We start from the raw sequence: 72089 nt of genomic DNA, 5'->3' as shown, positions 1-72089 counted from the left end.
TATATAGATGGTGGTATGTAATAGTGGTATATAGAAGGTGGTGTGTAATAGTGGTATATAGATGTTAGTTGGTGGTATTTAATAGTGGTATATAGTTGGTGATATGTAATAGTGTTAAATAGATGTAGATGTAATCGTGGCTCTTTTTTGTCCTTACCCCTTTCTTTTTATTTTTGTATCACAAAATGCAACCTGACCGATCACACACTCCTGCACAGCAGCTGTAAGCATGCACAAATAAATGTCCTAACGCCTTGATACCAAAGAAGGAGAAGAAGGATTTGACGCCATGATACCAAAGAAAGAGAAGAAGGATTAGGTAAGGGGTATGGTTACGGTAAGGAGTTAATTTCAGGGTTAGGTTATGGACGTCGCAAGGAACCTTTTATACCATTAGTTTTGTTTCCGTCCATACTACTGTAAGTGTGACACCGACCTTATTGTTTTGCTTCTTCTACTCGTGCCGACCGGCTCCACTGCTGATGACAAAATAACATGAATCTTATGATCGATAATTAACCCAACTCGATGTTTCCCCTGCTGATTATTATTGACGATAAACCGTTTTTCATTGATGAGCGGCAGTGAGGCAGAGGCTAATTGGGACAGAACGTCACTGTTCAAATCTACCGGAAGGAAACGTGAGTTGCTTTGCCAATGTTAGCAACATTATTCTATTACATACATTGGCAAGCTAGATCAATGCGAGTAAACAGACACATGGCTAAGTTAGCAACTCTTCTTTCTGAAAGCCTCGTCTCGTGCATTGAGCTATGGAATAACTAGTGGGGGGCGTCCCTATAGTCTAAAGAGGCTTCCTCACATTGGGAGCATCTCAATTGTATTTCCTTGATACCCCGAGTGTCCCTCTTCTTCTCTTCTCAAAGCACATTGGAGCAGAAGATCTGAGGATCCTGACTACTTCATTCCAGTGTTCTTTCAAAACGGCCTCTCAGGAAATGCTTTTGAGAGGGTTTGAGAGCAATGGCTGTCTTCTGCGCTGACCTGACAAACATCAGGACGGACACCAAAATATAGCTTTGGTGCAATATTCAGAGGTATGTGGTACATTTTCACAAATAAGTACAAAACTCAAAGCAGATCATCAAAAATGCAGTTGATTCAAAACTCATTTTAAATTGACTTAGTACAAAACACCAAATCAGTCACTTTTCCACCAAAACTTAGTGTTTCATCTAGAAATACATGTTTCACATTGCAATACATGTTCATATAAAGTAATTGCCTTTCACAATGCTCACATTACTTTTGGCTATGATTGTCTTCTCTTTTGTTAAAATACATTTTACTGTTACTTAATCCGACTGTTCTTAATTGATGATCACTTAAGCATTTAAAAAAAAAAAATCTAACTTTATTTGTCACATGCGCCGAATACAACAGTGTAGGCTTTACCGGGAAATGTTTACTTACCAGCCCTTAACCAACAGTGCAGCTCAAGAAGAAGAAAATATTTACCAAGTAGATTAAAATAAAAAGTAACACAACAAGAATAACAATAATGAGGCTTTAAACAGGGGCACCGGTGCAGAGTCAGTGTGCAGGGGTACAGGCTAGTTGAGGTAATCTGTACATGTAGGTGGGGGCGGAGTGACTAAGCATATGTAACAACCAACCAGCAAGTAGCAGCAGTGTACAAAAGGGAGGGGAGGGGTGGTGGTGTCATTGTAAATTGTCCAGTGAAGAATTTATTAATTTTTCAGCAGTCTTATGGCTTGAGGGTAGAAGCTGTTGAGGAGCCTTTTGGTCCTAGACTTGGTGCTCCGGTACCGCTTGCCGTGTGGTAGCAGAGAAAACAGTCTATAACTTGGGTGACTGGAGTCTCTGACAGTTTTATGGGCTTTCCTCTGACACCGCCTATTATATAGGTCCTGGATGGCAGGAAGCTTGGCCCCAGTGATGTACTGGGCCATTCACACTACCATCTGTAGTGCCTTACAGTCAGATGCCGAGCAGTTGCCATTCCAGACAGTGATGCAACCGGCCAGGATGCTCTCAATGCTGCAGCTGTAGAACCTTTTGAGGATCTGAGGACCCATGCCAAATCTTTTCAGTCTTCCGAGGGGGAAAAGGCTTTGTCGTGCCCTCTTCACGACTGTCTTAGTGTGTTTGGACCATGTTAGTTTGTTGGTGATGTGGACCCCAAGGAACTTGAAGCTCTCAATCTGCTCCACTGCAGCCCCGTTGATGAGAATGGGGGCTTGCTCGGTCCTCCTTTTTCTTGTAGTCCACAATCATCTCCTTAGTCTTGCTCACATTGAGGGAGAGGTTGTTGTCCTGGCACTACACTGACAGTTCTCTGACCTCCTCCCTATAGGCCGTCTCATCGTTGTCGGTGATCAGGCCTACCACTGTTGTGTCGTCAGCAAACTTAAGGATGGTGTTGGAGTGTTGTTTGGCCACGCAGTCGTGGGTGAACAGGGAATACAGGAGGGGACTAAGTACACACCCCTGAGGGGCCCCAGTGTTGAGGATCAGTGTGGCAGACGTGTTGTTGCCTATCCTTACCACCTGGGTGTGGCCCGGCCTGTCAAGAAGTCCAGGATCCAGTTGCAGAGGGAGGTGTTTAGTCCCAGAGTCCTTAGCTTAGTGATGAGCTTCGTGGGCATTATGGTGTTGAACACTGAACTGTAGTCAATGAACAGCATTCTCACATAGGTGTTCCTTTTGTCCAGGTGGGAAAGGGTAGTGTGGAGTGTGATTGAAATTGAGTAATCTGTGGATCTGTCGGGGATGTATGCGAATTGAAGTGGGTCTAGGGTTTCTGGGATGAATGTGTTGATGTGAACCATGACCAGCCTTTCAAAGCATGTGCTATGGGGCAGTAGTCATTTAGGCAGGTTAACTTGGTGTTCTTGGGCACAGGGACTATGGTGTTCTGAATGTATGGTTGTCTGCTCAGAGTACGCATCCTGGTGAATGTTAGCAAAGAGACTAGGGTCTAGGGTGTCCGGGAGGATGCTGTTGATGTGAGCCATGACCAGCCTTTCAAAGCACTTCATGGCTACCGACGTGAGTGCCACGGTGCGGAAATAATTTAGGCAGGTTACCTTCGCTTCCTTGGGCACAGGGACTATGGTGGTCTGCTTGAAACATGTCGGTATTACAGACTTGGTCAGGGAGAAAATGTCAGTGCATGTCAGTGCATGCTTTGAGTACACGTCCTGGAAATCCGTCTGGCCTAGCGGCTTTGTGAATATTGGTCTGTTTAAATGTTTTGTTCACATTGGCTGCCAAGAGCATTATCACACAGTCACCCAGAACAGCTGGTGCTCTCATGCATGCTTCAGTGTTGCTTGCCTCGAAGCGAGCATAAAAGTCATTTAGCTTGTCTGGTAGGCTTGCGTCACTGGGCAGCTCGCGTCTGGGTTTCCCTTTGTAGTCCGTAATAGTTTTCAAAACCTGCCACATCTGACGAGCATCAGAGCCGGTGTAGTAGGATTCAATCTTAATCCTGTATTGACACTTTGCTTGTTTGATGGTTGGTCTGAGGGTATAGCGGGATTTCTTATAAGTGTCCGGGTTGGTCTCCCGCTCATTGAAAGTTGCAGCTCTAGCCTTTAGCTCGATGCGGATGTTGCCTGTAATCCATGGTTTCTGGTTGGGATATGTACGTACTAGAGGTCGACCGATTATGATTTTTCAATGCCGATACCGATTATTGGAGGACCAAAATAGTCGCTGTCGATTAATCGGCCAATGTTTTTAGAATTTATTTGTAATAATGACAATTACAACAATACTGAATGAACACTTATTTTAACTTAATATAATACATTAATAAAATCAATTTAGCCTCAAGTAAATAATGAAACATGTTCAATTTGGTTTAAATAATGCAAAACCAAGTGTTGGAGAAGAAAGTAAAAGTGCAATATGTGCTATATAAGAAAGCTAACGTTTAAGTTCCTTGCTCAGAACATGAGAACGTATGAAAGCCGGTTGTTCCTTTTGACATGAGTCTTCAATATTCCCAGGTAAGAAGTTTTAGGTTGTAGTTATTATAGGAAATTAAAGGACTATTTCTCTCTGTACCATTTGTATTTCATTAACCTTTGACTATTAGATGTTCTTATAGGCACTTTAGTATTGCCAGTGTAACAGTATAGCTTCCATCTTCCTCCTCGCTCCTCCCTGGGCTCGAACCAGCAACACAACAACAACAGCCATCATCGAAGCAGCGTTACCCATAGAGAGCAAGGGGAACAACTACAAGAAGGCTCAGAGTGAGTGACGTTTGAAACGCTATTAGCATGTGCTAACTAGCTAGCCATTACACTTCAGTTACACCAGTCTCATCTCGGGAGTTGATAGGCTTGAAGTCATAAACGGCGCAATGCTTGACGCACAACGAAGAGCTGCTGGCAAAACGCACGAAAGTGCTGTTTGAATGAATGTTTACGCGCCTGCTTCTGCCTACCACCGCTCAGTCAGATACTTAGATACGCAGGACACGCTAGATAATATCTAGTAATATCATCAACCATGTGTAGTTAACTAGTGATTATGATTGATTGTTTTTTGACTGTCCGTCCGTCGGTGCAGAGTGATGACGTCATCAGAAGGTGGGGAGGCAGTGCTTCTGGTTGGAGAGGGGAACTTCTCGTTCTCTGCCGCTCTGAGCCGGATCGTCGCCACGGAGACAAATGACATCACCTCGGGGACCGATGACATCACCAGGGAGACCGATAACATAGCCGGTGGGAGGGGTTTGAGGATCACAGCCACCTGTCTCCAGACCAAAGAGGAGGCGCTACGACACCACGGCTCCGCCCACAACATACACACAATCACACACTCAGGTAGCTCCGCCCACAACATACACACAATCACTCACTCAGGTAGCTCCGCCCACAACATACACACAATCACACACTCAGGTATCTCCGCCCACAACCGCACCATTAAAGATTGTGGATAAATGAAGACGACTCAAGCCATTTACAGATTTGTGTTAATGGTTTCTGTCTGTGTAAGTGGGTGTTGCTTTTCTTCGTAACATCTGGCTTGGAGAGAGGGAAAAGCTGCTTCTGGTCTACTTATTGCCCCACCTATCCTTTCTCTTCCGTCTCTGACACCATCACACACTCCAATTAGAGACAGGCTGGGTGTGTGTGTTCTATTCTGTTTTGTTTCTGAATGCACAATGTGATGTCCTTATGTACAGTTGGTCTAATGTCTGTCTGTGTGTGTGTGTGTGTGTCAGGTGGGGAGGTGCTGTTTGAGGTGGATTGTACGCGTCTGTCAGAGTGTGTGTGTCTGCGTGGTCGACAGTTTGACCGCGTCATCTTTAACTTCCCTCACTGCGGTCGGAAGAGTGGTGTGAAGAAGAACAGGCTGCTGCTCAAACACTTTTTCCTCAGGTGAGACACACACACACACACACAACACTGTTGAATCTCATCTCACCTCTAAGTGTGTGTGTGTAGCTGTGTGGGGGTGCTGAAGGAGGAAGGGGAGGTGCTTGTGTCTCTGTGCAACGGGCAGGGCGGGACTCCAGCCGACCGGCCAATGAGAGAGTGGCACAACAGCTGGCAGGTGGTCGCCATGGCAGCAGAGGCAGGGCTTATCCTGAACGAGGTCCGCTCCTTCGATGGCGAGAAACCTGACAGTTACCAATCCACCGGGTACAGGTGAGCTGATGGCGTCTTGGAGTAGGAGTGCTGATCTAGGATCAGATCAAAATGAATGAGAGGATATGGACATCGTGGCAAACCAACCAATAAATCAAATGTATTTATAAAGCCCTTTACCCAGCCTAAAAGTTCACAGAGCAGATACCGGGCCTAAAAGCCCACAGAGCAGATACCGGGCCTAAAATCCCACAGAGCAGATACCCACATAGCAGATACCCAGCCTAAAGACCCACATAGCAGATACCCAGCCTAAAGGCCCACAGGGCAGATAACCAGCCTAAATGCCCACAGAGCAGATACCCGGCCTAAATGCCCACAGGGCAGATACCCAGCCTAAAAGCCCACAGGGCAGATACCCGGCCTAAATGCCCACAGGGCAGATACCCTGCCTAAATGCCCACAGGGCAGATACCCGGCCTAAATGCCCACAGAGCAGATACCCCTAAATGCCCAAATGCCCACAGAGCAGATACCCGGCCTAAAAGCCCACAGGGCATATACCCGGCCTAAAAGCCCACAGGGCATATACCCGGCCTAAAAGCCCACAGGGCAGATACCCGGCCTAAAGCCCACAGGGCATATACCCGGCCTAAAAGCCCACAGGGCATATACCCGGCCTAAAAGCCCACAGGGCAGATACCCGGCCTAAAAGCCCACAGGGCAGATACCCGGCCTAAATGCCCACAGAGCAGATACCCGGCCTAAATGCCCACAGAGCAGATACCCGCCCTGAAAGCCCACAGAGCAGATACCCGTCCTGAAAGCCCACAGAGCAGATACCTGTCCTGAAAGCCCACAGAGCAGATACCTGTCCTGAAAGCCCACAGAGCAGATACCCGTCCTGAAAGCCCACAGAGCAGATACCCGTCCTGAAAGCAGAAGGCAATGCAGCAGCAAACATACCTCACTGGTAGTTAAAGAACGTAGCAAACATTGAATTGAGGTGAAGGCACCCAAGAGGAAGGGTTTTGTTGACTGTGTGTTTGTGTATGTTGTCAGGAGCCAGGATAAGAGTTTCCATGCAGAGCAGGGCGTGACTCATGTGTTCAGTCGTAGTGTGGCCTGCAGCGCCCCCAGAGGAAGGACATGAAGCAGCACATTCTGGGAGGACGACCATTGACCTACCACATACCTGCTGAACTTTCACATTACATACACAGGTACACACACACTGACCTACCACATACCTGTAGGGTGACCACATTTAAAATCCCCAAAATTGGGACAACAGGATGATTTTGTGGGACAACAAGATGATTTTGTGGGACAACAGGATGATTTTGCGGGACAACAAGATGATTTTGTGGGACAACAGGATGATTTTGCGGGACAACAGGATGGTTTTGCGGGACATTTGCAGGACAGTGTAGCCAACATGAATAAAAACGGATGAATATCATTATGGTTCCTCCAACGTCTGGCACTGCCCACACTCACTGCCCACACACACTGCCCACACACACTGCCCACACACACTGCCCACACACACTATCCACACACACTGTCCACACATACTGTCCACACACACTGCCCACACACACTGTCTCAAGTTAGGCATACCTCATTTCAAATAGGCCATTTCATCATCACTGTCCATCCTGATAATTCTTCACCTATTTTCCAGGGACATGTCCTAACTGTGTCTGCATGCCAATCATTTTGTTTCATTCAAACTAGAGATACCAAACCAACGTTCACATGTTCAGGCTATCCTATCCACTGGCAACATTTTTTTAAAGAGTTGAAGCAAGGCACATAATTGTCCTTCATATGAAATTGCCACCTAGTTGCCATTGAAATGCATTGGGAGCTCATTTAAATATTGCTGTAGCACAAACAGTATAAATGCCTTCACTACTATTTTCTCCAGCATTCTAAGTTGGGCCCTCCTGTAATGCTTTTTAAAAGGTGTTTTCATGTTAATAGCTTCAAATGTTTCAGCTTTAAATAGTTTCCGCTGCAAATAGTCTGGGTAGCCATTTGATTAGATGTTCAGGAGTCTTATGACTTGGGGGTAGAAGCTGTTTAGAAGACTCTTGGACCTATACTTGGCGCTCCGGCACCGCTTGCCGAGCGGTAGCAGAGAGAACAGTCTACAGTATGACTAGGGTGGCTGGAGTCTTTGATAAATTTTAGGGCCTTCCTCTGACACCGCCTGGTGTAGAGATCCTGGATGGCAGGAAGCTTAGCCCCAGTGATGTACTGGGCCGTTCGCTCTACCCTCTGTTATGCCTTGCGGTCGGAGGCCGAGCAGTTACCGTAAACCCCAGGAAGTGTAGCTGTTGCCTTGGCAGGAACTAATGGGGATCCATAATAAACCCCAGGAAGAGTAGCTGTTGCCTTGGCAGGAACTAATGGGGATCCATAATAAACCCCAGGAAGAGTAGCTGTTGCCTTGGCAGGAACTAATGGGGATCCATAATAAACCCCAGGAAGAGTAGCTGCTGCCTTTGCAGGAACTAATGGGGATCCATAATAAACCCAGGAAGAGTAGCTGTTGCCTTGGCAGGAACTAATCGGGATCCATAATAAAAACAAATACAAACAATAATTAAACCCAGGAAGAGAGTTTTTTATTTAACTAGGCAGGTCAGTTAAGAACAAATTCTTATTTACAATGATTCGATGATCGGAGATTCGATCTAGCAATCTTTTGGGTACTGGCCCAACGCTTTAACCACTAGGCTACCTGCCGCCCCAAATAATCAAGGGTCAAAACAACCACACATTGAACATTAACAATAAGCATAGAGGACAGGTTGGTCTGTCAGACACTGTCCCTCATCTTATGGCAGACAGCAATGTAGTGCGCTGCCAATCCACAGCTCTGCATCCTTCCCCCAATAGGGGGATACGTTTTATATTTTTGACAGTCACACAAGTTCTAAAAGAATAAAGACATTTCAAATGTCATTATGTCTTTATACAGTGTTGTAACTCTCTCTCTCTTTCTCTACAGGGGTTTTCTCTCGAATTCTAATCATCCCGTCAGGCTGGTTCAGGACTTTCTGGTTCAGGCCCTGGAGAGGGAATGGCCTGTCTCCATGGTTACAGAGCACCTCCCCCTGCTCATACACTCCTCCCCCCAGAGACTAAATGCATGTTGCCCTGAGATACAAGACACACATACACATTGCTACTGGCTACACCCCTCCCACACACACACCACTTCACACACACCCTCAGATGATCACAAACACATAGACACTCTACTGGCAGACACACACATAACCTACGACTCAGATGATCACAAACATATAGACACTCTACTGGCAGACACACACATAACCTACGACTCAGAGGATGAGGGAAGGGAGAGAGAGTGTAGCAGCCATTTTAAGGAGTGTGTAGGTGAGGGAGAGGAGTGTGTAGGTGAGGGAGAGGAGTGTGTAGGTGTTGGGGGATACGTGCTGCGTCCTTCTCTACTGCCTCAGGTGGAGATACTGAGAGAGGAGAGAGAACACAGAGAGAGAGAGGAGGTTCTGCATGGTGTGAGCGGCCTAGTCTTTCAGAGAGTTCACATCAGTCCCTGGTCCCCCCCTGCCTTCCACGAGCTCCTCCTCTGGGGAGCATGGCCCAAAGCCTCTCAGTCAATCCCTGACCTGGGGCGGAGTTTGGAGCGTCTGCTGACCCCCTATGGGCTTTCCCTGGCTGAGGAGCAGGGGTCTCTGTGGCTGGCAGCCGAGCCGATGGGACGGCTAGGCCGGCTGTGGGCTGATGACCTCACTGATGGCGTCAGTGTGTGTCTGAACCTTGACCTTCTGGCGTCACTGGTCTACTCCCTACCTGACTGGCGCCTGCTCTGGTCACCTGACCCCCGCTTCCTTAACCACTTCCTGCTCCGCCCATTGCCAGAGCAACCGTTCCATCCCTTCTCCCTGTTTCCACAGAGCTTTGTTTATGACATCAGCTTCTGGGCGGGGCCAGACTGGCAGGAGGCAGCGTTTCATGCTCTAGTCAGGGAGGCCAGTAGAGAGATGGTAGAGAACGTTACGCTCATCGACACCTACACACCCAACACACAGACCGACACACACCCTGACGTAACACACACCTACACAACCAACACACTGACCGACACACACCCTGACGTAACACACACCTACACACAGACCGACACACACCCTGACGTAACACACACCTACACACCCAACACACAGACCGACACACACCCTGACGTAACACACACCTACACACCCAACACACAGACCGACACACACGCTGACGTAACACACACCTACACACAGACCGACACACACCCTGACGTAACACACACCTGCACACCCTACACACAGACCGACACACACCCTGACGTACCACACACCTACACACCCTACACACAGACCGACACACACCCTGACGTAACACACACCAGCTACTGTTACAGACTCACCTATCGCTCACACACACATGCCCTCTCACACACACGCGCTCAAACTCCACACACACCTGCAAAGCCTGCTGTCCACACGCATGCATCTCACCGTCAGGTAGTGTCTGTCTGTCTGTGAGAGATGAGTGCAGTGTTGTAATATGCTGTTGGTGTCCGGATGGTGTTGATGTCAGGATGGTGTTGGTGTGAGGATGGTGTTGATGTCAGGATGGTGTTGGTGTCAGGATGGTGTTGATGTCAGGATGGTGTTGGTGTCAGGATGGTGTTGGTGTCAGTACGGTGTTGGTGTCAGGATGATGTTGATGTTGTGTTGATGTCAGGATGGTGTTGGTGTCAGGATGGTGTTGGTGTTGTGTTGTGGAATGATGTTTGTGTCATTGGCCTCCACACTTACCCTGTAATGTCAAAGTGGAATGATGTTTTTCAAAATTTTTACAAATTAATAAAAAATGAAAAACTGAAATGTCATGAGTCAATCAGTATTCAACCCCTTGTTATGGCAAATCTAAATACGTTCAGGAGTACACATTTGCTTAATAAGTGACATAATAAGTTCCACATAAGTGGGCTCCCTAGTGGTGCAGTGGTCTCAGGGACTGCATCTCAATGCTAGTGGTGCAGTGGTCTCAGGGACTGCATCTCAATGCTAGTGGTGCAGTGGTCTCAGGGACTACATCTCAACACTATAGGGCTCCCAAGTGGTGCAACGGTCTCAGGGACTGCATCTCAACGCTAGTGGTGCAGCGGTCTCAGGGACTGCATCTCAACGCTAGAGGGCTCCCTAGTGATGCAGCGGTCTCAGGGACTGCATCTCAATGCTAGTGGTGCAGTGGTCTCAGGGACTGCATCTCAACGCTAGAGGGCTCCCTAGTGGTGCAGCGGTCTCAGGGACTGCATCTCAACGCTAGAGTGGCTCCCTAGTGATGCAGCGGTCTCAGGGACTGCATCTCAACGCTGGTGGGCTCCCTAGTGGTTCAGCGGTCTCAGGGACTGCATCTCAACGCTAGTGGTGCAGCGGTCTCAGGGACTACATCTCAACGCTAGTGGTGCAGCGGTCTCAGGGACTGCATCTCAACGCTAGAGGGCTCCCTAGTGGTGCAGCGGTCTCAGGGACTGCATCTCAACGCTAGAGGGCTCCCTAGTGGTGCAGCGGTCTCAGGGACTGCATCTCAACGCTAGTGGGCTCCCTAGTGGTGCAGCGGTCTCAGGGACTGCATCTCAACGCTAGAGGGCTCCCTAGTGGTGCAACGGTCTCAGGGACTGCATCTCAAAGCTAGAGGGCTCCCTAGTGATGCAGCGGTCTCAGGGACTGCATCTCAACGCTAGTGGTGCAGCGGTCTCAGGGACTGCATCTCAACGCTAGTGGGCTCCCTAGGGGTGCAGCGGTCTCAGGGACTGCATCTCAATGCTAGTGGTGCAGTGGTCTCAGGGACTGCATCTCAACGCTATAGGGCTCCCTAGTTGTGCAGCGGTCTCAGGGACTGCATCTCAACGCTAGAGGGCTCCCTAGTGGTGCAGCGGTCTCAGGGACTGCATCTCAACGCTGGTGGGCTCCCTAGTGGTGCAGCGGTCTCAGGGACTGCATCTCAACGCTAGTGGTGCAGCGGTCTCAGGGACTGCATCTCAACGCTAGAGGGCTCCCTAGTGATGCAGCGGTCTCAGGGACTGCATCTCAACGCTAGAGGGCTCCCTAGTGGTGCAGCGGTCTCAGGGACTGCATCTCAACGCTAGAGGGCTCCCTAGTGGTGCAGCGGTCTCAGGGACTGCATCTCAACGCTAGTGGGCTCCCTAGTGGTGCAGCGGTCTCAGGGACTGCATCTCAACGCTAGAGGGCTCCCTAGTGGTGCAACGGTCTCAGGGACTGCATCTCAAAGCTAGAGGGCTCCCTAGTGATGCAGCGGTCTCAGGGACTGCATCTCAACGCTAGTGGTGCAGCGGTCTCAGGGACTGCATCTCAACGCTGGTGGGCTCCCTAGGGGTGCAGCGGTCTCAGGGACTGCATCTCAATGCTAGTGGTGCAGTGGTCTCAGGGACTGCATCTCAACGCTATAGGGCTCCCTAGTTGTGCAGCGGTCTCAGGGACTGCATCTCAACGCTAGAGGGCTCCCTAGTGGTGCAGCGGTCTCAGGGACTGCATCTCAACGCTAGTGGTGCAGCGGTCTCAGGGACTGCATCTCAACGCTAGAGGGCTCCCTAGTGATGCAGCGGTCTCAGGGACTGCATCTCAACGCTAGAGGGCTCCCTAGTGGTGCAGCGGTCTCAGGGACTGCATCTCAACGCTAGAGGGCTCCCTAGTGGTGCAGCGTTCTCAGGGACTGCATCTCAACACTAGTGGTGCAGTGGTCTCAGGGACTGCATCTCAAAGCTAGTGGTGCAGCGGTTTCAGGGACTGCATCTCAACCCTAGAGGTGTCACTACAGTCCCTGGTTTGAATCTAGGCTGTATTACATCCGGCCGTGATAGGGAGTCCCATAGGAATGGGTGGCCAATATTAAACTGGTCCTGAACATCTCTACATTTTAGAGCATTGTATTTGGTGCTAACCATTCTCTAAGACTTAGACCGCAATTGAATTTGGTAATGAATAGTGTGGCTGTTGAGCAAGTTGAAGGAGGGTAAATGCTGGTGTTATCTTAGATTGTAAACTGTCATGTTCAAAACATGTACAAGCGATTTGGAAACTATTCAAACCCTTTGACACTCTCTACATTTTGTTACATTACAGCCTTTTTGAAAATGTATTAAATTGTTTTCACCCCTCATCAATCTAGATACATAATACAATACCCCATAACGACAAAGAATAAAAATAAAAAAAGGTTTTTAGAAATGTCTGCACATATAAAATATCACATTTACATAAGTATTCAGACCCTTTACTCAGTACTTGTTGAAGCACCTTTGGCAGTGATTACAACCGTGAGTATTATTGGGTATAACTCTACAAGCTTGGCACAATTTGGGGAGTTTCTCCCATTCTTCTCTGCAGATCCTCTCAAGCTCTGTCAGGTTGGAAGGGGAGTGTTGCTGCACAGCTATTTTCAGGTCTCTCCAAAGATGTTTCGATTGGGATCAAGTCCAGACTCTGGCTGGGCCACTCAAGGACATTCAGAGACTTTTCCCCTAGCCACTCCTGTGTCGTCTTGTCTGTGTGCTTAGGGTCATTGGCAGCTGAACCTTTGCCCAAGTCGGAAGGCCCTGAGCGCTCTGGAGCAGGTTTTCATCAAGGATCTCTGTACTTGGATGCTGCCACCACCATGCTTCACCGTATGAATGGTGCCAGGTTTCCTCCAGATGTGACGCTTGGCATTCAGGCCAAAGAGTTCGATCTTGGTTTCATCAGACTAGAGAATCTTGTTTCTCATGGTCTGAGAGTCTTTAGGTGCCTTTTGGCGAACTCCAAGCGGGCTGTCATGTGTGTTTTACTGTAGAGTGGCTTCCGTCTGGCCAGTCTACCATAAAGGCCTGATTGCTGGAGTGCTGCTGAGATGGTTGTCCTTCTGTAAGGTTCTCCCATCTCCACAGAGAAACTGGAGCTCTGTCAGAGTGACCATCAGGTTCTTGGCAGTGGTGTAAAGTACTTAAGTAGTACTTGAAAGTATTTTTACTTAAAACCGGATCAGTGGGACGCTAGCCAACATCCAGTGAAATTGTGCGAAATTCAAAATCCAAAATTGGTAATATTAAACATTCATGAAAATACAAGTGTTACACATCAGTTAAAAGATTAACTTCTTGTTAATCCATCCGCTGTGTCAGATTTCAAAAAGGCTTTACGGCGAAAGCATACCATCTGAAGACAGCGCCCAGCATACAAAAGCATTAAAAACATTTTCCAACCAAGCAGAGGCGTCACGAAAGTCAGAAATGGCGATAAAATAAATCACTTACCTTTGAAGATCTTCCTCTGTTTGCAATCCAAAGGGTCCCAGCGACATCACAAATGGTTGTTTTGTTCGATAAAGTCCTTCTTTATATCCCAAAACGGTCAGTTTAGTTGGCGCGCTTCATTCAGTAATCCACCGGTTTCCCCCGTTCAAAATGCATACAAAATGAATCCCAAACGTTACCAATAAACATATACAATTTAAGACGGAGAATAGTATGTTCATTACCGGAGATAAATAACGAAGTGCTCGCCCTCACCAGAATGCGCTACAAACACTAACAGCCAAAATGGGAGCCACTTAGAAAAACTACAAATTCTAGCTCATTTTTCAAAACACTAGCCTGAAACTCTTTCTAAAGACTGTTGAATTCTAGTGGAAGCCCTATAAACTGCAATCTGGGAGGATTTCCTTTTATAGTCCCATAGGCAGCCATTGTAATCAGTGGTGAGCTCAAAAACAAAAACTTCTGGATGGATTGTCCTCGGATTTTCACCTACCATATCAGTTCTGTTATACTTACAGACATTATTTTAACAGTTTTAGAAACTTTAGAGTGTTTATATAATATATATATAACAATACAACCTGCATACGGCATATGCATATCCTAGCTTCTGGGCCTGAGTAACAGGCAGATTACTTTGGGCAACTCAGTCATCAGAACTTCAGAATACTGCCCCCTAGCCTTAAAGTTAATTAAGTAGTTTTTTTGTGGTATCTGTACTTTACTATTTATATTTTACTCCACTACATTCCTGAAGAAAATAATGTACTTTTTACTCCTTACATTTTCCCTGAAACCCAAAAGTACATTTTGAATGATTAGCAGGAAAATTGCCTAATTCGCACACTTATCAAGAGAACATCCCTACTGCATCTGATCTGGCAGACTCACTAAACACAAAGGCTTCATTTGTAAATTATGTCTGAGTGTTGAACTGCGACCGTGGCTGTCCGTAAATAAAGAAATATAAAAAATGATGTCTGGTTTGCTTAATATAAGACATTTTAAATTATTTATACTTTTTAAACCAAATAGTTTTAGACTTTTACTCAAGTAGTATTTTACTGGGTGACTTTTACTTTTACTTGAGTCATTTTCTTTTAATAAGGTACCTTTACATTTACTCAAGTATGAAATTTGGGTACTTTTTCCACAGTTGGTTCTTGGTCTCCTCCCTGAACAAGGCCCTTCTCCCCCGATTGCTCAGTTTGGCCGGGCGACCAGCTCTAGGAAGAGTCTTGGTGGTTCCAAACTTCTTCCATTTTAGAATGATGGAGGCCACTGTGTTCTTGGGGACCTTCAATGCTGCAGAAATGTTTTGGTACCCTTCCCCAGATCTGTGCCTCGACTCAATCCTGTCTCTGAGCTCTACGGACAATTCCTTCGACCTCATGGCTTGGTTTTTGCTCTGACATGCAGTGTAAACTGTGGGACAGGCGTGTGCCTTTCCAAATAATGTCCAATCAATAGAATCTACCACAGGGGTCTGAATACTTTCGCGAAGGGACTGTAGATTCAATGGTTGTAAAGATGGAGAATGGTCTGTCTGTAATAAAGAGATGCTCTGCTTTTTTGACACCACACTCCAAAAAGCAAGTCCTGATCCGTGGTTGATGATGTGGTAGGCACAGCTTGTCCCATTAATAAATTGAGGAGTAGCTGATAACTGCGAAAAAACAAACATTCTGGAATATATAGAGAACCTTGAACTATTTATTGATCAGTATTTTGATATCCACAAAAATAATCAGATACATCGAAGCGAACAAGAGACGACCTCTCCTCGAACTCTGAGGGAAGCCGTCGTCTAAAATTAAAAATGTAACATAGGAGGGGGTCTGCTATAGCCAGTCATTAGAGGAGGTATCCTATAGACAGTTATTGGAGGGGGTCTGCAATAGTCAGTCATTAGAGGGGGTCTGCTATAGTCAGTCATTAGAGGGGGTCTGCTATAGCCAGTCATTAGAGGGGGTCTGCTATAGCCAGTCATTAGAGGGGGTCTGCTATAGTCAGTCATTAGAGGGGGTCTGCTATAGTCAGTCATTAGAGGGGTCTGCTATAGCCAGTCATGAGAGGGGGTCTGCTATAGCCAGTCATGAGAGGGGGTCTGCTATAGCCAGTCATTAGAGGGGGTCTGCTATAGCCAGTCATTAGAGGGGGTCTGCTATAGTCAGTCATTAGAGGGGGTCTGCTATAGCCAGTCATTAGAGGGGGTCTGCTATAGTCAGTCATTAGAGGGGGTCTGCTATAGTCAGTCATTCGAGGGGATCTGCTGTAGTCAGTCATAAGAGGATATCTGCTATAGACAGTCATTGGAGGAGGAGGGGGTCTGCTAAAGTCTGTCATAGGAGGAGATCTGCTATAGACAGTCATTGGAGGAGGAGGGGTCTGCTATAGCCAGTCATTAGAGGGGGTCTGCTATAGTCCGTCATAGGAGGAGATCTGCTATAGACAGTCATTAGAGGGGTCTGCTACGGCCAGTCATTAGAGGGGGTCTGCTATAGTCAGTCATTAGAGGGGGTCTGCTATAGCCAGTCATTAGAGGGGGTCTGCTATAGCCAGTCATTAGAGGGGGTCTGCTATAGCCAGTCATTAGATGGGGTCTGCTATAGTCTGTCATAGGAGGAGATCTGCTATAGTCAGTCATAAGAGGAGATCTGCTATAGCCAGTCATTCGAGGGGGTCTGCTATAGTCAGTCATAGGAGGAGATCTGCTATAGCCAGTCATTCGAGGTGGTCTGCTATAGTCAGTCATAGGAGGAGATCTGCTATAGTCAGTCATAAGAGGAGATCTGCTATAGCCAGTCATTCGAGGGGGTCTGCTATAGTCAGTCATAGGAGGAGATCTGCTATAGTCAGTCATTAGAGGGTCAATGAAGTCTTTTGTCTGTCATTTATTTTCCGTCATAGGAGGAGATCTGCTATAGACAGTCATTAGAGGGGTCTGCCACTGGGGCCAGTCAGTCATTAGAGGGGGTCTGCTATAGCCAGTCATTACACTGCTATAGCCAGTCATTAGAGGGGGTCTACCAGGGGGGTCTGCTAACACTGCCCTGTCTACCACAGGTATATAACACTGCCAGTCTAGGGGGTCCACAGTCATAGTCTGCTATATCACTGCCTGCTATAGTCAGTCATAGGAGGAGACTGCCCTAGTCAGTCATAAGAGGAGATCTGCTATAGCCAGTCATTCACTGCCCTCAGTCTACCACAGGTCATATAACACTGTCCTGTCTACCACAGGTATATAACACTGCCCTGTCTACCACAGGTATATAACACTGCCCTGTCTACCACAGGTATATAACACCACAGGTGCCCTGTCTACCACAGGTATATAACACTGCCCTGTCTACCACAGGTATATAACACTGCCCTGTCTACCACAGGTATATAACACTGCCCTGTCTACCACAGGTATATAACACTGCCCTGTCTACCAGGTAGGTATATATACACTGCCCTGTCTACCACAGGTATATAACACTGCCCTGTCTACCACAGGTATATAACTGCCCTACCACAGGTATATAACACTGCCCTACCACAGGTATATAACACTGCCCTGTCTACCACAGGTATATAACACTGCCCTGTCTACCACAGGTATATAACACTGCCCTGTCTACCAGGTATATAACAGGTCTACCATATAACACTGCCCTGTCTACCACAGGTATATAACACTGCCCTGTCTACCACAGGTATATAACACTGCCCTGTCTACCACAGGTATATAACACTGCCCTGTCTACCACAGGTATATAACACTGCCCTGTCTACCACAGGTATATAACACTGCCCTGTCTACCACAGGTATATAACACTGCCCTACCACAGGTATATAACACTGCCCTGTCTACCACAGGTATATAACACTGCCCTGTCTACCACAGGTATATAACACTGCCCTGTCTACCACAGGTATATAACACTGCCCTGTCTACCACAGGTATATAACACTGCCCTGTCTACCACAGGTATATAACACTGCCCTGTCTACCACAGGTATATAACACTGCCCTGTCTACCACAGGTATATAACACTGCCCTACCACAGGTATATAACACTGCCCTGTCTACCACAGGTATATAACACTGCCCTGTCTACCACAGGTATATAACACTGCCCCTGTCTACCACAGGTATATAACACTGCCCTACCACAGGTATATAACACTGCCCTGTCTACCACAGGTATATAACACTGCCCTGTCTACCACAGGTATATAACACTGCCCTGTCTACCACAGGTATATAACACTGCCCTGTCTACCTGCCCTGTCTAGGTATATAACACTGCCCTGTCTACCACAGGTATATAACACTGCCCTGTCTACCACAGGTATATAACACTGCCCTGTCTACCACAGGTATATAACACTGCCCTGTCTACCACAGGTATATAACACTGCCCTACCACAGGTATATAACACTGCCCTGTCTACCACAGGTATATAACGCTGCCCTACCACAGGTATATAACACTGCCCTGTCTACCACAGGTATATAACACTGCCCTGTCTACCACAGGTATATAACACTGCCCTGTCTACCACAGGTATATAACACTGCCCTGTCTACCACAGGTATATAACACTGCCCTGTCTACCACAGGTATATAACACTGCCCTGTCTACCACAGGTATATAACACTGCCCTACCACAGGTATATAACACTGCCCTCTACCACAGGTATATAACACTGCCCTGTCTACCACAGGTATATAACACTGCCCTGTCTACCACAGGTATATAACACTGCCCTGTCTACCACAGGTATATAACACTGCCCTGTCTACCACAGGTATATAACGCTGCCCTACCACAGGTATATAACACTGCCCTGTCTACCACAGGTATATAACACTGCCCTGTCTACCACAGGTATATAACACTGCCCTGTCTACCACAGGTATATAACACTGCCCTGTCTACCACAGGTATATAACACTGCCCTACCACAGGTATATAACACTGCCCTACCACAGGTATATAACACTGCCCTGTCTACCACAGGTATATAACACTGCCCTGTCTACCACAGGTATATAACACTGCCCTGTCTACCACAGGTATATAACACTGCCCTGTCTACCACAGGTATATAACACTGCCCTGTCTACCACAGGTATATAACACTGCCCTGTCTACCACAGGTATATAACACTGCCCTGTCTACCACAGGTATATAACACTGCCCTGTCTACCACAGGTATATAACACTGCCCCCTGTCTACCACAGGTATATAACACTGCCCTGTCTACCACAGGTATATAACACTGCCCTGTCTACCACAGGTATATAACACTGCCCTGTCTACCACAGGTATATAACACTGCCCTGTCTACCACAGGTATATAACACTGCCCTGTCTACCACAGGTACCACAGGTATATAACACTGCCCTGTCTACCACAGGTATATAACACTGCCCTGTCTACCACAGGTATATAACACTGCCCTGTCTACCACAGGTATATAACACTGCCCTGTCTACCACAGGTATATAACACTGCCCTGTCTACCACAGGTATATAACACTGCCCTGTCTACCACAGGTATATAACACTGCCCTGTCTATATATAACACTGCCCTGTCTACCACAGGTATATAACACTGCCCTGTCTACCACAGGTATATAACACTGCCCTGTCTACCACAGGTATATAACACTGCCCTGTCTACCACAGGTATATAACACTGCCCTGTCTACCACAGGTATATAACACTGCCCTACCACAGGTATATAACACTGCCCTCTACCACAGGTATATAACACTGCCCTGTCTACCACAGGTATATAACACTGCCCTACCACAGGTATATAACGCTGCCCTGTCTACCACAGGTATATAACGCTGCCCTACACTGCCCTGTCTACCACAGGTATATAACACTGCCCTGTCTACCACAGGTATATAACACTGCCCTGTCTACCACAGGTATATAACACTGCCCTGTCTACCACAGGTATATAACACTGCCCTGTCTACCACAGGTATATAACACTGCCCTGTCTACCACAGGTATATAACACTGCCCTGTCTACCACAGGTATATAACACTGCCCTGTCTACCACAGGTATATAACACTGCCCTGTCTACCACAGGTATATAACACTGCCCTGTCTACCACAGGTATATAACACTGCCCTGTCTACCACAGGTATATAACACTGCCCTGTCTACCACAGGTATATAACACTGCCCTGTCTACCACAGGTATATAACACTGCCCTGTCTACCACAGGTATATAACACTGCCCTGTCTACCACAGGTATATAACACTGCCCTGTCTACCACAGGTATATAACACTGCCCTGTCTACCACAGGTATATAACACTGCCCTGTCTACCACAGGTATATAACACTGCCCTGTCTACCACAGGTATATAACACTGCCCTGTCTACCACAGGTATATAACACTGCCCTGTCTACCACAGGTATATAACACTGCCCTGTCTACCACAGGTATATAACACTGCCCTACCACAGGTATATAACTACCACAGGTATATAACACTGCCCTGTCTACCACAGGTATATAACACTGCCCTACCACAGGTATATATATAACACTGCCCTGTCTACCACAGGTATATAACACTGCCCTGTCTACCACAGGTATATAACACTGCCCTGTCTACCACAGGTATATAACACTGCCCTGTCTACCACAGGTATATAACACTGCCCTGTCTACCACAGGTATATAACACTGCCCTGTCTACCACAGGTATATAACACTGCCCTGTCTACCACAGGTATATAACACTGCCCTACCACAGGTATATAACACAGGTCTACCACATATACACTGCCCTGTCTACCACAGGTATATAACACTGCCCTGTCTATATAACACTGCCCTGTCTACCACAGGTATATAACACTGCCCTGTCTACCACAGGTATATAACACTGCCCTGTCTACCACAGGTAGGTATAACACTGCCCTGTCTACCACAGGTATATAACACTGCCCTGTCTACCACCCTGTCTACCACAGGTATATAACACTGCCCTGTCTACCACAGGTATATAACACTGCCCTGTCTACCACAGGTATATAACACTGCCCTGTCTACCACAGGTATATAACACTGCCCTGTCTACCACAGGTATATAACACTGCCCCTACCACAGGTGTCCCTGTCCACAGGTGTATATAACACTGCCCTGTCTACCACAGGTATATAACACTGCCCTGTCTACCACAGGTATATAACACTGCCCTGTCTACCACAGGTATATAACACTGCCCTGTCTACCACAGGTATATAACACTGCTGGTATATAACCTGCCCTGTCTACCACAGGTATATAACACTGCCCTGGTCTACCACAGGTATATAACACTGCCCTACCACAGGTATATAACACTGCCCTGTCTACCACAGGTATATAACACTGCCCTGTCTACCACAGGTATATAACACTGCCCTGTCTACCACAGGTATATAACACTGCCCTGCCCTGTCTACCACAGGTATATAACACTGCTGCCCTATATAACACTCTACCACAGGTATATAACACTGCCCTGTCTACCACAGGTATATAACACTGCCCTGTCTACCACAGGTATATAACACTGCCCTGTCTACCACAGGTATATAACACTGCCCTGTCTACCACAGGTATATAACACTGCCCTGTCTACCACAGGTATATAACACTGCCCTGTCTACCACAGGTATATAACACTGCCCTCTACCACAGGTATATAACACTGCCCTGTCTACCACAGGTATATAACACTGCCCTGTCTACCACAGGTATATAACACTGCCCTGTCTACCACAGGTATATAACACTGCCCTACCACAGGTATATAACACTGCCCTGTCTACCACAGGTATATAACACTGCCCTGTCTACCACAGGTATATAACACTGCCCTGTCTACCACAGGTATATAGGTATACACTGCCCTGTCTACCACAGGTATATAACACTGCCCTGTCTACCACAGGTATATAACACTGCCCTGTCTACCACAGGTATATAACACTGCCCTGTCTACCACAGGTATATAACACTGCCCTGTCTACCACAGGTATATAACACTGCCCTGTCTACCACAGGTATATAACACTGCCCTACCACAGGTATATAACACTGCCCTGTCTACCACAGGTATATAACACTGCCCTGTCTACCACATGTATATAACACTGCTGTCACGAATATTAACGAAGGTGACTCCCCTTCTAGTTCGGGTGGCGCTCGGCGGTCGTCGTCACCGGTCTACTAGCTATCGCCGATCCGTTGTTCTGTGTTCCTTTGGTTTTGTCTGATTGGTATCACCTGTTTCTTGTTTGGTTGTTAGGGTAGGGTTATATATAGTTTGTTCAGCCCGCTTCTGTTTCGTGCGGGCTTGTTAGTCTGTTTTGTTGTTTTAGTGTATTTTGTTTGTATTTGGGTTTCACGCTGTCCGTTTATATTTCTGATCATTTGTTTTGCTACTTTTGGTTCATGTTATGTTTCCGGGACATTAAAGCGTGTTTTTTCCCACATCTTTTGCTCTCTGCGCCTGACTCCACACCTCCTCACTCATTTATCGTAACAACTGCCCTGTCTACCACAGGTATATAACACTGCCCTGTCTACCACAGGTATATAACACTGCCCTGTCTACCACAGGTATATAACACTGCTCTACCACAGGTATATAACACTGCCCTGTCTACCACAGGTATATAACACTGCCCTACCACAGGTATATAACACTACCCTGTCTACCACAGGTATATAACACTGCCCTGTCTACCACAGGTATATAACACTGCCCTGTCTACCACAGGTATATAACACTGCCCTACCACAGGTATATAACACTGCCCTGTCTACCACAGGTATATAACACTGCCCTGTCTACCACAGGTATATAACACTGCCCTGTCTACCACAGGTATATAACACTGCCCTGTCTACCACAGGTATATAACGCACTGCCCTGCCCTCTACCACAGGTATATAACACTGCCCTGTCTACCACAGGTATATAACACTGCCCTGTCTACCACAGGTATATAACACTGCCCTGTCTACCACAGGTATATAACGCTGCCCTACCACCAGGTATATAACACTGCCCTGTCTACCACAGGTATATAACACTGCCCCCTGTCTACCACAGGTATATAACACTGCCCTGTCTACCACAGGTATATAACACTGCCCTGTCTACCACAGGTATATAACACTGCCCTGTCTACCACAGGTATATAACACTGCCCTACCACAGGTCACTGCCCTGTCTACCACAGGTATATAACACTGCCCTGTCTACCACAGGTATATAACACTGCCCTGTCTACCACAGGTATATAACACTGCCCTGTCTACCACAGGTATATAACACTGCCCTGTCTACCACAGGTATATAACACTGCCCTGTCTACCACAGGTATATAACACTGCCCTGTCTACCACAGGTATATAACACTGCCCTGTCTACCACAGGTATATAACACTGCCCTGTCTACCACAGGTATATAACACTGCCCTGTCTACCACAGGTATATAACACTGCCCTGGTCTACCACAGGTATATAACACTGCCCTGTCTACCACAGGTATATAACACTGCCCTGTCTACCACAGGTATATAACACAGCCCTGTCTACCACAGGTATATAACACTGCCCTGTCTACCACAGGTATATAACACTGCCCTGTCTACCACAGGTATATAACACTGCCCTACCACAGGTATATAACACTGCCCTGTCTACCACAGGTATATAACACTGCCCTGTCTACCACAGGTATATAACACTGCCCTGTCTACCACAGGTATATAACACTGCCCTGTCTACCACAGGTATATAACACTGCCCTGTCTACCACAGGTATATAACACTGCCCTGTCTACCACAGGTATATAACACTGCCCTGTCTACCACAGGTATATAACACTGCCCTGTCTACCACAGGTATATAACACTGCCCTGTCTACCACAGGTATATAACACTGCCCTGTCTACCACAGGTATATAACACTGCCCTACCACAGGTATATAACACTGCCCTGTCTACCACAGGTATATAACACTGCCCTGGTATATAACACAGGTATATAACACTGCCCTACTACCACAGGTATATAACACTGCCCTGTCTACCACAGGTATATAACACTGCCCTGTCTACCACAGGTATATAACACTGCCCTGTCTACCACAGGTATATAACACTGCCCTGTCTACCACAGGTATACCACAGGTATATAACACTGCCCTGTCTACCACAGGTATATAACACTGCCCTGTCTACCACAGGTATATAACACTGCCCTGTCTACCACAGGTATATAACACTGCCCTGTCTAGGTATATAACACTGCCCTGTCTACCACAGGTATATAACACTGCCCTGTCTACCACAGGTATATAACACTGCCCTGTCTACCACAGGTATATAACACTGCCCTGTCTACCACAGGTATATAACACTGCCCTGTCTACCACAGGTATATAACACTGCCCTGTCTACCACAGGTATATAACACTGCCCTGTCTACCACAGGTATATAACACTGCCCTGTCTACCACAGGTATATAACACTGCCCTGTCTACCACAGGTATATAACACTGCCCTGTCTACACAGGTATATAACCCCTACCACAGGTATATAACACTGCCCTGTCTACTGCCCTCTACCACAGGTATATAACACTGCCCTGTCTACCACAGGTATATAACACTGCCCTGTCTACCACAGGTATATAACACTGCCCTGTCTACCACAGGTATATAACACTGCCCTGTCTACCACAGGTATATAACACTGCCCTGTCTACCACAGGTATATAACACTGCCCTGTCTACCACAGGTATATAACACTGCCCTACCACAGGTCTACCACAGGTATATAACACTGCCCTGTCTACCACAGGTATATAACACTGCCCTCTACCACAGGTATACACTGCCCTGTCTACCACAGGTATATAACACTGCCCTGTCTACCACAGGTATATAACACTGCCCTACCACAGGTATATAACACTGCCCTGTCTACCACAGGTATATAACACTGCCCTGTCTACCACAGGTATATAACACTGCCCTGTCTACCACAGGTATATAACACTGCCCTGTCTACCACAGGTATATAACACTGCCCTGTCTACCACAGGTATATAACACTGCCCTGTCTACCACAGGTATATAACACTGCCCTGTCTACCACAGGTATATAACACTGCCCTGTCTACCACAGGTATATAACACTGCCCTGTCTACCACAGGTATATAACACTGCCCTGTCTACCACAGGTATATAACACTGCCCTGTCTACCACAGGTATATAACACTGCCCTGTCTAACCACAGGTATATAACACTGCCCTGTCTACCACAGGTATATAACACTGCCCTGTCCTACCACAGGTATATAACACTGCCCTACCACAGGTATATAACACTGCCCTGTCTACCACAGGTATATAACACTGCTACCACAGGTATATAACACTGCCCTCTACCACAGGTATATAACACTGCCCTGTCTACCACAGGTATATAACACTGCCCTGTCTACCACAGGTATATAACACTGCCCTGTCTACCACAGGTATATAACACTGCCCTGTCTACCACAGGTATATAACACTGCCCTGTCTACCACAGGTATATAACACTGCCCTGTCTACCACAGGTATATAACACTGCCCTGTCTACCACAGGTATATAACACTGCCCTGTCTACCACAGGTATATAACACTGCCCTGTCTACCACAGGTATATAACACTGCCCTACCACAGGTATATAACACTGCCCTGTCTACCACAGGTATATAACACTGCCCTGTCTACCACAGGTATATAACACTGCCCTGTCTACCACAGGTAGGTATATAACACTGCCCTGTCTACCACAGGTATATAACACTGCCCTGTCTACCACAGGTATATAACACTGCCCTACCACAGGTATATAACACTGCCCTGTCTACCAGGTATATAACACTGCCCTGTCTACCACAGGTATATAACACTGCCCTGTCTACCACAGGTATATAACACTGCCCTGTCTACCACAGGTATATAACACTGCCCTGTCTACCACAGGTATATAACACTGCCCTGTCTACCACAGGTATATAACACTGCCCTGTCTACCACAGGTATATAACACTGCCCTGTCTACCACAGGTATATAACACTGCCCTGCCCTCTACCACAGGTATATAACACTGCCCTGTCTACCACAGGTATATAACACTGCCCTGTCTACCACAGGTATATAACACTGCCCTGTCTACCACAGGTATATAACACTGCCCTGTCTACCACAGGTATATAACACTGCCCTGTCTACCACAGGTATATAACACTGCCCTACCACAGGTATATAACACTGCCCTGTCTACCACAGGTATATAACACTGCCCTGTCTACCACAGGTATATAACACTGCCCTGTCTACCACAGGTATATAACACTGCCCTGTCTACCACAGGTATATAACACTGCCCTGTCTACCACAGGTATATAACACTGCCCTGTCTACCACAGGTATATAACACTGCCCTGTCTACCACAGGTATATAACACTGCCCTGTCTACCACAGGTATATAACACTGCCCTGTCTACCACAGGTATATAACACTGCCCTGTCTACCACAGGTATATAACACTGCCCTGTCTACCACAGGTATATAACACTGCCCTGTCTACCACAGGTATATAACACTGCCCTGTCTACCACAGGTATATAACACTGCCCTGTCTACCACAGGTATATAACACTGCCATGTCTACCACATACCACATCATCACCATAGAGACAGGGCCAGGTCAGAGGTTAACTGGTCATTACACTCTACATTAAACTGATATCATCCTCATCACCATAGAGACAGGGCCAGGTCAGAGGTTAACTGGTCATTACAAAACCTGGAGAACAAAAACCTTCTGAAGAAAGACACTGAGTGCAGATGCTTTTATTTAGGGCGTACACACACACTTTAAACACACTGTAACATGTTTGCATTGTCATTTCAGAAAATGTCCATAATATACAGGTATCTGCAGTAATAGTGGAATGACAGTGAATCACAATTTTTTGTTTTTATTGTCTAAAATGCAGACTTTGTATGACAACAAAAGACTGGCTTCTGTCAAGATGGGAAAACTGCACCTTCCCTCTCCTCCATCGACATCACTGAGAGGTGTGGTCATCTCGCCCTCGACACAACGAGCAGTGACAGACTGGGTGAAAGTGGCCAATGTAGAAATCACTTCCTGGTTGCTATAATTCCACAGTCTAATCTCAATTCAATTGTATGTGACAAAAAAAATCAATGAGTAGTGTTGGGCAGGAATATTCAACTGGCGGCCCGCGGGCCAGATCCGGACAGTTTATTAAGTTAAACTGGCCCTTTGATCAATCATGAACATTAATACAAGATCTGCATTAATACAATATAGTTGAATTGTCCTGCTGTAGGGAATCATCAGTCCCTATAAGAATATAGTTGAATTGTCCTGCTGTAGGGAATCATCAGTCCCTATTAGAATACAGTTGAATTGTCCTGCTGTAGGGAATCATCAGTCCCTATTAGAATACAGTTGAATTGTCCTGCTGTAGGGAATCATTAGTCCCTATTAGAATACAGTTGAATTGTCCTGCTGTAGGGAATCATTAGTCCCTATTAGAATACAGTTGAATTGCACTGCTGTAGGGAATCATTGTACCATCTGAATTGCTGTGAAATATATTTTCAATAACAAAAACTATATTTTTGAAGGATTTTTGAAGTAGGTGAATGAAACTGAAAGTAAAATAGTCTGATGTCACTTGTTAAATCCACTTCAATCAGTGTAGATGAAGGGGAGGAGACAGGTTAAAGAATGATTTTTAAGCCTTGAGACAATTGAGACATGGATTGTGTGTGTGGCCATTCAGAGGGTGAATGGGCAAGACAAAATATGGAAATGCCTTTGAACGGGGTGTGGTAGTAGGTGTGTCAAGAACTGCAACGCTGCTGGATTTTTCACACTCAACAATTTATAAATGTACGTTCAGTGTTAGTTTCCTTACATTTTGCATCATTCCATTGCATTGTTAGTTTACCTTTCTTTCCTCTGTCACGTTCGTGTGGTTGTTCATGAGGATCGCTAGCAGTAGTGGATGATATCAGGCTAACACATTATTAAGTTGGGAAATCATTTGGGACAGGTGGTCTATTTGAATCACTAATCACTCAGACGATATGTAGCCGTTTAAACCTGGAGCCTGGTGCCTGGTTCACGACGACTGGACTGTTGTCATCACAGCTCCATGATTAGGGAGGATTATAGGATTCATAGGACTACTGGTCAACCCCTATTCTCACCTTCCAATATTTTATGGATTCAACAATTGAATCTTTAAAAATGTTATTATAGGCAAGTCAGTTAAGAACAAATTCTTATTTTCAATGACGGCCTAGGAACAGTGGGTTAACTGCCTTGTTCAGGGGAACAGTGGGTTAACTGCCTTGTTCAGGGGAACAGTGGGTTAACTGCCTTGTTCAGGGGAACAGTGGGTTAACTGCCTTGTTCAGGGGAACAGTGGGTTAACTGCCTTGTTCAGGGGAACAGTGGGTTAACTGCCTTGTTCAGGGGAACAGTGGGTTAACTGCCTTGTTCAGGGGAACAGTGGGTTAACTGCCTTGTTCAGGGGAACAGTGGGTTAACTGCCTTGTTCAGGGGCAGAACGACAGATGTTTATCTTGTCAGCTCAGGGATTAGATTCATCAACCTTTCGGTTACTAGTCCAACACTCTAACCACTAGGCTACTCCTATGGCAACTTTCACGATAAAATCAAATCATTGTATTTTTTATTCACATATATTTCGTGCATAAAGGCTCTCCAACGCTGTTAATATATTTATTATTATATAAAAACTTTCCTCTCTCTAAATAATAAACAAGATCAGAGTATATTTCTATCTACCAATTATTGCTGAAAAGTAGATGAATATGCATGTATTTCAGTGATCCCTAATATTCTGAACCATTCTCTCCATGTATTAGAGTCTGTAGAGAATTAAAGGTACACCAAATTTAAAGGGATGGCTTTAGATAAAGTACTGAAACTCCTATTTAATGAAATGACTCCACAAGTAAATGAATGACTCCACAAGTAAATCTGTTGGCCAGCAAGTGGGAGGGATTTCAGCAGTTGTATTAAATGTATTCAGCAGCGAAAGGGAGCCATGCGTGCAAAGCTCATTATGCACCTGCACAAGGTTAGTCTGTATACCAACTACAGAGAAGTGCGAATTCAAGGGGTGTGTTCTGAATCGGGCCTATCATGCCTAAATTATTGTTGTCATGTTGTGGTCAGGCAGCAAGGGAAGAATGGGACAAGATCTGAACAGGAGGAGGACGAGACAGGAGGAGGACAGGACCAGGCTTTGGTGTCTCAGGCACAGCTGGGGTCAAGGTTCATGACCTGACAGTGACCCCTCAGGGGAGGGCAGCATAACAGGGCCATGCACACACACAGACTGTCAGTAGCTGTCAGTAGCTGTCAGTAGCTGTCACTGTCAGTATCTGTCAGTGTCAGTAGGTTTCACTGTCAATAGCTGTCACTGTCAATAGCTGTCACTGTCAATAGCTGTCACTGTCAGTAGCTGTCAATAGCTGTCACAGTAGCTATCACTCTCAGTAGATGTCAGTAGCTGTCAGTGTTAGTAGGTTTCACTGTCAGTAGCTGTCAGTAGCTGTCAGTAGATATAACTGTCAGTACTTGCACTCTCAGTAGCCGTCCCTGTCAGTAAGCTGTCACTGTCAGTAGCTGTCAGTAGCTGTCCATAGTTGTCACAGTAGCTGTCACTGTCAGTAGCTGTCAGTAGATGTAACTGTCAGTAGTTGTCACTGTCAGTAGCTGTCCGTAGCTGTCACTGTCAGTAGATATAACTGTCAGTAGTTGTCACTGTCAGTAGCTGTCAGTAGTTGTCACAGTAGCTGTCACTGTCAGTAGCTGTTACTGTCAGTAGCTGTCAGTAGCTGTCAGTAGCTGTAACTGTCAGTAGTTGTCACTATCAGTAGCTGTCAGTATGTCAGTAGTTGTCACTGTCAGTAGCTGTCAGTAGCTGTCCGTAGCTGTCAGTAGTTGTCACAGTAGCTGTCACTGTCAGTAGCTGTCAGTAGATGTAACTGTCAGTAGCTGTCACTGTCAGTAGCATTCTGTAGCTGTCACAGTAGCTGTCACTGTCAGTAGCTGTCAGTAGATATAACTGTCAGTAGTTGTCACTGTCAGTAGCTGTCAGTAGCTGTATGTAGCTGTCAGTAGTTGTCACAGTAGCTGTCACTGTCAGTAGCTGTCAGTAGATGTAACTGTCAGTAGTTGTCACTGTCAGTAGCTGTCCGTAGCTGTCACTGTCAGTAGCTGTCAGTAGCTGTCAGTAGATATAACTGTCAGTAGTTGTCACTGTCAGTAGCTGTCAGTAGTTGTCACAGTAGCTGTCACTGTCAGTAGCTGTTACTGTCAGTAGCTGTCACTGTCAGTAGCTGTCAGTAGCTGTCAGTAGCTGTAACTGTCAGTAGTTGTCACTATCAGTAGCTGTCAGTATGTCAGTAGTTGTCACTGTCAGTAGCGGTCAGTAGTTGCCACTGTCAGTAGCTGTCAGTAGCTGTCCGTAGCTGTCAGTATATGTCAGTAGTTGTCACTGTCAGTATATGTCAGTAGCTGTCACTGTCAGTAGCTGTCAGTTGCTGTCACTGTCAGTAGCTGTAACTGTCAGTAGTTGTCAGTTGCTGTCACTGTCCAACCACTCTTTGTAGCACTTCCCACCCAGACTGCCCTCATTGCCATAGTAACCCACAGTGGCCTCCTTCCCATAGCAATCTACACTGGCATCGTTCCCATGACGACCCAGGCTTCTCTCGTGCTGTTCAGGGTTACCATAGCGATCCAGGCCGGTTTGGTAAAGACTGTCTCTATAGTGACTAGTGTTGTACAGCTCACTGCTCTTCACCACACGGCCATGAAGACCCAGTCTGTTGTTGTACGTCCCTCCGTTGCCGTGACAACCCAGACTGTTATCGTGCGTCTCTCCGTTGCCATGACGACCCAGACTGTTGCTATAAACCTCTCGGTTACCATGCCGACCCAGACTGTTGTTATAAACCTCTCCGTTGCGACCCAGACTGTTGTGGTAAATGTCTGAGTCGTCTTTGCGTCGCCCTAGACTAAGGTCGTAGAGTTCAGAGGTCAACTGGAAGTTGCTCTCTGTGCTGGCCAGCGTGACGAAACCACTCTCCGTGTCTCGCAGACCCCCCAGGTTGTCATAGTCACCAGGGGACATGTCGGGGGAGGAGCCTAGGAGAAAGAACACAGGCCGTTACTATGGAGAAACAACAGGATCAGTGTTTCCCTTCCCCTTTGAATGAGTCATGGGTAACTGCATACAAAGAGTTTGTCTGAAAGTGGGAGGATCAACACCAGTGGGTGTGTCGGAAGCTAGTCTCGCGAAGCCATAACTCTAAAATCACGTTGTTGTCACGCCTCCCTTTGACGTCCTGGGAATTTTGTTTTAGCAAAACTGGTGTGAATGGACCGCTGGCTCCCAGTGGCTACATGTTGATTGGATGTTACATTTCAAGACCCCTCCCCCATATGCCTGTTGTTGCTATGTGTTTTGTTATCATCACTGTTTTCAGATGAGGTAGGACACATTTTACAGAGTTGTTCTGTAGGCTAGTTTGCAAAATAATAACAATTTATTACATTTCAAAAGCGCTTTTCATTATACAATAATTATCTCAAAGTGCATCGAATTAAATAGAAAAATAGTTTAACAATTCAAACAAATATATGTAACCATGTCATGAGAGCAACAATCAAAGTTTAGGAGGAAGGTTAGGCCATCCGGTAATTTATAAAAAAAATAAACAAAATATCACATTTACAAACACTACCGTTCAAAAGTTTGGAGTCACTTAGAAATGTCCTTGGTTTTGAAAGAAAATCAATTTTTTGGTCCATTAAAATAACATCAAATTGTTCAGAAATAGAGTGTAGACACTGTTAATGTTGTAAATTACTATTGTAGCTGGAAATGGCCGATATATTTACCCGCAAAACACCATTCTCAACGTCAACAGTTAAGAGGCGACTCCGGGATGCTGGCCTTCTAGGTAGAGTTGCAAAGAAAAAGCCATATCTCAGACTGGCCAATAAAAAGAAAAGATTAAGATGGGCAAAAGAACACAGACACTAGACTCTGCCTAGAAGTCCAGCATCCCGGAGTCGCCTCTTCACTGTTGACGTTGAGACTGGTGTTTTGCGGTTCCTATTTAATGAAGCTGCCAGTTGAGGACTTGTGAAGCGTCTGTTTCTCAAACTAGACACTAATGTACTTGTCCTCTTGCTCAGTTGTGCACCGGGGCTTCCCAATCCTCTTTCTGTTCTGGTTAGGGACAGTTTACGCTCTTCTGTGAAGGGAGTAGTACACAGTGTAGTACGGGATCTTCAGTTTCTTGGCAATTTCTCGCTTGGAATAGCCTTCATTTCTCAGAACAAGAATAGAAGAAAGGTCTTTGTTTCTGGACATTTTGAGCCTGTAATCGAACCCACAAACGCTGATGCTCCAGATTTGTTTTTATTTGTTTTATTTATTTAACTAGGTCAGTTAAGAACAAATTCTTATTTTCAATGAAGGCCTAGGATCAGTGGGTTAAATGTTTACCTTGTCAGCTCGTTGATTCGATCTTACAACCTTTCGTTTACTAGTCCAGCGCTCTAACCACTAGGCTACCTGCCGCCCCAGATACTAGTCTAAAGTAGGCCAGGTTTATTGCTTCTTTAATCAGGACAACAGTTTCCAGCTGTGCTAACATAATTGCAAAATGGTTTTCTAATGATTAATTAGCCTTTTAAAATGATAAACTTTATATTAGATAACACAACATTCCATTGGAACACAGGAGTGATGGTTGCTGATAATGGGCCTCTGTACGCCTATGTAGATATTCCATTTAAAAAAACTACAGTTTCCAGCTACAATAGTAATTTACAACATTAAAAATGTCTACACTGTATTTCTTATCAATTGAATGTTATTTTAATGGACAGAAAATGTGCTTTTCTTTCAGAAACAAGGATATTTCTAAGTGACCCCAAACTTAGAAGTGTACATGTGACTGAATTCAAACCAACTGCCTCCATCAGGTAAAACAGTGCATGTTTCTTAACTCATGTTATTGGACACAAACAACGTAAAGAAAAAAATGAATGTTGCTGCAGAAGTTGAACCTAACAACAGGTGAAAAGGTCGTTTCTGCCAGCCTTTCCAGACAGACATTTTAACTACCAGGGGCACAAGCAGTTCTTAAGGGGCAGGTGCACCATTTGGCCTCTGCCGAGGTTACTCTGCCGGGGTTACTCTGCCGGGGTTACTCTGCCGGGGTTACTCTGCCGGGGTTACTCTGCAGGGGTTAGCCGAGGTTACTCTGCCGAGGATACTCTGCCGAGGTTACTCTGCCGGGGTTACTCTGCCGGGGTTAGCCGAGGTTACTCTGCCGGGGTTACTCTGCCGGGGTTACTCTGCCGGGGTTACTCTGCCGGGGTTACTCTGCCGAGGTTAGCTCTGCCGAGGTTACTCTGCAGGGGTTAGCCGAGGTTACTCAGCAGAGGTTACTCTGCCGGGTTACTCTGCCGAGGTTAGCCGAGGTTACTCTGCCGAGGTTACTCTGCAGGGGTTAGCCGAGGTTACTCAGCAGAGGTTACTCTGCCGGGTTACTCTGCCGAGGTTAGCCGAGGTTACTCTGCCGAGGTTACTCTGCAGGGGTTAGCCGAGGTTACTCTGCCAAGGTTATTCTGCCGAGGTTACTCTGCCGAGGTTAATCTGCCGAGGTTGCTCTGCCGAGGTTAGCTGAGGTTACTCTGCCGAGGTTACTCTGCAGGGGTTAGCCGAGGTTACTCTGCAGGGGTTACTCTGCCGAAGTTACTCTGCCGAGGTTAGCCGAGGAATAGCAGAGGTTACTCTGCCGAGGTTAGCCGAGGTTACTCTGCCGAGATACTCTGCCGAGGTTACTATGCCGAGGTTACTCTGCCGATGTTACTCTGCCGATGTTACTCTGCCGATGTTACTCTGCTGAGTCTTTAGTACAAGGATGATCCACAGTGTACGTTAGAAATAGTCTCTTGTTACCATCCTGCAGTACTGCAGCAGTCTACAGTCAGGAAGACATACTGCAGCAGTCAGGAAGACGTACTGCAGCAGTCTACAGTCAGGAAGACGTACTGCAGCAGTCTACAGTCAGTAAGACGTACTGCAGCAGTCTACAGTCAGGAAGACGTACTGCAGCAGTCTACAGTCAGGAAGACGTACTGCAGCAGTCTACAGTCAGGAAGACGTACTGCAGCAGTCTACAGTCAGGAAGACGTACTGCAGCAGTCTACAGTCAGGAAGACGTACTGCAGCAGTCTACAGTCAGGAAGACGTACTGCAGCAGTCTACAGTCAGGAAGACTAGTGACTGCAGCAGTCTACAAACAGAAGCGTTTGACTGCAGCAGTCTAGTGATCAGGAAACGTAAACATGACTGCTGTCTGACACTGTATGGTGATATGTAGAGAAGTGATGAGGAGAACAACCAAACATGACTCTGTTTGACACTGTCAGTGAAGTAGAGAAGTGATGAGGAGAACAGTCAAACATGACTCAGGAAGGCTGTATGGTGATAGTCTAGAGTCAGGAAGGCAGCCAAACATGACTGCTGTCTGACAGTCAGGAATGTAGCGTGATGAGGAGAACAGTCAAACATGACTGCTGTTTGACAGTCTATGGTCAGGAAGAAGTGATGCAGCAGTCTACAGTCAAACATGACTGCAGCAGTCTGACAGTCAGGAAGACTAGAAGTGATGAGGAGAACAGCCAAACATGACTGCTGTTTGACACTGTATGGTGATATGTAGAGAAGTGATGAGGAGAACAGCCAAACATGACTGCTGTTTGACACTGTATGGTGATATGTAGAGAAGTGATGAGGAGAACAGCCAAACATGACTGCTGTTTGACACTGTATGGTGATATGTAGAGAAGTGATGAGGAGAACAACCAAACATGACTGCTGTTTGACACTGTATGGTGATATGTAGAGAAGTGATGAGGAGAACAGCCAAACATGACTGCTGTTTGACACTGTATGGTGATATGTAGAGTAGTGATGAGGAGAACAGCCAAACATGACTGCTGTTTGACACTGTATGGTGATATGTAGAGAAGTGATGAGGAGAACAACCAAACATGACTGCTGTTTGACACTGTATGGTGATATGTAGAGAAGTGATGAGGAGAACAGCCAAACATGACTGCTGTTTGACACTGTCAAATATGTAGTCATGATGAGGAGAACAACCAAACATGACTGCTGTTTGACACTGTATGGTGATCATGTAGAGCAGTGATGTTTGGCAACCAAACATGACTGCTGTTTGACACTGTATCATATGTAGAGTGATCAGAACAGCCAAACATGACTGCTGTTTGACACTGTATGGTGATATGTAGAGAAGTGATGAGGAGAACAGCCAAACATGACTGCTGTTTGACACTGTATGGTGATATGTAGAGAAGTGATGAGGAGAACAACCAAACATGACTGCTGTTTGACACTGTATGGTGATATGTAGAGAAGTGATGAGGAGAACAACCAAACATGACTGCTGTTCGGCGCATCTTTTTTTTTAAATGTACAATGTGTGATACATTTTCTTGTCTTTTACCATAAAAGCACATAGATGTATGTGAAATAGATTATTTATTTTATGCCTCGACACAATCCTGTCTTGGAGCTCTACGGACAATTCCTTCGACCTCATGTTTAATCAAGTTGTAGAAACATCTCAAGGATGATTAATGGAAACAGGATGCACCAGAGCTTAATTTTGAGTCTCATAGCAAAGGGTCTGAATTATGTAAATAAGGTACGTTATTTATTTATTTTGGGTGTAGATTGATGAGGAAAAATCCATTTTAAAATAAGGCTGTAACATGACATAATGTGGGGAAAATGAAGAGGTCTAAATAAAATTTGATTTGATTTGATTTGATACTTTCTAAATGCATTGCAAATGCCTGGAATATTTCAATTTTGGAGAATGGGTTAAAGTTATGTATAGTAACACCAGGCGTAAAATTGTCAATATAGGCTACTTCTCAGAAATAATTAAACTGTCAAGAGGAGTAAAACAAGGTTGTCCACTATCGGCATATCTATTTATTATGGGCATCGAAATGTTAGCTATTATTATTTTTATTTAACCTGCATTTAACTAGGTAACTCAGTTAAGAAGAAATTCTTATTTACAATGACAGCCTACCCTGGCCAAACCCTACCCCGGCCAAACCCTAACCCAGACGATGCTGGGCCAATTGTGTGCCGCCCTATGGGACCCCCAATCACTGCCGGTTGGTTTGGAATCAAACCAGGGTCTGTAGTGATGCCTCTAGCACTGAGATGCAGTGCCTTAGACCGCTGCGCCACTCGGGAGCCCAAATCAGATCCAACAATAATATCAAGGGCCTAGAAATCCAGGACTGAAAAACAAAGGTGTCATTGTACGCTGATGATTCATGTTCTCTCTTAACTCTACATGTGAATCCCTCCACAGCCTCATAGAGGATCTAGTTAGCAAAAATGGATAAGATCTTGCTACCATGGAAAGGAAAAGTACCTGTATATCTGTGGAAAAATCACTCTTTAGTCATATCCCAGTTTACCCTGATTAACTCTTTATTCATATCCCAGTTTACCTATTTGCTTATGGGCTTGCCTACACCTAGCGACTTGTTTTTAAAATTAGATGATCAAAAAAGATTCAATTTTTATTTGGAACGGCAAGCCAGACAAAATTAAACGGGTCTAACTATCAATAGATAGATACTGTAGATATCATCCTAACCAACTTGCCCTCCAAATACACCTCTGCTGTTTTCAACCAAGATCTCAGCGATCACTGCCTCATTGCCTGCATCCGTAATGGGTCTGCGGTCAAACAACCACCCCTCATCACTGTCAAACGCTCCCTAAAACACTTCAGCGAGCAGGCCTTTCTAATCGACCTGGCCCAGGTATCCTGGAAGGAAATTGACCTCATCCCGTCAGTAGAGGATGCCTGGTTATTCTTTAAAAGTGCTTTCCTCACAATCTTAAATAAGCATGCACCATTCAAAAAATGTAGAACCAGGAACAGATATAGCCCTTGGTTCACTCCAGACCTGATTGCCCTTGACCAGCACAAAAACATCCTGTGGCGTTCTGCATTTGCATCGAATAGCCCCAGTGATAAACAACTTTTCACAGAAGTTAGGAACTAATATACACAGGCAGTAAGGAAAGCCAAGGCAAGCTTTTTCAAGCAGAAATTTGCATCCTGTAGCACAAACTCAAAAATGTTCTGGCACACTGTAAAGTCCATGGAGATTAAGAGCACCTCCTCCCAGCTGCCCACTGCACTGAGGCTAGGAAACACTGTCACCACTGATAAATCCACTATAATTGATCATTTAAATTTTTCTACAGCTGGCCATGCTTTCCACCGGGCTATTCCTACCCCAATCGACTGCCCTGCACCCCCCACAGCAACTCGCCCAAGCCCCCACCACTTCTCCTTCACCCAAATCCAGTCAGCTGATGTTCTGAAAGAGCTGCAAAATCTGGACCCCTACAAATCAGCCGGGCTACACAATCTGGACCCTCTCTTTCTAAAATTATCTGCTGAAATTGTTGCAACCCCTATCACTAGCCTGTTCAAACTCTCTTTCGTATCGTCTGAAGTTCCCATAGATTAGAAAGCTGCCGTGGTCATCCCCCTCTTCAAAGGGGGAGACACTCTAGACCCAAACTGCTACAGACCTGTATCTATCCTGCCCTGCCTTTCTAAGGTCTAAGGTTTGAAAGCCAAGTTAACAAACAGATTACCGACCATTTTGAATCCCACCGTACCTTCTCCTCTATGCAATCTGGTTTCAGAGCTGGTCATGGGTGCACCTCAGCCACGCTCAAGGTTCTAAACGACATCATAACCGCCATCGATAAGAGACATTACTGTGCAGCCGTATTCATCGACCTGGCCAAGGCTTTTGACTCTGTCAATCATAACATTCTTATTGGCAGACTCAACAGCCTTGGTTTCTCAAATGACTGCCTCGCCTGGTTCACCAACTACTTCTCAGACAGAGTTCAGTATCAAATCAGAGGGCCTGTTGTCTGGAACTCTGGCAGTCTCTCCTGTGGGTGCCACAGGGTTCAATTCTTGGGCCGATTCTCTTCTCTGTATACATCAATGATGTCGCTCTTGCTGCTGGTGAGTCTCTGATCCACCTCTACGCAGACGACACCATTCTGTATACTTCTGGCCCTTCTTTGGACACTTTGGACACTGTTAACAAACCTCCAGAAGAGCTTCAATGCCATACAACTCTCCTTCCGTGGCCTCCAACTGCAAGTAAAACTAAATGCATGCTCTCCAGCATTACTACTCTGGAAGGTTCTGACTTAGAATATGTGGACAACTACAAATACAGTGGGGCAAAAAAGTATTTAGTCAGCCACCAATTGTGCAAGTTCTCCCACTTAAAAAGATGAGAGAGGCCTGTAAGTTTCATCATTAGGTACACTTCAACTATGACAGACAAAATGAGAAAAAAAATCCAGGAAATCACATTGTATGATTTCTAATGAATTTATTTTCAAATTATGGTGGAAAATAAGTATTTGGTCACCTACAAACAAGCAAAATTTCTCGGGATGGGGAAGTCTCTCCACGTCGTCAGACTTTCGGTTTTTGGTATTGCATATTGGGGCTTCTTTGTGTTCATTTGCTATGATTTGTTTTGGCACCTCTCAACACCCCTCATTAATCACCATCTATACATGTGTCCACTCATTTACACTACTGACTACTGACTACACACAGCATTGTTACTTGGATATAGGTAACTTCGTTTAATAAATATATTTTTGTTATTTCTTTATCTCTGCATTGTCTCCCTCTTTGTTATAGGCTACGAGCCAGTTCGCAACACTGTCCATATGTAGCTTGCTTTTGGTAAAAGGTTCAGGAATGGCTGACTCTGCAAATAGCACTGCAAGGTGATTTAAAAAAAATCATAGTCAATCAATAATATAATAAAACTCTTAGCATAAATGTTTCTTTAATTTACAATCTGTAGAAACAGAATAGAAAGCACAGTTAAAATATACAGTGCATTTGTAAAGTATTCAGACCCCTTGACTTTTTCCACATTTTGTTGAGTTACAGCCTTATTTTAAAATAGATTAAATTGTTTGTTTTTTCCCCCTGATCAATCTACACACAATACCTCATAATGACAAAACAAAAACAGATTTTGGAAAATGCAACCGTTTCCAATAACCGAGCCGACAAGGTGAAAAATCTGTCTGTGGCCTTGAGTAAGGCACTTAACCCCTTAATTTTCTCCAGTACATCTACAGTTGACCCTGTACAACACCACATTACACTGACCCTGTACAACACCACATTACACTGCACCAGTGACAATAAAACATATTTTTACCTAAGAAGGAAGTGTTCTTGGTGTGGGGGCGTGTTCCAGCCAGGTCGGCCTCCTGCTGGGAGCGAATCACGTTGTAGACGTCAGGCGGCTGGGCGGGGTTTGGACAGGACCGTGTGTCGCTAGGACACACCTCTGTCTGCTGTTCACGCCGCTTCCTCCTACACACAGAGACAGTGAGCTTCCTCCTACACACAGAGACAATGAGCTTCCTCCTACACACAGAGACAATGAGCTTCCTCCTACACACAGAGACAGTGAGCTTCCTCCTACACAGAGAGACAATGAGCTTCCTCCTACACACAGAGACAGTGAGCTTCCTCCTACACACAGAGACAATGAGCTTCCTCCTACACACAGAGACAATGAGCTTCCTCCTACACACAGAGACAGTGAGCTTCCTCCTACACAGAGAGACAATGAGCTTCCTCCTACACACAGAGACAGTGAGCTTCCTCCTACACACAGAGACAGTGAGCTTCTGGAATAGCTTCCTCCTACAGTGCCTTGGAGAAGTGATTCTGGAATCGTGCCCCCTTGAACTTTGCGACCTTTGCCACATTTCAGGCTTCAAACATAAAGATATAAAACTGTATTTTTTTGTGAAGAATCAACAACAAGTCACAATCATGTGAGCTTCCTCCTACACACAGAGACAATGAGCTTCCTCCTACACACAGAGACAGTGAGCTTCCTCCTACACACAGAGACAGTGAGCTTCCTCCTACACACAGAGACAGTGAGCTTCTGGAATAGATACAGTATATTGACAGTCACTAAATCAGTCAATGCATTATTCTCAATCTGGTAGTATGAATGCTATCCATACTACCAGTCTCTCTCATGCTAGTTAGTACTTGCTCCTCACCGTCGAGACAGCAGCGTGAAGCAGAAGACCGCAGTTGCTATTAGTAACACCATCAACAACGGGATGATGGGCAGGACTATGTAAACAATGTTCAGAGCTGAAACAGACACACACAGTTCAGAGACATGCACATAAAACACACACACGGTTAGAGGTTGAGGGTAATAGGTTAGAGGTCAGGGTACCTGGGGTCTGTCTCTTCTCTTCAGTGTCAAAGGTCGTGGTCAGGGGTGACAGAGACAAGGGAGGAAAGGAACATTAATGTTCTTTCATTTAGTTATATCTATCGATACTCATCTATACATAGTAATTTAGTTATATCTATCGATACTCATTTATACATAGTCATTTAGTTATATCTATCTATAATCATAGTCATTTAGTTATATCTCTCCTAGCACAGTCAACTTAGTGTATGTAAACTTGTAAACTTCTGACCATTGTGATACAATAAATTATAAGTGAAATAATCTGTCTGTAAACAATTGCTGAAAAAATTACTTGTGTCATGCACAAAGTAGATGTCCTAAGCGACTTGCCAAAACTATAGTTTGTTAACAAGAAATGTGTGGAGTGATTGAAAAAATGAGTTATGACTCTAACCAAAGTGTATGTAAAGTGTCCGACTTCAACAGTATATACATAGTAATTTAGTTAAATCTATCTATACATCTAGTGGAAAGCCTTCCCAGAAAAGTGGAGGCTGTATTGCAGCAATGTTCCTACATCTAGTGGAAAGCCTTCCCAGAAGAGTGTAGGCTGTTATAGCAGCAATGTTCCTACATCTAGTGGAAAGCCTTCCCTGAAGAGTGGAGGCTGTTATAGCAGCAATGTTCCAACATCTAGTGGAAAGCCTTCCCAGAAGAGTGGAGGCTGTTATAGCAGCAATGTTCCAACATCTAGTGGAAAGCCTTCCCTGAAGAGTGGAGGCTGTTATAGCAGCAATATCTAGTGGAAAGCAATGTTTATAGCAGCAATGTTCATCTAGTGGAAAGCCTTCCCTGAAGAGTGGAGGCTGTTATAGCAGCAATGTTCCAACATCTAGTGGAAAGCCTTCCCTGAAGAGTGGAGGCTGTTATAGCAGCAATGTTTCAATCTAGTGGAAAGCCTTCCCAGAAGAGTGGAGGCTGTTATAGCAGCAATGTTCTACATCTAGTGGAAAACCTTCCCAGAAGAGTGGAGGCTGTTATAGCAGCAATGTTCCAACATCTAGTGGAAAGCCTTCCCTGAAGAGTGGAGGCTGTTATAGCAGCAATGTTCCTACATCTAGTGGAAAGCCTTCCCTGAAGAGTGGAGGCTGTTATAGCAGCAATGTTCCTACATCTAGTGGAAAACCTTCCCTGAAGAGTGGAGGCTGTTATAGCAGCAATGTTTCAACATCTAGTGGAAAGCCTTCCCTGAAGAGTGGAGGCTGTTATAGCAGCAATGTTCCTACATCTAGTGGAAAACCTCCCTGAAGAGTGGAGGCTGTTATAGCAGCAATGATCCAACATCTAGTGGAAAGCCTTCCCAGAAGAGTGTAGGCTGTTATAGCAGCAATGTTCCCACATCTAGTGGAAAACCTTCCCAGGAGAGTTGAGGCTGTTATAGCAGCAATGTTCCAACATCTAGTGGAAAGCCTTCCCAGAAGAGTGGAGGCTGTTATAGCAGCAAGGGGGGACCAACTCCATATTAATGACTTCCCAGAAGAGTGGAGGCTGTTACAGCAGCAAAGGGGGACCAACTCCATATTAATGCCCATGATGTTGGAATGAGATGTTCAACGAGAAGATGTCCACATACTTTTGGTCATGTAGTGTACCTATTAATATTCAGACCTCAATAATACCATGAATATTCAGACACTTTAAGTAGCGTTGTTACCTGGGTGTGCAGTGTTGGGGGAGGGTTCAGGAGCCTTCTCTGGAACACAACACAATCAATCAGTTATAAAACCCTTTTAACATGAGCAGATGTAACAAAGATGTCACAACAACCCAACCTAAAACTCCAAACAGCAGATGTAGAAGCACAGTGGCTAGGAAAAACTCCATAGAAAGGAAGAAAGGAAGGAACCTAGGAAGCAACCAAGAGAGGACTGGGGCTCTGAGGGGTGACCAGTCCTCTACTGGCTGTAGTGGGTAGACCAGAGGAACCAGGCTCTGAGGGGTGACCAGTCCTCTACTGGCTGTAGTGGGTAGACCAGAGGAACCAGGCTCTGAGGGGTGACCAGTCATCTAATGGGTGTACTGGGTAGACCAGAGGAACCAGGCAATGAGAGGTGACCAGTCCTCTACTGGCTGTACTGGGTAGAGAGGAACCAGGCTCTGAGGGGTGACTAGTCCTCTACTGGCTGTAGTGGGTAGACCAGAGGAACCAGGCTCTGAGGGGTGACCAGTCATCTAATGGGTGTACTGGGTAGACCAGAGGAACCAGGCTCTGAGGGGTGACCAGTCCTCTACTGACTGTACTGGGTAGACCAGAGGAACCAGGCAATGAGAGGTGACCAGTCCTCTACTGGCTGTACTGGGTAGAGAGGAACCAGGCTCTGAGGGGTGACCAGTCCTCCACTGGCTGTACTGGGTAGACCAGAGGAACCAGGCTCTGAGGGGTATCTGCTGTGTACTATCATCTGTGTGTGTGTGTGTGTGTGTGTGTGTGTGTGTGTGTACCTGCAGTGTACTTGCAGATGAAATTGTTCTTAGTGTCACAGTTGTCATCGTTCCAATGGAACATGTAGAGTCCTCCGAGGCCGGGCGGGGCGGACGGTTGGTGGTACATCACCACACACACCTCGTAACCACAGGACGGCTCGTCCCAGTGCCAGTTCCTAACACACACGCATGCAGGAACAAACACACACAGCAACACACATACGTAAAGTTACACACCGCAGTCTATTATTATATGAACTATTCCATGTAAGCAGAAGGAGGCGTGGCTTAAAGCAGACCCAGCAAATGAAGGCGTGGCTCAAAGCAGACCTAGCTGAAGGAGGCGGGGCTTAGAGCAGACCCAACTGAAGGAGGCGTGGTTTAAAGCAGACCCAACTGAAGGAGGTGTGGCTTAAAGCAGACCCAACTGAAGGAGGTGGGGGCTTAGAGCAGACCCAACTGAAGGAGGCTGGGCTTAGAGCAGACCCACCTGAAGGAGGCTGGGCTTAGAGCAGACCCACCTGAAGGAGGCGTGGCTTAAAGCAGACCCACCTGAAGGAGGCGTGGCTTAAAGCAGACCCACCTGAAGGAGGCAGGGCTTAGAGCAGACCCACTTGAAGGAGGCGGGGCTTAGAGCAGACCCAACTGAAGGAGGCTGGGCTTAAAGTAGACCCACCTGAAGGAGGTGTGGCTTAGAGCAGACCAACCTGATGGAGGCGTGGTTTAAAGCAGACCCACCTGAAGGAGGCGTGGCTTAAAGCAGACCCAACTGAAGGAGGCGGGGCTTAGAGCAGACCCACTTGAAGGAGGCGGGGCTTAGAGCAGACCCAACTGAAGGAGGCGGGGCTTAAAGTAGACCCACCTGAAGGAGGTGTGGCTTAGAGCAGACCCACCTGATGGAGGCGGGGCTTAGAACAGACCCACCTGATGGAGGCGGGGCTTAGAGCAGACCCACCTGAAGGAGGCGAGGCTCCCGTCGGTCCAGTAGTACTGTGAGGGACAGTCGTCAATGTTTTCCGTGTCACCATGGTTACGACGTAGGCCAATCCAGAAGTCTCCGTCGGAGGGACGGAGCTCAGTGACAAGCTGCTCTATGATTCGCTGCTCGGCCGGTGACTCAACGCTCAGCAGCTCCCCTCCGTCACGGCGACACGCTAGCTTCGCCTCCAGGAAGCTGAGCCGCCGTCCAGGGTCAGAAAAATATGCCAGTTTATAGCAGGGCCGGCCCCGATCCACCCTACACACACGCTGGCCTACACACGCACAGACACACACTGTTACTATTGCTACGTACATCGATGGGGAAATTTACACTAATAATAACTAGCTAAATTGGGACAGACATTTTTTATTCATACTGGTTAATAAACAACCCTGCACCTCACCTCTGACTTCAAACAACTCCGCTATGGAGGGACAGACAGACAGACAGACAGACAGACAGACAGACAGACAGACAGACAGACAGACAGACAGACAGACAGACAGACAGACAGACAGACAGACAGACAGACAGACAGAGGGGCCAGTTAATGTCATGTTATTTTATGTTATATTTCTGTGTTAAATGAAACCCCCTCTACAGTGACATCACTTACACAGCCTTCCAATATAATAACATCAACAACATTCTGATGTAGATGAGAGAGATTAGGCTAGGGCGGTATCCAGATTGTCATACCTTCATACCGACCTTGTGCCATACCGGGATATTCAGTACTACCGGCACTGAACACAAGGGGCGCTGTTTTCAACCCCACTGATAATCTGTAATCCAAAAGGTTTAGCAATGCTAACAAGTACATGTACAATCCCATAGAGAATGTATTTTATAGTGTCTGACCAAAACTATACAAGTATACAATTAACTCAAAAATCTAGCTGGCAAACATTTAATTACGAATTCCATACTGTAATTAGATCACCTAGCACATGCTGCCCAACACTTAAAAAGTAGCAACAAATATTCTAATTGTTTTCTAAATAGATTTTTCCAAATACCCCGCTATATATGGTATACCTCCCAAGCCTAAGAGAGAACTAACCATTGTCTGTATCTGAAGAACAGAGATAATAGAGAACCAAACACAGTCTGTATCTGAGGAACAGAGATGATAGAGAAACAACCACTGTCTGTATCTGAGGCAGAGTTGCTCAGTTGCTGTGGCTCAGTTGGTAGAGCATGGCACTTGCAACACAAGGGGTATGGGTTTGATTCCTACGAGGGACCAGTATGAAAATGTACTGTATACACTCACTACTGTAAGTCGCTCCGGATAAGAGTGTCTGCAAAATGACTAAAACTAACAGAGATGATAGAGAACCATTGTCTGTATCTGAGGAACAGAGATGATAGAGAACCAACCACTGTCTGTATCTGATGATAGAGAACCAACCACTGTCTATATCTGAGGATAGAGAACCAACCACTCTCTGTATCGGATGATAGAGAACCAACCACTGTCTATATCTGATGACAGAGAACCAATCATTGTCTGTATCTGATGACAGAGAACCAAACACTGTAACTCCACATTGATCTGGTACTCCCTGTATATAGCTCCACATTGATCTGGTACTTCCTGTATATAGCTCAACATTGATCTGGTACTCCCTGTATTTAGCTCCATATTGATCTGATACTGCTACTCCCTGTATATACAGTAACTCCACATTGATCTGGTACTTCCTCTTATATAGCTTCACATTGATCTGGTACCTTCTGTATATAGCTCCACATTGATCTGGTACCTGATCTGGTATATAGCTCCACATTGATCTGGTACTGGTACTCCTGTATATAGCTCCACATTGATCTGGTACTGCTACTCCCTGTATATAACTCCACATTGATCTGATACTGGTACTCCCTGTATATAGCTCCACATTGTTCTGGTACTGGTACTCCCTGTATATAGCTCCACATTGATCTGGTACTCCTCCACATTGATCTGGTACTTCCTCTATATAGCTCCACATTGTTCTGGTACTGGTACTCTGGTACTCCCTGGATACAGCTCCACATTGATCTGGTACTCCCTGTATATAGCTCCACATTGATCTGGTACTCCTGTATATAGCTCCACATTGATCTGGTACTGGTACTCCCTGTATATAGCTACACATTGATCTGGTACTCCCTGTATATAGCTACACATTGATCTGCTACTCCCTGTATATAGCTCCACATTGATCTGGTACTTCCTGTATATAGCTCCACATTGATCTGGTACCTCCTGTAGATAGCTCAACATTGATCTGGTACTGGTACTCCCTGTATATAGCTCCACATTGATCTGATACTTCACATTGATCTACTCCCTGTATTTAACTCCATATTGATCTGATACTGCTACTCCCTGTATATACAGTAACTCCACATTGATCTGGTACTTCCTCTTATATAGCTTCACATTGATTTGGTACCTCCTGTATATAGCTCCAAATTGATCAGGTACCTCCTGTATATAGCTCCACATTGATCTGGTACTTCCTGTATATAGCTCAACATTGATCTGGTACTCCCTGTATATAGCTCCACATTGATCTGGTACTCCCTGTATATAGCTCCACATTGATGTGGTACATCCTGTATATAGCTCCACATTGATCTGGTACTTCCTGTATATAGCTCAACATTGATCTGGTACTCCCTGTATTTAGCTCCATATTGATCTGATACTGCTACTCCCTGTATATACAGTAACTCCACATTGATCTGGTACTTCCTCTTATATAGCTTCACATTGATCTGGTACCTCCTGTATATAGCTCCACATTGATCTGGTACCTCCTGTATATAGCTCCACATTGATCTGGTACTCCCTATATATAGCTCCACATTGATCTGGTACTGGTACTCCCTGTATATAGCTCCACATTGATCTGGTACTGCTACTCCTGTATATAACTCCACATTGATCTGATACTGGTACTCCTGTATATAGCTCCACATTGATCTCGCACTGGTACTTCCTGTATATAGCTCCACATTGATCTGGTACTCCCTGTATATAGCTCCACATTGATCTGGCACTGGTACTTCCTGTATATAGCTCCACATTGATCTGGTACTGGTACTTCCTGTATATAGCTTCACATTGATCTGGTACTTCCTGTATATAGCTCCACATTGATCTGGTACTGGTACTTCCTCTATATAGCTTCACATTGATCTGGTACTCCCTGTATATAGCTCCACGTTGATCTGGTACTCCCTGTATATTGCTCCACATTGATCTGGTACTGGTACTTCCTGTATATAGCTCCACATTGATCTGGTACTGGTACTCCTGTATATAGCTCCACATTGATCTGGTACTGGTACTTCCTGTATATAGCTCCACATTGATCTGGTACCGGTACTTCCTGTATATAGCTCCACATTGATCTGGTACTGGTACTCCCTGTATGTATCTCCATATTGATCTGATACTTCCTGTATTTAAATCCAATCTTGTGAATTTTATTTTATTCCTCGTGTTACTATTTCATTTTCAAAAAATGTGTTATTTCTAAACTCTGCATCGCTTCAGCAAGCATTTCACGATAAAGTCTATACTAGTTGTGTACAGCACATGTGACAAATACAATTTAATTTGGTGTGTGTGTGTGTGTCACTCACCTGTGATAAGGCTGGCCGCAGCAGACTGGAGCAAAGACACAACAATCAGATTCACCATCTGGTCCTTCCTCCTTCTCTTCTTCACCTCTCCCTCCATCAGAGAACTGACCGACTGAAGCCCCGAAGTCAGATATACACGCTTTAACAGCGCACTACAGTACAGGCTACTATCTACTCAAGATAATAGAGACCAGGCTTACTACAGAGAGACTCTCCCTACACACACTGAACCACTAGTAGAGAGAGAGAGAGTGTATATGTGGATGTAATCTTTTAAGAGCAGTTTTAATGATGATGATGAGGAGGAGGAGGAGGAGGAGGAGGGGGAGGGGGACGTTAGTTATTGATCTTGAAAGTCGGGGGAGGAGAAGAAGGAGTGATCTAATCAGCAGAGTGCTACTGGTTCTAAACGCTGACTAGACTACAGGCACACTACAGACAGACACTATCCCAGACAACGAGGAGGAGATTTTTTTGTCACTCATCATTTGGACCAAACGAGCATCTGATGTAATATGCTGGTAAAGTTATGACATTATTAGCACTGAACATGTAAACCATTAAGCTATTGGTGACAAACATTCAGTTGGAACGTTAATGATACCTATGTGATAATACCCGAGAAGCCGGTGTTTGGAGGACATGTTGAAACGCCACCCAGTCGTTCGTTCTAAATGTTCCATTGCCATACTGGCTGGCAACATTCTTATCCCTTGCTTGCTAGCTAGCCAACTACGGCTAACTTACAGTCACGTCAAACAGACAGAATAACAACAGTAGCTGCATTTATTTAAGCTGTTTTCTAGTGACATTTATTTGGATACATCCATAACAATGAGCTAATGAGGCACGATTTCACCTGGCATAGAAAATGTGCTCTCTCCTCAGGACACTGATGTTCAGAGGAGCTAGCCAACAACACAGCTAACACAATCACTTCAAACTGAAGCTGGAAAGACTGCAAACTAGCTGCACTTCTTTTCATTTGACCTTTTCTCAATGTACATTTCTTTGTCTATATCCATAAACATGATGCCAGCTAATTAATGATTTCAACTGGCTGAGATAGGCTGCCTGCCTCTCTCTCGTGTCCCGACTCTCGACACGTTCATTACTATGGGAAAGGTGAAGATTGAATTTCAATACTGAAACAATGTCAGAGGGACAGACAATAAGGTTTATACAAATCTCAGCTGTTGAAAACTAAATGTTAGTCAAAAAGAAATTTGAGATAATGTCTAGATGCTTTATAAGTGAAGATCAAGTTTATACATTGCCTGGCTGGGCTGATGAGACAGTGGAATGCGCAGTCAGATGGAACAGAGTAAATAGGCATTTTAACGTCATAGATTTAGCCGGTGGTAACTTGGGGATTAGACACAGGCTGGAATGAACTTTTAACCAATCAGCATTAGACCCACTCGTTGTATAAATAGAAATAAACTTTAACCAATATCTTGTGTTAGAGACCTCAGAAAGCTCAGACTTAAACTCACATTCACCAGCTCTACAAGCGCTATAGTGTCAAAATACGTTAGTTGATCACCAAATATCGAGTTTTGCTGAGCAACTATTTACATTAACTTATGGTCAAAAACTCTAAATGTACAAGCAACTGGAAAAAAATCCTATTTGGCAAATCAATCATTAATCAATCAGCCATGCACAGGAAGTCTACAACAGCTCAATACGCTGGGAGGTGCCACGCACAGGAAGTCCACAACAGCTCAATACGCTGGGAGGTGCCACAGGTTTGAGGTCTACAAAAGCTCCAACCTAAGTGTATGTAAACTTTCGACATCAACTGTACACGCACACACGCACACACACACATTTACCCCAAAAATATATCGGGGATGATGCAGATAACTATATTGATGGAAGCTACAATCTACCCCCCCATCCAAAAAAACACAGTTTAGGGAAAGGCCTTTCCTGTTTCAGCATGACACAAAGCGTGGTCCATGCAGAAATTGTTTGTAGAGATCGGTGTGGAAGTACTTGACTGGTCTGCACAAAGCCCTGACCTTAACCACGTCGATCACCTTTGGGGTGAATTGGAACGCCGACTTCAGGCCGGTCCTAATCGCCCAACATCAGTGCCCGACCTCACTAATGCTCTTGTGGCTGAATGGAAGCAAGTTTTTGCAGCAATGATCCAACATCTAGTGGAAAGCCTTCCCAGAAGAGTGGAGGCTGTTATAGCAGCAATGTTCCAACATTTAGTGGAAAGCCTTCCCAGAAGAGTGAAGGCCGTTATAGCAGCAATGTACCAACATCTAGTGGAAAGCCTTCCCAGAAGAGCGGAGGCTGTTATAGCAGCAATGTTCCAACATCTAGTGGAAATACCCACATCTAGTGGAAAGCCTTCCCAGAAGAGTGGAGGCTGTTATAGCAGCAATGTTCCAACATCTAGTGGAAAGCCTTCCCAGAAGAGTGGAGGCTGTTATTGCAGCAATGTTCCAACATCTAGTGGAGAGCCTTCCCAGAAGAGTGAAGGCCGTTATAGCAGCAATGTACCAACATCTAGTGGAAAGCCTTCCCAGAAGAGCGGAGGCTGTTATAGCAGCAATGTTCCAACATCTAGTGGAAAGCCTTCCCAGAAGAGTGGAGGCTGTTATTGCAGCAATGTTCCAACATCTAGTGGAGAGCCTTCCCAGAAGAGTGAAGGCCGTTATAGAAGCAAAAGGGTTGATCAATTCCATATTAATGTCCATGATTGTCGAATGAGATGATCGATGAACAGGTGTCCACATACGTTTGTTGACCTCGGTCCTCCTTCTCAAACTGAACAGAACATAAGCTAGTCCGCGCGCAAGATAGTACATTTTATGCCTAATAAAACGTTACAAAATTGGAAGAAACCTTTGACTCTCCTCCTGAACAGCCACTGTAGGCTTTGACAGCACAGCATTGGTTAAGCAGCCCAATTGTATTTTTTGATGAGCAAGAGCAGAGCAGGTTGGGGCTCGGGGTTGGAATATCCATTGCAGAGTGTAATGCAGCCTACTTGTATTTACACTGGGATGCCAGCAGCTATCTTAGAGATATAACTTTTCTCTGTGCTTCCCCCAGCATGCAGGTGCAGGTGCAGTTGATATTGAGTGCTCAGCGGAGAATCTGAGAGGAGGGGTGGCATCGGGCACACATCGATATGTTGTCTAATAAGAAACTAATTATAAAACACTGAAAAATATATCATGTTATTAATGACCTATTACAAGACCCTTCCCTGGGCTAGATTTATAAAAACTACTATACCCCCCCCCCTTCAATGAAATGTAAAAAGTCTCACACTCCCCCATTTTCCTCCAAGTAAACGTTCTGTAAATGTTGTTCCGTCCCTTACCTTGGGAGAGCAATAACTCACGAAAGCAAATCAAGTGGAAATGTTTGTAAGCGTTAGCTAGTAACAGTGGTGATGTTAGCATGCCAATCTTAGGGTAAAAAAAACTTTTTCTGGTTTGATGCATGCCAGCAACTCTAAACAATACATTAAATGCAGTTAATGCACTATAACTGTGACAAACGGTGCCCACAAACGTTTAGGGTCTACATAAAGCTGTCCCGAGAGAGGAGCTTATGGCTGACTTGATTAAATAAATATGGCTTCTAATGACTCCTTGTTGATTTGTGTAACTGGATAAGAAGCGCATTCTCCTTCAATAAAAATGAACGTTGACATGAGTTTACACTTTTGAACCATACACAAACATTATTACATTTGATGTTCAGTAAATTCACAATGTTTGTTCATATTCCATTAACACTTAGCTCTAAGTATAAGCAAGTGCATGAAAAATTAGCTGCGACGAGGTCGGCTTATTGGTCCAGTAATATCTAAATGGACAGCAACACAAATTCAGCTAGATGTTAGATCAGATACATTCAGCTAGGTGTTAGGTCAGATACATTCAGCTAGGTGTAAGATCAGATACATTCAGCTAGGTGTTAGATCAGATACATTCAGCTAGGTGTTAGATCAGATACATTCAGCTAGGTGTTAGATCAGATACATTCAGCTAGGTGTTAGATCAAATACATTCAGCTAGGTGTTAGAACAGATACATTCAGCTAGGTGTTAGATCAGATACATTCAGCTAGGTGTTGAGGCCTTAACTTGACTCTTCTTTAAGACACCACAGAGAGGCCTACCTTCAAACTCAGTGCCTCTTTGCTTGACATCATGGGAAAATCCAAATAAATCAGCCAAGACCTCAGAAACAAAATTGTTGGCCTCCACAAGTCTGGTTCATCCTTGGGAGCAATTTCCAAATGCCTGAAGGTACCACGTTCATCTGTACAAACAATAGTACGCAAGTATAAACGTCATGGGACTACGCAGACATCATACCGCTCAGGATGGAGATGCGCTCTGTCTTCTAGAGATGAATGTACTTTGGTGCGAAAAATACAAATCAATCCCAGAAAAACAGCAAAGGACCTTGTGAAGATGTTTGAGGAAACAGATGCAAAAGTATCTATATCCACAGTAAAATGAGTCCTATATCGACATAACCTGAAAGGCCACTCAGCATGGAAGAAGCCACTGCTCCAAAACCGCCATAAAAAAGCCAGACTATGGTTTGCAACTGCACATGGGGACAAAGATCATCATTTTTGGAGAAATGTCCTCTAGTCTGATGAAACAAAAGTAGAACTGTTTGGTCATAATGACCATTGTTATGTTTGGAGGAAAAAGGGGGAGGCTTCCAAGCAAATGAACACCATCTCAACTACGAAGCACGGGGGTGACAGCATTGTTGTGGGGATGCTTTGCTGCAGAAGGGACTGGTGCACTTCACAAAATAGATGGCTTCATGAGGGAGCAAAATGACATGGATATATTGAAGCAACATCTCAAAACATCAGTCAGGAAGTTAAAGCTTGGTCGCAAATGGGTCTTCCAAATGGACAATGACCCCAAGCATACTTCCAAAGTTGTGGCAAAATGGCTTTAAGGACAACAAAGTCAAGGTATTGGAGTGGCCATCACAAAGCCCTGACCTCAATCCTATAGAACATTTGTGGGCAGAACTGAAAAAGCTTGTGCGAGCAAGGAGGCCTACAAACCTGACTCAGTTACACCAGCTCTGTCAGGAGGAATGTGGCCAAAATTCACCCAACTTATCGTGGGAAGCTTGTGGAAGGCTTCCCGAAACATTTGACCCAAGTTAAACAATTTAAAGGCAATGTTACCAAATATTAATTGAGTGTATGTAAACTTCTAACCCACTGGGAATGTTATGAACGAAATAAAAACTGAAATAAATCCCTCTCTCAACTATTATTCTTAAAATAAAGTGGTGATCCTAACTGACCAAAGACAGGGAATTTTTACTCTGATTAAATGTCAGGAATTGTGAAAAACTGAGTTGAAATGTATTTGGCTACTGTGTATGTAACCTTACGACTTCAACTGTACATGTGATACGTGGTTGCAAAAGGCATCAGTGTCTTAACAGCGCGATTTGACAAGGCAGGAAACTCTGAGCGCAGCCCAATCCAGAAATCTGGCAGTGGCTTCTGATTAAATAAAAATTTTCACAGAACCGTTTGTTGCAATTTCAATGAGTTTCTCTTGTTCGGATATCGGTAAGTGGACTGGAGGCAGGGCATGAAAGGGATAACGAATCCAGTTGTTTGTGTCGTCCGTTTTGGTAAAGTACCTGCGTAATTGTGCACCTAGCTCACTCAGGTGCTTCGCTATATCACATTTGACATTGTCCGTAAGCTTGAGTTCATTTGCACACAAAAAAATCATACAATGGTGGAAAGACCTGTGTGTTTTCTTTGTTAATGTAGACAGAGAAGAGCTCCAACTTCTTAATCATAGCCTCAATTTTGTCCCGTACATTGTCCCGTACATTGAATATAGTTGCAGAGAGTCCCTGTAATCCTAGATTCAGAACATTCAGGTGAGAGAAAACATCACCCAGATAGGCCAGTCGTGTGAGAAACTTGTCATCATGCAAGCGGTCAGACAAGTGAAAATTATGATTAGTTAAGAACTTTAAGCTCGTCTCTCAATTTAAAAAAAGGTGTCAATACTTTGCCCCTTGATAACCAGCGCACTTCTGTATGTTGTAGAAGCGTTACATGGTCGCTGTCCATATCATTGCATAATGCAGAAAATACACGAGAGTTCAGGGGCCTTTTGCTTTAACAGTTAACCATTTTCACTGAACTGTCCAAAACGTCTTTCAAGCTGTCAGGCATTCCCTTGGCAGCAAGAGCCTCTCTGTGGATGCTGCAGTGTACCCAAGAGCCTCTCTGTGGATGCTGCAGTGTACCCAAGAGCCTCTCGGTGGATGCTGCAGTGTACCCAAGAGCCTCTAGGTGGATGCTGCAGTGTACCCAAGAGCCTCTCTGTGGATGCTGCAGTGTACCCAAGAGCCTCTAGGTGGATGCTGCAGTGTACCCAAGAGCCTCTCTGTGGATGCTGCAGTGTACCCAAGAGCCTCTAGGTTGATGCTGCAGTGTACCCAAGAGCCTCTAGGTTGATGCTGCAGTGTACCCAAGTGGCTACGGGAACAACTGCTTGCACGCGTGTTACCACTCCACTGTGTATCCCTGTCATGGCTTTTGCTCCATCAGTACAGATACCAACACATCTTGACCACCATTTGATGTCACAAAGCTGTCCAGTACTTTAAAAAATATCCTCTCCTGTTGTCCTGGTTTCCAGTGGTTTGCAGAAGAGGATGTCTTCCTTAATTGACCCCCCATAAACGTAATGGACATATACCAGGAGCTGTGCCAGGCCCACCTCGTCTGTTGACTCATTCAGCTGTAACAGATATATACCAGGAGCTGTGCCAGGCACGCCACGCCTGTTGACTCATCCAGCTGTAACAGATAGAATTCACTGGCTTGTATGTGAAGCAGTAATTGTTTCAAAACAGCACCTGCCATGTCACTGATAGGTCGTGAAACAGTGTTGTTTGATGAAGACATTGTATAGTTTTTTGGACATTTTCCCCCAGCATTGTCCCAGCCATATCCACGGCAGCAGGAAGAATTCACTCCTCCACAATAGTATGGGGCTTGTCTGTCCCAGCCACTCCTCCACAATAGTATGGGCTTGCCTGTCCTAGCCACTCCTCCACAATAGTATGGGGCTTGCTTGTCCTAGCCACTCCTCCACAATAGTATGGGACTTGCTTGTCCTAGCCACTCCTCCACAATAGTATGAGGCTTGCCTGTCCTAGCCACTCCTCCACAATAGTATGGGGCTTGTCTGTCCTAGCCACTCCTCCACAATAGTATGGGGCTTGCCTGTCCTAGCCACTCCTCCACAATAGTATGGGGAACTGCCTCTGTCCTCGGTTACAACACTCACTACCGAGTTCCAAACTGCCTCTGTCCTCGGTTACAACACTCACTACCGAGTTCCAAACTGCCTCTGTCCTCGGTTACAACACTCACTACCGAGTTCCAAACTGCCTCTGTCCTCGGTTACAACACTCACTACCGAGTTCCAAACTGCCTCTGTCCTCGGTTACAACACTCACTACAGAGTTCCAAACTGCCCCTGTCCTCAGTTACAACACTCACTACCGAGTTCCAAACTGCCTCTGGAAGCAACATCAGCACAATAACTGTTCACCAGGAGTTTCATGAAATGGGTTTCAAGCAGTCGCACACAAGCAAATGTAGACCGCATTATCTACCAAGAGAATTCTCTTCGATTATAATCACAGCCGTATATATCCCCCCCCAAGCAGACACATCGATGGCTCTGAACGAACTTTATTTAACTCTCTGCAAACTGGAAACGATTTATCCGGAGGCTGCATTCATTGTAGCTGGGGATTTTAACAAGGCTAATCTGAAAACAAGACTCCCTAAATTTTATCAGCATATTGATTGCGCAACCAGGGTGGAAAGACCCTGGATCATTGTTACTCTAACTTCCGCGACGCATATAAGGCCCTGCCCCGCCCCCTTTCGGAAAAGCTGACCACGACTCCATTTTGTTGATCCCTGCCTACAGACAGAAACTAAAACAAGAAGCTCCCACGCTGAGGTCTGTCCAACGCTGGTCCGACCAAGCTGACTCCACACTCCAAGACTGCTTCCATCACGTGGACTGGGAGATGTTTCGTATTGCGTCAGACAACAACATTGACGAATACGCTGATACGGTGTGCGAGTTCATTAGAACGTGCGTTGAAGATGTCGTTCCCATAGCAACGATTAAAACATTCCCTAACCAGAAACCGTGGATTGATGGCAGCATTCGTGTGAAACTGAAGGCACGAACCACTGCTTTTAATCAGGGCAAGGTGTCTGGTAACATGACTGAATACAAACAGTGCAGCTATTCCCTCCGCAAGACTATCAAACAAGCTAAGCGCCAGTACAGAGACAAAGTAGAATCTCAATTCAACGGCTCAGACACAAGAGGTATGTGGCAGGGTCTACAGTCAATCACGGACTACAGGAAGAAACCCAGCCCAGTCACGGACCAGGATGTCTTGCTCCCAGGCAGACTAAATAACTTTTTGCCCGCTTTGAGGACAATACAGTGCCACTGACACGGCCTGCAACGGAAACATGCGGTCTCTCCTTCACTGCAGCCGAAGTGAGTAAGACATTTAAACGTGTTAACCCTCGCAAGGCTGCAGGCCCAGACGGCATCCCCAGCCGCGCCCTCAGAGCATGCGCAGACCAGCTGGCCGGTGTGTTTACGGACATATTCAACCAATCCCTATACCAGTCTGCTGTTCCCACATGCTTCAAGAGGGCCACCATTGTTCCTGTTCCCAAGAAAGCTAAGGTAACTGAGCTAAACGACTACCGCCCCGTAGCACTCACATCCGTCATCATGAAGTGCTTTGAGAGACTAGTCAAGGACCATATCACCTCCACCCTACCTGACACCCTTGACCCACTCCAATTTGCTTACCGCCCAAATAGGTCCACAGACGATTCAATCTCAACCACACTGCACACTGCCCTAACCCATCTGGACAAGAGGAATACCTATGTGAGAATGCTGTTCATCGACTACAGCTCGGCATTCAACACCATAGTACCCTCCAAGCTCGTCATCAAGCTCGAGACCCTGGGTCTCAACCCCGCCCTGTGCAACTGGGTACTGGACTTCCTGACGGGCCGCCCCCAGGTGGTGAGGGTAGGCAACAACATCTCCTCCCCGCTGATCCTCAACACTGGGGCCCCACAAGGGTGCGTTCTGAGCCCCCTCCTGTACTCCCTGTTCACCCACGACTGCGTGGCCATGCACGCCTCCAACTCAATCATCAAGTTTGCGGACGACACAACAGTGGTAGGCTTGATTACCAACAACGACGAGACGGCCTACAGGGAGGAGGTGAGGGCCCTCGGAGTGTGGTGTCAGGAAAATAACCTCACACTCAACGTCAACAAAACTAAGGAGATGATTGTGGACTTCAGGAAACAGCAGAGGGAACACCCCCATCCACATCGATGGAACAGTAGTGGAGAGGGTAGCAAGTTTTAAGTTCCTCGGCATACACATCACAGACAAACTGAATTGGTCCACTCACACAGACAGCATCGTGAGGAAGGCGCAGCAGCGCCTCTTCAACCTCAGGAGGCTGAAGAAATTCGGCTTGTCACCAAAAGCACTCACAAACTTCTACAGATGCACAATCGAGAGCATCCTGGCGGGCTGTATCACCGCCTGGTATGGCAACTGCACCGCCCTCAACCGTAAGGCTCTCCAGAGGGTAGTGAGGTCTGCACAACGCATCACCGGGGGCAAACTACCTGCCCTCCAGGACACCTACACCACCCGATGCTACAGGAAGGCCATAAAGATCATCAAGGACATCAACCACCCGAGCCACTGCCTGTTCACCCCGCTGTCATCCAGAAGGCGAGGTCAGTACAGGTGCATCAAAGCTGGGACCGAGAGACTGAAAAACAGCTTCTATCTCAAGGCCATCAGACTGTTAAACAGCCACCACTAACATTGAGTGGCTACTGCCAACACACTGTCAATGACACTGACTCTACTCAGCCACTTTAATCATGGGAATTGATGGGAAATTATGTAAATATATCACTAGCCACTTTAAACAATGCTACCTTATATAATGTTACTTACCCTACATTGTTCATCTCATATGCATACGTTGATACTGTACTCTATATCATCGACTGCATCCTTATGTAATACATGTATCACTAGCCACTTTAACTATGCCACTTGGTTTACATACTTATCTCATATGTATATACTGTACTCGATATCATCTACTGTATCTTGCCTATGCTGCTCTGTACCATCACTCATTCATATATCCTTATGTACATATTCTTTATCCCCTTACACTGTGTATAAGACAGTAGTTTTTTTTTGGAATTGTTAGTTAGATTACTTGCTCGTTATTACTGCATTGTCGGAACTAGAAGCACAAGCATTTCGCTACACTCGCATTAACATCTGCTAACCATGTGTATGTGACAAATAAAATTTGATTTGATTTGATTTGATTTGATTTGATTTGAAGCCTTGGATCACCATGAGCCAATCGTTGGCTGGAGTGGTGTAAAGCTCACCGCCATTGGACTCTGAAGCAGGGGAAGCGCATTCTCTGGTGTGATGAATCACGCTTCACCATCTGGCAGTCCGACGGACAAATCTGAGTTTGGTGGATGTCAAGAGAACACTACCTGCCCCAATGCATAGTGGCAACTGTAAAGTCTGGTGTAAAAGGAATAATGGTTTGGGGCTGTTTTTCATGGTTCGGGCCCCTTAGTTCCAGTGAAGGGAAATCTTAACGCTTCAACATATGATGAGATTCTAGATGATTCGGTGCTTCCAACTTTGTGGCAACATTTTGGGGCCCTTTCTTGTTTCAGCATGACGGTGCACAAAGCGAGGTCCATAGAGAAATGGTTTGTCGAGATCTGTGTGGAAGAACTTGACTGGCCTGCACAGAGCCCGGACCCCATCGAACACCTTTGGGATGAATTGGAACGCCGACTGTGAGCCAGGCCTAATCGCCCAACATCAGTGCCAGACCTCACTAATGCTCTTGTGGCTGAATGGAAGCAAGTCCCGACAGCAATGTTCCAACATCTAGTGGAAAGCCTTCCCAGAAGAGAGGAGGCTGTTATAGCAGCAATGATCCAACATCTAGTGGAAAGCCTTCCCAGAAGAGTGGAGGCTGTTATAGCAACAATGTTCCAACATCTAGTGGAAAGCCTTCCCAGAAGAGTGGAGGCTGTTATAGCAGCAATGTTCCAACATCTAGTGGAAAGCCTTCCCAGAAGAGTGGAGGCTGTTATAGCAGCAATGTTCCTACATCTAGTGGAAAGCCTTCCCAGAAGAGTGGAGGCTGTTATAGCAGCAAAGGGGGGACCAACTCCATATTAATGACTTCCCAGAAGAGTGGAGGCTGTTATAGCAGCAAAGGGGGGACCAACTCCATATTAATGACTTCCCAGAAGAGTGGAGGCTGTTATAGCAGCAAAAGGGGGACCAACTCCGTATTAATGCCCATGATTTGGAATGAGATGTTCGACTAGCAGGTGTCCACATACTTTTGGTCATGTCGTGTATATTTTTATAGTTGCTCAAACATATTGTTAATTTATGTTATACTTCATAGAAAATGCTTTGGTAACAGTGGCAACCGCCCATTCATGCCATGCCAGACGGACAGACAGAGAAACAGAGAACGACAGACAAAGAGACTGAGACGTTTTTGTCGGTTTAAGCTAGAGATGTGTTTTTTTCATGGGCTGCATCTCAATCCACCACATCCGTCTACGTCGGACATCTGCAGTGAAAGGTGACAGAGCTAGAGGGGTGGTTGTCAGACCACGAGACATCTGCAGTGAAAGGTGACAGAGTTAGAGGGGTGGTTGTCAGACCACGAGACATCTGCAGTGAAAGAGTTAGAGGGGTGGTTGTCAGACCACGAGACATCTGCAGAGAAAGGTGACAGAGTTAGAGGGGTGGTTGTCAGACCACGAGACATCTGCAGTGAAAGGTGACAGGGTTAGAGGGGTGGTTGTCAGACCACGAGACATCTGCAGTGAAAGAGTTAGAGGGGTGGTTGTCAGACATCTGCAGAGTTAGAGGGGTGGTTGTCAGACCATGAGACATCTGCAGTGAAAGAGTTAGAGGGGTGGTTGTCAGACCACGAGACATCTGCAGAGAAAGGTGACAGAGTTAGAGGGGTGGTTGTCAGACCACGAGACATCTGCAGTGAAAGGTGACAGAGCTAGAGGGGTGGTTGTCAGACCATGAGACATCTGCAGGGAAAGGTGACAGAGCTAGAGGGGTGGTGTCAGACCACGAGACATCTGCAGTGAAAGGTGACAGAGTTAGAGGGGTGGTTGTCAGACCATGAGACATCTGCAGTGAAAGGTGACAGAGCTAGAGGGGTGGTTGTCAGACCACGAGACTTCCCAAAAATCGGTATTCTCTGTAGTGTCCAAACTTTTGAGATCCCGTTCTTTTATACAACGGACATCCCTCTCTTTTAAATAACGGACATCCCTCTCTTTTAAACAACGGACATCCCTCTCTTTTAAATAACGGACATCACTCTCTTTTAAATAACGGACATCCCTCTCTTTTAAATAACGGACATCACTCTCGTTTAAATAACGGACATCCCTCTCTTTTAAATAACGGACATCCCTCTCTTTTAAATAACGGACATCCCTCTCTTTTAAATAACGGACATCCCTCTCTTTTAAATAACGGACATCCCTCTCTTTTAAATAACGGACATCCCTCTCTTTTAAATAACGGACATCACTCTCGTTTAAATAACGGACATCCCTCTCTTTTAAATAACGGACATCCCTCTCTTTTAAATAACGGACATCCCTCTCTTTTAAATAACGGACATCCCTCTCTTTTAAACAACGGACAACCCTCTCTTTTAAATAACGGACAACCCTCTCTTTTAAATAACGGACATCCCTCTCTTTTAAAGATAACATCCTTCATACAAAAAAGGACAATATTTCCACCCAGTTAATCATAGACAGACTTTATAAAAACAGGAAGTCATTGTAACTAAAACATCAACTCCTGCAGACATGGATCCGCCTGGTTCTGTTCTGACGCCGAGGTCTGTGTGTTACTGAAGCCTTCGGACCTCCTCCACGTCTGTGTCCAGGTGCCCTGGGGGTTAAGAGCCAGCCTGTCACACACACACACACACACACACACACACACACACACACACACACACACACACACACACACACAGATTTACTCTGCAGCTTCAGCGGAACACAGACACCACACACACAGTGTCACGTACCTCTCACTCCTGTCCCTCTGCCTAGGCTTGTAGAGGAGCGAGACTGTTTCCCTCTGTCACATACACACACACACACACACGTGCACGCACAGACACACACGAAGACAAATACACAGAGGTTTATGTTATTCTGTCTGGAGCCCTAAAGCCTTGCATAAGCTTTGCACCTAGCAGGCAAACAGGGTCATGTGACCTGAACATTCAGTGATCACATGTGCTGTACATTGTGGTAGTGTGTTCGTGTGTGTGTGTGTGTGTGTGTGTGTGTGTGTACTTTAGTGCTATTCTTGTGAGGACCAAAAGTCCTCACAAGAATAGTAAACCAAGAAAAAATATATATATTTTAGGTTTAGGGGGTTAGGGTTAGAATTAGGGTTAAGGTTAGGTTTAGGGGGTTAGGGTTAGAATTAGGGTTAGGTTTAAGGTTAGGGTTAGAATTAGGGTTAGGTTTAAGGTTAGGTTTAGAATTAGGGTTAGGTTTAAGGGGTTAGGGTTAGAATTAGGGTTAGGTTTAAGGTTAGGTTTAGGGAATCAATTGATGGTCCCCAAAAAGCCCTCACAAGTATAGTAACACTGTGTGTGTGTTTCACCTGGATCCTCTTCTGTCTCTGTTGATGTAGCATGTTGATGATGTCCTCTCTCCGTCTGGCCTAGAACACACACACCTCAGGGGTAAAAAGGTTGATGGAGCATGTTGATGATGTCCTCTCTCTGTCTGTATAATACCAGCACTACAATACAACATGTATAATACCACCACCACTACAATACAACATGTATAATACCACCACCACTACAATACAACATGTATAATACCACCACCACTACAATACAACATGTATAATACCACCACCACTACAATACAACATGTATAATACCACCACCACGACAATACAACATGTATAATACCACCACCACTACAATACAACATGTATAATACCACCACCACTACAATACAACATGTATAATACCACCACCACTACAATACAACATGTATAATACCACCACCACTACAATACAACATGTATAATACCACCACCACTACAATACAACATGTATAATACCACCACCACTACAATACAACATGTATAATACCACCACCACTACAATACAACATGTATAATACCACCACCACTACAATACAACATGTATAATACCACCACCACTACAATACAACATGTATAATACCACCACCACTACAATACAACATGTATAATACCACCACCACTACAATACAACATGTATAATACCACCACCACTACAATACAACATGTATAATACCACCACCACTACAATACAACATGTATAATACCACCACCACTACAATACAACATGTATAATACCACCACCACTACAATACAACATGTATAATACCACCACCACTACAATACAACATGTATAATACCACCACAACACTACAATACAACATGTATAATACCACCACCACTACAATACAACATGTATAATACCACCACCACTACAATACAACATGTATAATACCACCACCACTACAATACAACATGTATAATACCACCACCACTACAATACAACATGTATAATACCACCACCACTACAATACATAATACATGTATAATACCACCACCACTACAATACAACATGTATAATACCACCACAATACAACACTACAATACAACATGTATAATACCACCACTACAATACAACATGTATAATACCACCACCACTACAATACAACATGTATAATACCACCACCACTACAATACAACATGTATAATACCACCACCACTACAATACAACATGTATAATACCACCACCACTACAATACAACATGTATAATACCACCACCACTACAATACAACATGTATAATACCACCACCACTACAATACAACATGTATAATACCACCACTACAATACAACAAGTATAATACCACCACTACATATCTACAATACAACATGTATAATACCACCACCACATATCTACAATACAACATGTATAATACCACCACCACTACAATACAACATGTATAATACCACCACCACTACAATACAACATGTATAATACCACCACCACTACAATACATGTATAATACCACCACTACAATACAACATGTATAATACCACCAGCACTACAATACAACATGTATAATACCACCACTACATATCTACAATACAACATGTATAATACCACCACCACTACAATACAACATGTATAATACCACCACCACTACAATACAACATGTATAATACCACCACCACTACAATACAACATGTATAATACCACCACCACTACAATACAACATGTATAATACCACCACCACTACAATACAACATGTATAATACCACCACCACTACAATACAACATGTATAATACCACCACCACTACAATACAACATGTATAATACCACCACTACAATACAACATGTATAATACCACCACCACTACAATACAACATGTATAATACCACCACCACTACAATACAACATGTATAATACCACCACCACTACAATACAACATGTATAATACCACCACCACTACAATACAACATGTATAATACCACCACCACTACAATACAACATGTATAATACCACCACCACTACAATACAACATGTATAATACCACCACCACTACAATACAACATGTATAATACCACCACCACTACAATACAACATGTATAATACCACCACCACTACAATACAACATGTATAATACCACCACCACTACAATACAACATGTATAATACCACCACCACTACAATACAACATGTATAATACCACCACCACTACAATACAACATGTATAATACCACCACTACAATACAACATGTATAATACCACCACCACTACAATACAACATGTATAATACCACCACCACTACAATACAACATGTATAATACCACCACCACTACAATACAACATGTATAATACCACCACCACTACAATACAACATGTATAATACCACCACCACTACAATACAACATGTATAATACCACCACCACTACAATACAACATGTATAATACCACCACCACTACAATACAACATGTATAATACCACCACCACTACAATACAACATGTATAATACCACCACCACTACAATACAACATGTATAATACCACCACCACTACAATACAACATGTATAATACCACCACCACTACAATACAACATGTATAATACCACCACTACAATACAACATGTATAATACCACCACTACAATACAACATGTATAATACCACCACCACTACAATACAACATGTATAATACCACCACCACTACAATACAACATGTATAATACCACCACCACTACAATACAACATGTATAATACCACCACCACTACAATACAACATGTATAATACCACCACCACTACAATACAACATGTATAATACCACCACCACTACAATACAACATGTATAATACCACCACCACTAAATACAACATGTATAATACCACCACCACTACAATACAACATGTATAATACCACCACCACTACAATACAACATGTATAATACCACCACCACTACAATACAACATGTATAATACCACCACCACTACAATACAACATGTATAATACCACCACCACTACAATACAACATGTATAATACCACCACCACTACAATACAACATGTATAATACCACCACCACTACAATACAACATGTATAATACCACCACCACTACAATACAACATGTATAATACCACCACCACTACAATACAACATGTATAATACCACCACCACTACAATACAACATGTATAATACCACCACCACTACAATACAACATGTATAATACCACCACTACAATACAACATGTATAATACCACCACCACTACAATACAACATGTATAATACCACCACCACTACAATACAACATGTATAATACCACCACCACTACAATACAACATGTATAATACCACCACCACTACAATACAACATGTATAATACCACCACCACTACAATACAACATGTATAATACCACCACCACTACAATACAACATGTATAATACCACCACCACTACAATACAACATGTATAATACCACCACCACTACAATACAACATGTATAATACCACCACCACTACAATACAACATGTATAATACCACCACCACTACAATACAACATGTATAATACCACCACTACAATACAACATGTATAATACCACCACCACTACAATACAACATGTATAATACCACCACCACTACAATACAACATGTATAATACCACCACTACATATCTACAATACAACATGTATAATACCACCACCACTACAATACAACATGTATAATACCACCACCACTACAATACATGTATAATACCACCACCACTACAATACAACATGTATAATACCACCACCACTACAATACAACATGTATAATACCACCACCACTACAATACAACATGTATAATACCACCACCACTACAATACAACATGTATAATACCACCACCACTACAATACAACATGTATAATACCACCACCACTACAATACAACATGTATAATACCACCACCACTACAATACAACATGTATAATACCACCACCACTACAATACAACATGTATAATACCACCACCACTACAATACAACATGTATAATACCACCACCACTACAATACAACATGTATAATACCACCACCACTACAATACAACATGTATAATACCACCACCACTACAATACAACATGTATAATACCACCACTACATATCTACAATACAACATGTATAATACCACCACCACTACAATACAACATGTATAATACCACCACCACTACAATACAACATGTATAATACCACCACCACTACAATACAACATGTATAATACCACCACCACTACAATACAACATGTATAATACCACCACCACTACAATACAACATGTATAATACCACCACTACATATCTACAATACAACATGTATAATACCACCACCACTACAATACAACATGTATAATACCACCACCACTATAATACAACATGTATAATACCACCACCACTACAATACAACATGTATAATACCACCACCACTACAATACAACATGTATAATACCACCACCACTACAATACAACATGTATAATACCACCACCACTACAATACAACATGTATAATACCACCACCACTACAATACAACATGTATAATACCACCACCACTACAATACAACATGTATAATACCACCACCACTACAATACAACATGTATAATACCACCACCACTACAATACAACATGTATAATACCACCACCACTACAATACAACAAGTATAATACCACCACCACTACAATACAACAAGTATAATACCACCACCACTACAACACAACAAGTATAATACCACCACCACTACAACACAACATGTATAATACCACCACCACTACAATACAACATGTATAATACCACCACTACAACACAACATGTATAATACCACCACCACTACAATACAACATGTATAATACCACCACCACTACAATACAACATGTATAATACCACCACCACTACAATACAACATGTATAATACCACCACCACTACAATACAACATGTATAATACCACCACCACTACAATACAACATGTATAATACCACCACCACTACAATACAACATGTATAATACCACCACTACAATACAACCACTACAATACAACATGTATAATACCACCACCACTACAATACAACATGTATAATACCACCACCACTACAATACAACATGTATAATACCACCACCACTACAATACAACATGTATAATACCACCACCACTACAATACAACATGTATAATACCACCACCACTACAATACAACATGTATAATACCACCACCACTACAATACAACATGTATAATACCACCACTACAATACAACATGTATAATACCACCACTACTACAATACAACATGTATAATACCACCACCACTACAACACAACATGTATAATACCACCACCACTACAATACAACCACTACAATACAACATGTATAATACCACCACCACTACAATACAACATGTATAATACCACCACCACTACAACATGTATAATACCACCACCACTACAACATGTATAATACCACCACCACTACAATACAACATGTATAATACCACCACCACTACAATACAACATGTATAATACCACCACCACTACAATACAACATGTATAATACCACCACCACTACAATACAACATGTATAATACCACCACCACTACAATACAACATGTATAATACCACCACCACTACAATACAACATGTATAATACCACCACCACTACAATACAACATGTATAATACCACCACCACTACAATACAACATGTATAATACCACCACCACTACAATACAACATGTATAATACCACCACCACTACAATACAACATGTATAATACCACCACCACTACAAATACAACATGTATAATACCACCACCACTACAATACAACATGTATAATACCACCACCACTACAATACAACATGTATAATACCACCACCACTACAATACAACATGTATAATACCACCACCACTACAATACAACATGTATAATACCACCACCACTACAATACAACATGTATAATACCACCACCACTACAATACAACATGTATAATACCACCACCACTACAATACAACATGTATAATACCACCACCACTACAATACAACATGTATAATACCACCACCACTACAATACAACATGTATAATACCACCACCACTACAATACAACATGTATAATACCACCACCACTACAATACAACATGTATAATACCACCACCACTACAATACAACATGTATAATACCACCACCACTACAATACAACATGTATAATACCACCACCACTACAATACAACATGTATAATACCACCACCACTACAATACAACATGTATAATACCACCACCACTACAATACAACATGTATAATACCACCACCACTACAATACAACATGTATAATACCACCACTACATATCTACAATACAACATGTATAATACCACCACCACTACAATACAACATGTATAATACCACCACCACTACAATACAACATGTATAATACCACCACCACTACAATACAACATGTATAATACCACCACCACTACAATACAACATGTATAATACCACCACCACTACAATACAACATGTATAATACCACCACCACTACAATACAACATGTATAATACCACCACCACTACAATACAACATGTATAATACCACCACCACTACAATACAACATGTATAATACCACCACCACTACAATACAACATTTATAATACCACCACCACTACAATACAACATGTATAATACCACCACCACTACAATACAACATGTATAATACCACCACCACTACAATACAACATGTATAATACCACCACTACAATACAACATGTATAATACCACCACCACTACAAAACAACATGTATAATACCACCACCACTACAATACAACATGTATAATACCACCACCACTACAATACAACATGTATAATACCACCACCACTACAATACAACATGTATAATACCACCACCACTACAATACAACATGTATAATACCACCACCACTATCTACAATACAACATGTATAATACCACCACCACTACAATACAACATGTATAATACCACCACCACTACAATACAACATGTATAATACCACCACCACTACAATACAACATGTATAATACCACCACCACTACAATACAACATGTATAATACCACCACCACTACAATACAACATGTATAATACCACCACCACTACAATACAACATGTATAATACCACCACCACTACAATACAACATGTATAATACCACCACCACTACAATACAACATGTATAATACCACCACTACAATACAACATGTATAATACCACCACCACTACAATACAACATGTATAATACCACCACCACTACAATACAACATGTATAATACCACCACCACTACAATACAACATGTATAATACCACCACCACTACAATACAACATGTATAATACCACCACCACTACAATACAACATGTATAATACCACCACCACTACAATACAACATGTATAATACCACCACCACTACAATACAACATGTATAATACCACCACCACTACAATACAACATGTATAATACCACCACCACTACAATACAACAAGTATAATACCACCACCACTACAATACAACATGTATAATACCACCACCACTACAATACAACATGTATAATACCACCACCACTACAATACAACATGTATAATACCACCACCACTACAATACAACATGTATAATACCACCACCACTACAATACAACATGTATAATACCACCACCACTACAATACAACATGTGTAATACCACCACCACTACAATACAACATGTATAATACCACCACCACTACAATACAACATGTGTAATACCACCACCACTACAATACAACATGTATAATACCACCACCACTACAATACAACATGTATAATACCACCACCACTACAATACAACATGTATAATACCACCACCACTACAATACAACATGTATAATACCACCACCACTACAATACAACATGTATAATACCACCACCACTACAAATCTACAATACAACATGTATAATACCACCACCACTACAATACAACATGTATAATACCACCACCACTACAATACAACATGTATAATACCACCACCACTACAATACAACATGTATAATACCACCACCACTACAATACAACATGTATAATACCACCACCACTACAATACAACATGTATAATACCACCACCACTACAATACAACATGTATAATACCACCACTACAAATCTACAATACAACATGTATAATACCACCACCACTACAATACAACATGTATAATACCACCACCACTACAATACAACATGTATAATACCACCACCACTACAATACAACATGTATAATACCACCACCACTACAATACAACATGTATAATACCACCACTACAATACAACATGTATAATACCAACACCACTACGTTACAACATGTATAATACCACGACGACTACAATACAACATGTATAATACCACCACTACATATCTACAATACAACATGTATAATACCACCACCACTACAATACAACATGTATAATACCACCACCACTACAATACAACATGTATAATACCACCACCACTACAATACAACATGTATAATACCACCACCACTACAATACAACATGTATAATACCACCACTACATATCTACAATACAACATGTATAATACCACCACCACTACAATACAACATGTATAATACCACCACCACTACAATACAACATGTATAATACCACCACCACTACAATACAACATGTATAATACCACCACCACTACAATACAACATGTATAATACCACCACCACTACAATACAACATGTATAATACCACCACCACTACAATACAACATTTATAATACCACCACCACTACAATACAACATGTATAATACCACCACCACTACAATACAACATTTATAATACCACCACCACTACAATACAACATGTATAATACCACCACTGCAATACAACATGTATAATACCACCACTACTACAATACAACATGTATAATACCACCACCACTACAATACAACATTTATAATACCACCACCACTATAATACAACATGTATAATATCACCACCACTACAATACAACATGTATAATATCACCACCACTACAATACAACATGTATAATACCACCACTACATATCTACAATACAACATGTATAATACCACCACCACTACAATACAACATGTATAATACCACCACCACTACAACAACATGTATAATACCACCACCACTACAATACAACATGTATAATACCACCACCACTACAATACAACATGTATAATACCACCACTACAATACAACATGTATAATACCACCACCACTACAATACAACATGTATAATACCACCACCACTACAATACAACATGTATAATACCACCACCACTACAATACAACATGTATAATACCACCACCACTACAATACAACATGTATAATACCACCACCACTACAATACAACATGTATAATACCACCACCACTACAATACAACATGTATAATACCACCACCACTACAATACAACATGTATAATACCACCACCACTACAATACAACATGTATAATACCACCACCACTACAATACAACATGTATAATACCACCACCACTACAATACAACATGTATAATACCACCACTACAATACAACATGTATAATACCACCACCACTACAATACAACATGTATAATACCACCACCACTACAATACAACATGTATAATACCACCACCACTACAATACAACATGTATAATACCACCACCACTACAATACAACATGTATAATACCACCACCACTACAATACAACATGTATAATACCACCACCACTACAATACAACATGTATAATACCACCACCACTACAATACAACATGTATAATACCACCACCACTACAATACAACATGTATAATACCACCACCACTACAATACAACATGTATAATACCACCACCACTACAATACAACATGTATAATACCACCACCACTACAATACAACATGTATAATACCACCACCACTACAATACAACATGTATAATACCACCACCACTACAATACAACATGTATAATACCACCACCACTACAATACAACATGTATAATACCACCACCACTACAATACAACATGTATAATACCACCACCACTACAATACAACATGTATAATACCACCACTACACTACAATACAACATGTATAATACCACCACCACTACAATACAACATGTATAATACCACCACCACTACAATACAACATGTATAATACCACCACCACTACAATACAACATGTATAATACCACCACCACTACAATACAACATGTATAATACCACCACCACTACAATACAACATGTATAATACCACCACCACTACAATACAACATGTATAATACCACCACCACTACAATACAACATGTATAATACCACCACCACTACAATACAACATGTATAATACCACCACCACTACAATACAACATGTATAATACCACCACCACTACAATACAACATGTATAATACCACCACCACTACAATACAACATGTATAATACCACCACCACTACAATACAACATGTATAATACCACCACCACTACAATACAACATGTATAATACCACCACCACTACAATACAACATGTATAATACCACCACCACTACAATACAACATGTAATACCACCACCACTACCACCACCACTACAATACAACATGTATAATACCACCACCACTACAATACAACAT

The 72089-nt window shown here is 44.1% G+C and overlaps 3 protein-coding genes across 5 annotated transcripts in view; 1 reads left to right on the top strand and 2 right to left on the bottom strand.

Annotated features, from left to right (window-relative positions):
• The first annotated feature begins 400 nt into the window (after positions 1–400).
• Positions 401–8751, top strand: fdxacb1 (ferredoxin-fold anticodon binding domain containing 1). 3 transcript variants are annotated; one of them, XM_042311398.1, is made up of 9 exons: positions 401–641; positions 888–1058; positions 3940–3998; positions 4171–4247; positions 4567–4823; positions 5228–5384; positions 5451–5654; positions 6657–6817; positions 8617–8751. In XM_042311398.1, the coding sequence occupies exons 3-8, from the start codon at positions 3978–3980 to the stop codon at positions 6745–6747; spliced, it is 807 nt and encodes a 268-aa protein (XP_042167332.1). In that variant the 5' UTR covers positions 401–641; positions 888–1058; positions 3940–3977; the 3' UTR covers positions 6748–6817; positions 8617–8751. The 3 variants fall into 3 exon arrangements, with proteins under 3 accessions (XP_042167332.1, XP_042167334.1, XP_042167333.1); XM_042311400.1 differs by lacking the exon at positions 3940–3998 and having other exon boundaries at positions 402–1058; XM_042311399.1 differs by lacking the exons at positions 401–641; positions 888–1058 and having other exon boundaries at positions 3846–3998.
• Positions 8752–28692: 19941 nt separating this feature from the next.
• Positions 28693–44568, bottom strand: layna (layilin a). Its single transcript, XM_042311240.1, has 6 exons — positions 43963–44568; positions 43026–43183; positions 42238–42276; positions 40375–40471; positions 39510–39694; positions 28693–31283 (listed from the first exon to the last, which is right to left on the bottom strand). Exons 1-6 carry the CDS (start codon positions 44301–44303, stop codon positions 30712–30714), a joined length of 1392 nt encoding a protein of 463 aa, XP_042167174.1. The 5' UTR covers positions 44304–44568; the 3' UTR covers positions 28693–30711.
• Positions 44569–60625: 16057 nt separating this feature from the next.
• hoatz (HOATZ cilia and flagella associated protein) overlaps positions 60626–72089 on the bottom strand; it is a 33259-nt gene continuing 21795 nt past the window's right edge. Inside the window, exons 4-6 of the mRNA XM_042311593.1 lie at positions 61502–61561; positions 60912–60964; positions 60626–60788 (exon numbers count right to left, since the gene is read on the bottom strand). Coding sequence (XP_042167527.1) covers positions 60662–60788; positions 60912–60964; positions 61502–61561 — 240 coding nt within the window. The 3' untranslated portion in view covers positions 60626–60661. The remainder of the gene's footprint in view (positions 60789–60911; positions 60965–61501; positions 61562–72089) is intronic.

The sequence above is a fragment of the Oncorhynchus tshawytscha genome, linkage group LG33 (genome assembly GCF_018296145.1).
Source record: "Oncorhynchus tshawytscha isolate Ot180627B linkage group LG33, Otsh_v2.0, whole genome shotgun sequence".
Classification (NCBI taxonomy): Eukaryota; Metazoa; Chordata; class Actinopteri; order Salmoniformes; family Salmonidae; genus Oncorhynchus; species Oncorhynchus tshawytscha.
The sequence above is the reverse complement of the archived record's forward strand: the minus strand, read 5'-3'. Positions and strand labels throughout refer to the sequence as shown.

Bases quoted from the DNA above. Each gene is read 5' to 3' on its own strand.
- fdxacb1 (XM_042311398.1), top strand. From the start codon at position 3,978: ATGAGTCTTCAATATTCCCAG. The intron at 4,248-4,566 runs GTGAGTGACGTT...CCGTCGGTGCAG, and splicing joins CAACTACAAGAAGGCTCAGA to AGTGATGACGTCATCAGAAG. The intron at 5,385-5,450 runs GTGAGACACACA...GTGTGTGTGTAG, and splicing joins CTCAAACACTTTTTCCTCAG to CTGTGTGGGGGTGCTGAAGG.
- layna (XM_042311240.1), bottom strand. From the start codon at position 44,303: ATGTACGTAGCAATAGTAACAGTGTGTGTCTGTGCGTGTGTAGGCCAG. The intron at 42,277-43,025 runs GTACACACACAC...GTTGTGTTCCAG, and splicing joins CATCTGCAAGTACACTGCAG to AGAAGGCTCCTGAACCCTCC. The intron at 40,472-42,237 runs GTAACAACGCTA...TGTCTGTTTCAG, and splicing joins CCCCAACACTGCACACCCAG to CTCTGAACATTGTTTACATA.